The following is a 72089-nucleotide window of genomic DNA, read 5'->3' on the forward strand; positions in this document are numbered from 1 at the left end:
CATCGTGTTTGTGATGGTGTGGACGCGAATGCGAAGGGGTTTCTAGGCTGGTGAGTTTTTGGCCTTCGCGATCGCGATGTGGGTCTTGCGATTGCGATGCATATGCCCGGGCAGACCCGCAAGTATTATATTTTGAGAGTTTTGGTTATTTTATCATATTTTGAGATATAAAGCTCGGATTTGGGCGATTTTGGAGGGGATTTTCACGATTTGGATTGGGGTAAGTATTTCTGACTCGAATATTTTTATTATTCATGATTCCAACCTTGATTTAAGCATTTGATTTGTAAATCTAAGTGAAGAAATTAAGGATTTTGGTAAAAACATTTCTAAAGTAAAAATTGACGATTTGATGGTCAATTTAAGGTCGGATTTGGATGAAACACATGTATTTGGACTTGTATTGGAATGGGTGTTAAACATTTATGAGTTTTATCGGGATCTGGAGTGTGGGCTCGGGGTTGATTTTTTAATTTTAGTTAAAGACATAAGCTTTATTGTTTGTGGTTGTTTTCTATGACTTCTATTGAGATTATTAAGTTATTTAGGCTAGATTCGAGCCGTTCGAAGGTTAATTCACGCGGTAAGGGCTTTTTGGAGTACTGATTTAGCTTGCTTGAGGTAAGTATCTTACCTAAACTTTATTGAGGCACTAGTTGCTAAGTTATATGAGATAGCTATGTGCTATGGGTTGTGCACATGTGTGGGGAGTAGCCCATGTGCATGCACCGGGGTATTTTTCATGCGTAGTGCTTAGGCTATGCTATGCCTTGAATTGATTGTTTAGCTTCATGATATTATGTTCTTATGTTTATACCCCTTTGTGAGCCATTTGAACCATGTTTGAGGTTACATAGAGGTTAATCTCCTTAGTGAACCTGATAATTGCTACTTTCGTGATATAATTACCTGATTTGAGATATGGTAGCACACTACGCACATGCATGCATACACTTTATCATGTTACTTATACCAGTCCGTGAGGATGAAATTTTATATCCATTGTTCATTTAAACTTGTATATCTGTTTGTTGTGTGATATAGATTGGACTGGTAGCACGTGAGTTGTCCGTGCGGTTGATAGATGATATCACGTGAGTTGTCGGTGCAGATCCGAGATATTGTTATTATTGGCACGTGAGTTTTCTATGCGATTGTGATTATTTGATATGAATCTAAGTACGTAATTGAAGAAATTAAAGACAAGATAGAAATTGAGAATAGACCCAACAAAGAAGTAATTGTCAAAAAATTCAAATAATCAATTACCCAACAAAGTACAATACTTAGTAGACCTAAACAATAGGATTACCCTCAAGCGGAATGAAATTGCTCTTGTGAATACACCTTGCAAGAGTTTGAATCAACAAGTTAGAAACACATGCTCCTCACAATTCTTCAATATTCAAAGATAAGCTAAATTAGAAATGACCTCATCATATGTTATATATACTAGGTCCACATAAGGTAAGAAAGACATAAGTACCCCTAATGGGTCTAACAACTATGCCCACAAGGGAAATCTTATAACACAAGTCTCCAATCATTGGCAAGCATGGCGTAGGTCCACATGCTTGCATCCAAGTCATCAAGGGGGCTCACATGTGCGCCTATCACCATCCACGTAGCCTATGTGGTCTCCATTCTCCTCCAAGATCTCTACCCTCAACACATTGTATGCCTTCAAGGGCCTTTCACCATTTTCTTCCAATGCTTCCAAGATATCGCAATGCTTAGTGAAGAGGTGTAAATCTCTTAGTTCCTTGCCTTGAGATATTGTGAATGGCCTAGATGCCATTGGTGTTCCTTGTGGTATATCATTATTGGCACGTGAGTTGCCCATGCAGTTGATATTATTGTATCGTGAGTTGTCTGTGCAGCGTATGGATAAGGATCCATCCCCCTAGGGTCACCCTCTCATGTTTCTCTCTTGATGGTTTACACGTGGTATGAGGAAAGACTGGCCAGTGTTTGATTTGGTTATTGCATTTCTTCTTTACTTGCAATTTCCTAGGTTGTTTACATGTTTTATTCGCATATGTTTTTATATGCTGGATTATTAACTAAGCAGAGTATGTTACATTATCTTGTTCACCAAGGTTGCTTTATATGTGATTCATGACTTAATCATATTATTGTTGTGTACTTGTGTGATTTATGAGCTGAGCAGTTTATTAGCGAGTATCGTTGATAGTTCTTGCTTGCCACGACCAAAAATCCAACTAGTCGTGATGGAACCTAACCCAAACGGTTAGGTAAGCCAATTAGCAACAATCAAATTCAAATAAGATTTACTGAGAAAATAAATGATGAAACGACTGAACTTTTATACAACTTCCTAAGGACTGGTAGTACAAATCATGAGCTTCTAAGATTTAGAGTTTGCAAAGATGGTATGAAATAAATACATCATCGGTTCGAAATATATATAAGCAGATTTATAAACCTAAAGCTACCAAGAACAAGAGGCAGCTATAACCAGAACGCAGATACATCTTCAATGCCAACTCCTGCCATACACAGCAACATCGACTCCAAAATCTGCACGCAAGGTGCAGAAGTGTAGTATGAGTACAATCGACTCCATGTACTCAATAAGTAACAAACCTAAACTTAGGTTGAAAGCAGTGATGAGCTTGGACAATAGTCAGAGTCCAATACCAATAGCCAAGAACAACACATAACAATATAATAAAAGCAGTACAAGTGATAACTCAAAGATATGGTGCTCAGCTCGTTCACAGTTACGGAATATAGGCATGTTTCTTAGGTATAAGAGTAAAACCCAAATCTTTCACCGAAATCATCAAAATATGAGTATATCATAAAACTGTGATTTTTCCCAAAAACTTCAACAACAGATAATATATTTCATTCTCAGATAGCATGAGAAAAGTACATCTTTATGCATACATGTGAATATGCATATGATGTCATGAATGTCACAAAACCGTATAACATAAGGCAATGCATCTCCATGCCTGTATGTCAAGTATGCATGTCAAATGCAATGCATCACAGTGATGAACTCATGTACTCACACCCTCAGAGTACTCAATCTCACTTTCTTGAACTCCCACTCATCACGCTCAATCACTCAGCACTATACGGTACCTACGCTCACTGCTGATATTTCAGATTCCGGAGGGGCGGATCCTGCCCAAACGCTAATATAAGCCAACACGGCCTGCTGCGGCGTGTAGCCTGATCCCATCATAAATTAATAAAACTTGTTGCGGCGTGTAGCCCGATCCTATCATGAATCAATAAAACCTGCAGCGACGTGCAGCCCGATCCCATCATGAAACAATAAAACATGTTGCGGCATGCAGCCCGATGCTATAAATATCACTCACAATCTGACCCTAATGACCCAACTCAGTCATCAATCTCTCCAGTTTCGGGCTCACAAATCACAGGTCAATCAGCCCAAACAACGATAACATGATGTGATAACAGCTGATAATAGGATATGCAAATGAATGAATATGACTGAGTATGTTATTACAATTTAAGCAAATAACTCGATAGCAAAGATGACCTCAATGGGTCCAAACAGAAAATGCACATAGCCTAAACATGATTTCTAACATGATTCACATCTCATACGATCAAACAAGTAAGGAGAACATGGATGTAACAAGATATAACAACAAAACATGTCCGGTCATAGTCTAAAAGTCGACCCAAATCATGATTTCCTCGGTGTACACCCACACGCTTGTCACCTAGCATGTGCGTCACCTCAATAAATCTTTTATCACACAGTTCCCAGGGTTAAATACCCTAAAATCCAAGTTTAGATATCTTACTTACCTCGAACAAGCTGAATCCAAAATCGAGCATGACAAACAGTACTCTAGAAATGCCACCTCATGCGTACCGAGCTCCGAACAGCTCGAAACTAGCCAAAAGCAACTTAAGTATATCAAATAATGGGAAAGGAAACAAACACAATCGATAAAGGTCGAATCTTTAATCAAAAACCCAAAGTCAACCAAAACGTCAAACTCGAGCCCGTACATTGGAACCCAACAAAATTCACAAAATCCGACAACCATTCTATTACGAATTCAACCATAGTAGTTTCACTCAAATCCGAATCTGAATCGATGTTAGAAATGTAAAAATTCACTTTATGAAATTTTAGACAAAAAATCTCAATTTCTCTTTTGAAGTCATCAATCAAATGCCAAAAACAAAGATGGAATCATGGAATAAAATCCATACCAAGTAGAAAACACTTACCACATTCCATGTGGTAAAACTCACCTCAAATATTGCCTCAATCCAAGCTCCATAGCTCAAAATATGCTAAAATGACCGAAGCCTCCGAAAATAGAGTACTTATAATCACTGGACAAATTAATGAATTGCGATCGCGAAAATACCATCGCGATTGAGAAGAAGAAAAATGCACTGCCCCTGAAATACTCTACGTGTTCGCGAGCCTCCTCATGCTAACGCGATGCCCACAGATGCACGGATTTCAACTATCCGCGAATGCGAACTGACACATGTCAACGTGGAAGAGGAATCACCAGCGCCCAGCTCTCAGCTCAGCTCTATGTGAACGCGATGACTCCTACGCGAATGCGTACTGTGACCATCACAAAGCTACGCGAATGTGGTCTTCAAATCGCGACCGCGATGAAGAAAGTTCCAAACTGCAGATTTTACTCTACGCGATCGCACTTCCATCTTCGCGATCGCGAAGAAGAATTGGGGCACCAGACACCAGCAGAAACTAGCAATGAAAATATGAAGAAAATGGTCTGAAATCAATCCGAACATACCACCAAATCCCATAACATAACATGGACCTACTCGAGGCCTCAAATCACACATAAAAACATCAAATCCATGATTCGCACCTCAAATCGAACTTAATGAACTTTCGAACTTTCAACACCCAAAACTCGTGCCGAACCATATCAAATCAACTTGAAATGAACATAAATTTTGCACACAAGTCCGAAATGACATAACAAAGATATTCCAATTCCCGAAATCACAATATGAACTCGATATTATCAAAGTCAACTCCCGGTCAAACTTATGAACATTCCAAACCTTTAAATCGCCAACTTTTGCCAAATAGTGCCGAAACCTTCTCGAAACATCCAAATACGAATCCGGGCATTCGCCCAATTCCAAAATCGCCATCTGGGTCTACGGAACCATCAAAACTTCAATCCGAGGTCAAATACTCAAAAGTCAAACTTGGTCAACTCTTCCAACTTAAAGCTTCAAACATAAAATTCATTCTTCCAAACTAATTCTGAATCATCCGAAAATTGAAACCGGCGATACACACAAGTCATAATACATAATACGGAGCTACTCGTGCCCTCAAACCACCGAGCGAAGTGCAAATGCTCAAAATGACTGGTCTGGTCGTTACATTTTCCCCCACTTAAACATATGTTCGTCCTCTCACATGCCCAAATTCATTCCAAAGCCATCAAATCTCCGTATAACCTTACCATGCACATACCCGGGGGTGATCCCACATCACCCCAACCCATATAAGTTCGTCAACTTAACATAACCGAAGATTATTCCTTTACCATTTTTACGGTCCCTTCATTTTTACTTGATTTCATTTATTATTTAGTCAAATGTTAAAGGCTTTTTCATAAAATTCTTTTTGTAATGGAATTATTCTAATTATTTCTGATATACATTCTAATACATATTCTATATATTCTATATCTTGGGTTCTTTGATATTCTTCTATATTATTTTTTACTAGGTTTGTTAGTAAAACTATATTATCTGTAATTTGTTGCCAATATTGTAGATATATATGATTCATCATGTGTTATCAAAATATAGGTCTAATAAAAGTCTGGAATATTTATTTTTTCTATCTCTTCTTGTTCTTCTATTTTTTTCTGGTACGAGCATTTCCCTTGTAAGTCCGATCTTGATAACTTGTATGATAGGCTTTATCTCTTCATATAATATCTCTGCTGTAGCTGAATAAAATCGTATATAGAATAATGTTCCTTTAGTTATTCTTTTGTACTGCATAAATGCTCTGTGTAACTCTGGTATGGTAGTTATCTCCTGTCCTGTTTGTGTATATACGGTATCTAGTAATCCGTAATTGTAGCAAGTGGCTACTAGTTTTGCATTTGTATTTGGTAGTGCTATTAGTTTATTGTATCCTGTTAAATAATGGGTAATATAATCTTCATTTGGATTCTGGGTAGTTTGGGATCTTGGGTTTTTGTTTAGAAAGTTTTGTATTTTATATATGTTGTCTATGTATGTACGGGTTATATGGTTGTATGTCTTTTTGGTTTGGTTCAAACTTTCTTTGTAGGTATTTATCTGTGGTGGTAGGAATATTTCGTTCTGGGTATTTTGGATATTTTTCTGTATGAACGGTTTTGAAAATAAATTGTTCATATTTATATTTATGTGTCTAGGTTTAATTTCTTCCTTCTTCTTTGCAGATGAACTGCTAGCTGTGTTGCTCCCTGCAACTGCATTTAACAAACTGTTATGAGTTTTTAGGTGTTTCTCAACATCACCTTCTAGCTCTGGAATTTTAGAGACTTCCGATCGTCTTATCTCCGCATTTTTTGAGTCATGCTGCTGACTACTAGCTGTTTTCTTTATTAGCTGTATCTCTTCGTCCATACTTTCCACTTTCTTACAAAGTGTAGTCATGGCTAAGAGTAGATTTTCCATTGTATTATCTGGTTCAGTTTGGGTAGCTTTGTCTTGATAAGTAATCTGCAACAACATTCTTGTTAGTAGTGATAATTTCAATTATAAATGTAAAGTTTAATATATTTAATACCAGCCTGCGTATTTCTTTTGTTGTAACTGAATCTTGTACTTTTCTGGTTATCCACTATTTTACTTGGGTATTATCTGTTCTTACAATAAATCTGTTGTAAACTATATATGGTTCAAATGCTAACAAACATTTATATAATTCAAATAGTTCTTTTCTATTTATTTCCCACTTTTCTTGTGGTTCTGTATAAGATCCTGAATAATATCTGCAATGGTGTTCTATTTTTTCTTTATCATATTTATATTTAAGAACTCCTCCATAACTATGATTACTCGAATCTGTTTCTACAATATAAGTAAATTTCTTATTTTCATCTGGGAAGTATAACTTTGGTAGTTTTTTACACAATATCTTAATTTTCCTTATTTGTTCCTTATCTTTTTCATCGAACTCATATTCTACATCCTTTTTTAGTTTTTTCTGTAGAGGTTTTAGGTTTTCTGCTAATTTTGGTATATATTCTCTTACTTGGTTTACTAATCCTAAAAATGATTGTAATTTCTTTTTTGTATCTATGTTTTCATCAAGATTGATTATTTTTTGTACTATGTGTGTTTGCATTTTTATTCCATTTTTATCTATTTGTATTCCTAAAAATTCTATCTGATTTTTCATAATTTCTGCTTTGGTTTTACTTAAGCTTATACCTGAGTTTTCTATAATATGTATAAATTTTTCTAATAATTTTATATGTTCATCTTGTGTTCTTGAATATAGTAATATATCATCTATATATACTATGCAATTTTCTAGTTGGTTAAAATAATTATCCATAAAATGTTGGTATCTTCCTGGTGCATTTTTATATCCAAATGGTAAAACATTCCATTCATAAAATCCTTGTGGTACTGTAAATGCTGTTAGTTTTTTAGATTCATCTTCTAATTTTAGATGACCCGAACCTTGTATCTACACATTATATAAGTCTGAACAAGTTGTATCAAGTCGTAACTATAATCAAAGATATAATCATATGATATACCACATAACTCGCATACTCATAGCAATAATTCCCGATCACAGTAGCTGTTCAAAACAAACCTGATACCAGTAATAAGCCTCATATCAAATAAAACCCCGTTCAAAACCTTTGCACACTGCCGATGATGAAATAAACATGTAGAAACTCATAACCACTCATCAGATCAACAAGTCATGGAGATATCTCTCGTCCGACAAGAACCAAAGCCAAATTCTAAGTCGACTTCTAACATTATTCCTCAATACACACTGTAATCAAATCCGATAGTACCCATTCTAGATCCAATGAACTCATCTTATCATACAAAACCTTTCTACTAACATGCCACACCAACACTAACTAAAGCCACAAACTGTGAAATCCGTGCACCAATAAGCAACAATTCAAATGTACTCAAACATGGACAATGACTCAAATAAGAGAACTGTCCTACAACCTAAACAAGTACCACCACAACTCAATCCTATGAACCTATCACACATAGTAGGACAAAGACACACAAATCTAACATGAAGGATCATATCCCCGTTGCAATGTGTGACCCATCCAAACACCGGTCCATATGAAATACCTCAAGCCACAATGCTCAAATTCAACAACCACATGCAATTCAACATCAAGTACACGAAGTGCATGACCATAACCATGGAGAAGAAAATAACACAATATACCACAACCCGGAAAGACCATAAACAAGGCGCGATCAACCATTCCACACCCAATCACCATCTCGCTCGAATTTCGCTACAAGACCCAAACAAAACTGCACCATTTGTGCATATAACCAACAACTCACAACCCATCATAGCATAGAAGAGTAACACATTGAACATATCAGAACATGAACAAGCTCAATTCTAACCAAATGCAACACCCCTCAATACTAACAGTTCTGAGTCAACAAATCCGACCCGGTGTAGAATGCACATCCTCATTGGGCCAACCAATAGGCCCCCAAATCAACTCCGGTCATCCCCAAATGGATAAATGGCCCTCCTAAGTCCACAATGACCTAACCATACAATGTACCACTATCTAGCTAACTTTGGCTACATCTTCATAGTCCACAACCCCGAAACAATCAGCTTTTGAGAACTCCCAGTCTCCAAATCCATAGAACACATAATCCATAATAGCCGATCCAACTCCACCACTCGAATTACTAACACCTCTCTCATACATAATCAGCCCACAAGGAATACTCTTATAACCGTGCCACATAGCAAAATCTGAACATCAGTAGTTGATCAACCAAGCGAGTATCGCAATACCAATGAAGCATTCGTAAGTCAAAACACAGTGTGCCTTCTGAAATATGCACCCTTCTCAGGCAATACCAAGTAGTAATAACATTCATCTAATCACCTGAAACTTTCTATGTTGTCCAAAATTACTAATCTTCCCCATCGTTTTCTTACAGATTATTACAGGCCCAAAGATAAAAGAAGAAACAGACTCAAATGTTACAGAATCTAGATGACTACATGCCCAAAAAATAGAGCAGACCCAAGAAAAGATAACCCAGCACTGCCTGGGTTTTCAACAGACTCTTTTACTTGAATAGCAGGCCCATATCCAAACACTTCTCGAAAACAGGAGAGTATGTCCATTTGCACAACCCAAAGCCACACAGGGACTCATATCAAGCCCATCAGTTACAATATTGACCACTTAACCAAATAAGTTAATGGACCACACATGAAAATTAACTAAACAACCCTAAAGCAATACCTCATAGAGACAGGTTTGTGTGAAATTTAACATGATTCATAAACAAATTGGCATTTCAGAAGCAAGAATGACGAGATTGATTAAGCAAAGAATAGGAAACTAGGAAAGCAAACAGACTTGATTTCCAACATGGTAAATGAAATATAGATTAAACCATTAGGCAGGTGATAGTATGCTAAAGATAGACATAACACTAGGAGAGTTAGGGAGACATGCCATTTGGAATTAACATGGTAAACATACTAGACACATATAAAATGAACATGCCAAGTTTTCCCAAAATGAATTTAGAATAAAGCATGATCCATAGTTAGCCTAATAAAAGTATTTTGAACCTAGGAGTCTAAGTCATGAAGGTCAAACAGAGTCATAGTCAGGGAATGACAATTACACATAGCAAACAGACAATCAAAAAATCGATAAGAAGCCTAATAATGCTGAGTATAACATAAAGATCTCAAAGTCCAAAGGTGCCATGGCAGGAAGTCATATTATCTTAAGGTTAAATAGAACAGGCAGACTCAGAACTTAAGCCAGTCGACTATGCATGATCATTGAACCTAAATGTATTGGGATTCAACTAGAAGCATAAGCAATACCAAAGAATGCAGGATTGACCAAACACCAGAACAAAGCAATTGGTTTGGTTAAAACATCGCGACAACAAATATGGTTCATGTAAGTAGGTAAAAATAGAGTTCACATAAAGGAATTATCAGTAGAAGTTCATTAAGGCAAATTCTGGGTAGGAGATGATTTCCTAGGAATTTCAGTGTGAGAATCCAAAACAAAGCATGAGAAAAACTCACAATAAACAGCCGAATAACAAAGCAGACTTAAAGATACAAAATCATTCAAGCAGAGCATATTGGAGTTTAAAAATCTAGGCATGTTGTGTCACTAGAAGATTCAGAATTGCAGAATAGCTGCAAAGCAAGTAAAATTTCCAATGATAATGACACAATATTGGAGTCATATTGGTTCAAACAACATGGATATGCGAAGCACTAAAACAAGCAAAAGAAGATAGAATTGCAAAAGTTGAGACACTCACCAGTTTGCAAATTCAACAAACAAAATAGAAAAGAAGACTAAGAGCCAGCAACAGCTCGAGTATTAGCAGCAAACAGAACAACCAAAAGACCCAAATCCTAGTGCGTTAAATTTCACAGGAGCTTCAAATGAGCCCCGAATAGTGTGAGAATGGAGAGATGAGAGAATACAAAGGCGGCTGGGCGGGGGAATGGATCTCTAGGGTTTGGGCGAGGGTTATAAAAAGAGAGGAAGGGCTGTTGTGGGCCGTTGATCATTTAAGATCAACGGCCAGGATCGAAAGGGAAACGGGGCATGAGACGGGTCGCGGTCGGGTTAAATAAAGAGGTTGTTTGATTTGGGCTGTTGAAGGGTTAAATGGGATGGGCTAAGTGCCTTGGGACTGTTTTTGGTCCGAAAGTAGCCCTATATTGGGCTATAAATTAAATACACGAAAATTATTTAAAATAATTTATAAAAAGTAATTAATAAATAGTAAAAATATTACTTATGTAGTAAAATGATTGAAAATAATAGCTTAATATTATAAAAATATAAAAATGCTGTTTTAGCATAAAATAATGTTATAAATATAATTATGAATAGAATGTACTCTATTATTGCAAATATTATGTAAATAGCTCGAAAATACAAAATATAATTATATGAAATGAAGTAAAATGTTATAAAATATACATGTGGGTGTAAATACTAAGTTTGGATGATTAAAGCATCCCAAAATAATTTGAAAGGATAATTAATAAATATTTGAATAATTTTACATGCAAGAAAATCAATTTTAAAGCTTTAAAAATTATAAACAATTATAGAAAATACGTATATGACTCTTGTAAACTTGGTAATAATGCAAAATGTTATTTCGAAAGTATATAGAATATTTTATAAAACATAAGGGCAAAATTGGATATCAACATTGAGAATGCTCACAACTTAGCAACAACATCAAACAAGTGATCTCCACCACATCTACAACACTTTTATTCAAGTGTTGGTGGTCTAACCTTGGAGGCGAGGGGATGCCTTGGGCTGTTTGGTATAGAAACATTTGAGATCTTAGGAGAGAAGATAAAATACATGAAAATCATCTCACATGATTAGGGAGGAATGAAACTTGAAGCCCTTTCCACTTAGAACCCTAGTAAAAAGATGGGTGGTTGTTTCGCTTGGGAGAGAAGAGAGGATGTTGGTGAACTTTATTTTGGATGAAGATGGGTAAAAATAGTCAGATGTTTGCTTTTAATAACCCCTTATGGTCGACCAAACTACTGCCCCAATGGCCCTCTCTTTAACCTTTAATTTGGGTCACAAACAACCCTTTAATTTGGGCTTCTCATTTTAGCAAGTAGGTGACACACCTACTTGTCACCTACTTATTTTATTATGGTGTGTCACGTGATGCCCTAGTTAATTTAAATATGTTTCTCCACCTCGTTTAATAATCATGACACGTGTAAAGTAGCTCAAGCAAGTAGGACGGAAAGTAAGTACCTTAAGGTAGCTAGGCTAAATTCTAATGAACTTCTGCAATTATTCTTATATGTATTCTGTCAATTGTTACTCATTCAATTTAAGTTATCTCCTAGGAATTAGGCTATAATTGTATCTGCTATTGACTGAGCATTAACTGTTATATTGGTAGAATGAATAGAACTTTATCATGTTTAGATCATCACTCATAACCTGTACAGCTGAACCTGGATCTACTTAATATAAAATCTCCATTGTTCTGAGCTCCTTTAATAGTATTATTAACTTGAGTTCATGATACTTGAAATCCAACCCTGTCTGTAATGTATTAATTGTGGTTAGAACATCTCATGAATATACTTGAATGCCATCTCTTGAGGATAATGCACTCATATGATTCTTCAATACTTGTTTATTTGCTTTCCACAACCATATGCATGTCCTCGTTGTCCTTAGAGCTTCATTAAGCCTGCATGAACAAAATAGACCTAGCTTATGAATTTCAGATGAACTACCTGTTGTTACTGATTGAGTTTAACATCATGCTCTGTCAATATGAAGTTGAAAAGTCTTAGGAAGAAGTAGTCAGGTCTTGAGCTTTAGAACAAACAAAGCTAGTAGCTAAAGGTTGTTTAATACTCATTTGGAGGTCTTAATCTGGAATATGAATTTGTGACCATATCAATAATCTTTAAAGGTCCTGACCAGGTTAGTAGTTTGCATCTCTGTTGATATTCTGGATTGGCAAATCTATTGATATTCTTAGAAGTTCTGATTGAGGTTATAAGTATGTGACTTTTGCTAATATCTTTGGAGATCTAATTGCAATGGTTAATTCGTAATCCTGTCAATATCCTTTAGAAGTGATAATTGGTAATAGTATCTCTGTTATCACTTTTTAAGGAACTCAATTTAAGTGGTTGACTTGTCTCTCTGTTAATACCCTTAGAGGTCGTCAATAAGGACTGTTAGCTTATATACATGCTAGAAGTTAAGACCTGAGTTATGAATGGAATATATCCATACTCATGAACTTCATAGATTTAAATCATGCAACTATTTTATCCTTAAGTTGCTTGATCTCAAGTGTTTGGTTTTAACAGTAGTACGCTAATACCACTGCCTCTTTATGTGTTTGAATCCTTGACCCTCAGACCCGTTTAATGTGTTCACTTAGTGTTGGAGATATAGTTAGATAAAACTGCTTTACGTTCCTTATGCTATTTTGATTAAGATAAAAGGTATACTTATGTGGTATGGTATTATGGTGACCGATTCACGTTAAAAGTGCCTCATTGGCACTTAAACCTATAGAGAAGAATGAGTTCTTAGTGGTTAAGGGTATTTGGGAGTAGAGTTTGACTCTTGGTTTGGCTTCTCTCCCCGGCACAAGCATTGCCCTGGGCCTTGGGACCCTTGGGAACTTTGATGTGTCGGAGAATTCAAAGGGGGCTTTAACCTTGAGTGAGACTCTCTCCTTAGCCCTTAATTCATTGACACTCGTTATTCTCTTTGGGTTTAGTATTTAATGACAACGAAAGGTTTTCAATATGGATCATTTGCTAGACATAGACACCATATTAGTGTGACCTTCCTAATGTTTAGATGTTGTTAGTGACTTTCTTCTTATTTTTGCTTACAAGTTTCTCTTCTTCATGTACGAATGTGTATCGAGTATTATCTGTAATGACTTTCTCTTTTCTTTGATCATGTACAATTGCCTGGGCCTGCCGAGCTCTTAAGGAACTCAGACCCAAGTCTAGCATTGCTGTGTTCTAGAAAGTCGAAGTCCGTCGTTGCCCGTTATTGCTATTGTTGGGCCTGTCTCTTTGAGGCCCAAAAACAAGAGTCTAATCCTCTCCTTTACTCCTTTATTGTTGCTGCTTCTCCACCTTAGATTTATTGCCTTGTTATTTTTGTTGCACTCTCGTTGTTTCATCTCGCACATGTATGCAACAATTATCTTATTGGATTGGATGCCTTACTGTATACCTTAAATCATGTGAACACTTAGGCAAGCCTAAAGAACCTAGGATTAAAAGAAGCCTTAGTTAGCGATTAATTTCATATCAGCTAATCGTAAGCTGTTATTAATTCATCATGCTTTACTAACTCTTTTCTTAAAGATTTTTGAGGCCCAAAGTTTTGTTAAAGGCAGCTGTCCCTCTTTCAAAAAATTAGAATTGTCGCGAATTTGATCTTTCTAAAAAGAATCAGTTATTTTGAAAGATTAAGGTGCTGCTACCCCAAAACATAGGCTTTCAAATAGTTTTCTACTTCAAGACAAAGGTATATCTTAGAATCATTTTCACCACAATAGAATGACATAAACCTCCATGATTTAGGGGGAAAAAAGCTTCCGTCTTTTTTACATTTATACAAACATTTCCATCTTTCAAAAATTCTTTTTTAACCTCGTATATATTAAAACTTTTCTTTAAATTAACCTTATTTAACCACACCCTCCCCTTTAGGTATCATGTCCTAATATATGGTAAGCTATACCCTTAGAGCACTAGTTAAGGCATAGTACCAATAATTAATTCTAAATCTAGTCTCAGTCCTATGGAGCTACCTCAGGTAGATTTTAAGGGGTGTCTAACACCTTCCCCTTAGAAGAACAAGAACCCTTACCCGTAATCTCACCGATTAGCAGACTAATAAAGAATATGACTTTAGTAATTAAATAGGTACCCTAGTATACGTTTAAATATTAGGTAGCGACTCTCTTTCATCAACAACAGAGAAACCACAAGTTGAATCTTGTTTTGACTAGTGCAAAATAAGGTGCAATAGTTGTTATTATTTTTTTGATTTCTTTTATTGTTACGGATCTATTCTTTTGTTCTTTTATGATATTATTGTCTCTTCTGTCGATCCAAGGGTCTCCCAGAAATAGCTTCTCCACCCTTCCGGGATAGGGGTAAGGTCTGCATACATTCTACCCTCCCCAAACCCCACTAGTAGGATTTTACTAGTTTGTGTTATATTCCCATCTTTCTTTCCTTATCGTGCGTCATTGATTCATCTTGAATCGTATCTCTTTGAATTCCTCCCACTCATTCGGATGTGTATGTGAGAGCTCGGTATCAGCTGTGCATCGATGGCTTGTGGATTCCATGGAAGAGATGTGAGATGTATTGCTATGTTTTAGAGTTGGGCTAGGTGGAGTAACCCGAGGCCGAGTTTTGACCGCAACTTGGGCTAGGTGGTTTTAGTTGCGTGAGTATGTACTTTGGACTCATATGTCCGGTTGTGCCCCTAGGAGCGGGATTGATGGCTCAGTGAGTGGTTGGATGGCTATATAATGATTGTGTTGTGACTGTAGGATGTGTTAAAATGGTTTGAATGTGACGAGAAGAGTTTGATTGAGATATGAAAAGGACAACTTGATGCTCGATTTCAGGGGATGTGTTATACACTCTAGAGTTATGAGGGGTTTTGATAGATTCTTTCATGTTATTTCATTTGATGAACGAAATAGATTAACTGTCTTGTTGACGAGTTCAGACTCAGGAAGATTAAGTGATTGCGTAGCAGTTGTGGCCGTGAAAGGGCATAGAGAGATGTCAGTTTGAGGCTAAGCAGGTGGGTTATCCCCTGTAGAGTAATCTACAAATGTGTGATCCTTATGATGATTGTGCGGAGGGTTTCTTTTCTACCAGTGGGTTATATATGTTGCAATTTTAGTTTGGATTCGATGTCACAAGGATGACTGTGAGCTTAGTAGATGATTTGAGTTATTTTATTGTTTGTCTTGCATGAGATTGTGAAGAATTTAGTTGAATCTCATTGCAGGATTATGGAAGTAATAGAGTTTGGCTATGGTGAGTTATCGGGTGTTTTATTCTATTGCTTTGAGCCAAGTGGGGAAGTCCACTATCGATGATTTGATTGCATAGTTATGTGTCATTTTGGTTTCGGTGTGAAGCATACTTGTGGATCGATTATGACTTGTGGATGTTGACTTTGAGGATGACCTTAGCAAGGAAATTTCTGGATATTACACCTCATGGGTATATGGGAATCATGGAATGATTTGAATTGTTATTCATGAAGGATGTAGTGTGCATGGAGTAGGAATTTGCTCGGTTGCATTAAGGCGGGGTTACTTCTTTGGATGTTGTCGTGCTAATGGGGCACAGGTCGTTCAACCTCTTTGAGAGATACAATTGATATTTGAGCAGAGTGGATGACTCTCGAGAAGGTTCTAACGTATTCAAGATTTATAAGTGGCAATTGAGAATTTTCAGAATTTAAGTATGGCTAGAATATGAGATTTGCATTGGATAGTGTCGAGACTCGCAGTATTTCTATATCATTGTGGATTCTACATTTTAGTATCAGAAAGGTAAAGGAAATGGCTTTAGATTCACAGAAGGTCTCTTCAAAGTGAGTGTCTCAGTTGTGGTACTTTTGGGGTGCTTAAGAGGGAATACAACAGCTTATGGGCCTTAAGGCAGTGTGGTTTTATGCTAGGATCTCTTGTGGTGAGCTTTGGGTAAGGATCATGGTGTTATGTCAAGGAGAAATGCGTACTTGAGGGCAATTCGGAAGGAACTCTGAGAAATAGGACAACTTGGTAGTAGGCTAAATCAGCATGGTAATGGGTATAATTGATTCTTTTGGTTCTTATGATATGGTGAGTCTCTACATGTATTTTGTGGCAATACTCTTAGGCTTGATAACCTGCGTGGCTTGGTTGAGTTAGAGAGATTCGGTTCTGATGTCTTGGTTATGGGCAAATGTGTCACGCCCTGACCTTGGGGAGCGCAACCGGCGCTTAATCGAGATCTCCTAGTCAAGCAAGCCTACTTGATGCCTTCTACCCTACCTTATTCATGAATGGAGTGAAGATGTATTCCATAAATTAGACAATGAGAAGATCACATGAACAACACCAATTCTATTGCCATTAGTTACTTCATTTACAATTTTCAAAAAATATATTCCACATTCATAGTTTAGGAGTAGGAACATGTGATACATATACAATATTTCTAGCTTAGCTTTCCAAAATCACGAAACAACCCACACTATGTCTACGGAGCCTCTAATGGATACAAAAGTGTAACATGATGGTGTCGGCAACAAAGCCCCGGCTATACCTCAAAACACAATACATAAGGGACAAAAGACACAAGACCCCGATATAAAGTGGGGCTCACCAAGTATGCTGAGACGAGGGTGTACTGCTATCACTGATCGATGCCGCCTGCTGTGGAACCACCTTCATCCATTAAAGATGCAGCGCCCCTGGAAAAAGGGACGTTAGTACATATGGAATAGTACTAGTATGTAAATACTGAACACCCTCTCAATGAATCAAGTAACAGTCCAAAGAGAAAGAAACATGGAATCAATGAGAGCCTCAAACAATATCGAAGCATCAGGTTAAGAGAAAGATAATTTTCCAAGTGAATATCAATATTTTTAAGTTGGGAGATCTTTAGTACCGATATACCACCGTGTTTTTAGAACGGAGTCCGATCTCGGCCCGATCGGCCAAGTTGTCTCACCCAAAAACATCCAATCACAGCACCACCATGTGCGCGACATGGCGTCCGATCTCGGCCCGATCGGCTAATCCATCTCCCCACAATTCTGTGTGGGTCGACATCACATTCTGCTAGCAATCATCTCATCCAAATTAAGGGGAATAATCTCAACACATCAATCTCATCCCAATTAAGGGAATAATCTCAACACATCAATCAAGGGGATTTACCCCTCAATCACTCCTACACCAGCACGTGTAGTTTCAGGGCTAGGTCATTTCAACCTACCCTTCCTCGGTGACTAAACGATACTGCCAAAACACTTATTATGTAGTGAAGTTACAACTCATTTTGCTATCTTTCACACTTCCTTTCATTGCATTGGCTCCATGGGCCACAGGTGTAATTTTCATTCTTGGCACGATGGCCACTTTTTATATTTCATACTCACTTATGTCACTTTCAAGCATCATCATAGATTATCACAATAAGGGCATTTGTAATCAAGACTTTAAATATGTATATGAGCAATAGAAGTCTTAAACACATTGAGTTTTCCTTCCAAGAATAAGGCATAATAAATTTTGCATTTAAACCATGAATTGAAGTTATAGCATTATGATACATAAGCCATACTTGAATATATTCCCGAAGGAGAGCATAATATAAGTGGAGCCAATGAAACACATTTTGAGCACACAAATTTCCACACAATGCTTATTCGGAATAACTGAATACACTCGAAATGGATCGGTACATAGGAATTAGGAACTTGAGCCAATCACACTTAAATCTTACAAGAACATCATGGAATTTGACTCAACAAGAGACGTTTAGCCAACATACCTCGCTCGAGCTTTACTTAGGTTACTACAACGTCCAAATACTCCTAGCAATTTATATCTATAGGAAAATGATAAAAAATCAAATCATAATTAGAAGAGTTCTCAAGATATAAGTCTCTTGGGAATTTAATCAAACACCTATTATGCAAAATTGACTACAAGGCTGTACAATGGTAATCCCTTCCTCCCCCAACTAATTTCAACAAGAATCTACCCGAAGTAGTTCAACAATCCCACATACTACCTCCTATTGGAACATGCATGGCCTAACTCCAACTCCACAACTTACTTAAACCCGTAAAAATTGCATGAAGATTTTAGGACAAGGTCTTACCTGGATAGTTGATGATCTAGTGAGTGATTCCCTTGAATCTTCAAGATTGGGCAAGAATTGATGAACCAAGGAGTTGGGGCTTCCTTCTCTCTCTCTCTCTAAAATATTCCCCTATCTCTAAAATAGCCGTTGAAACCAACCAAAACAACCCCAAAGTATAAATGGGGTCAGGTTGTAAAAATAGAAAATGGACCCTCCGAACTCAGCTATGCGGTCGCAAAGTGCACCACAGATCAGGTCTGTGGCCTGCAATATGGACCGCAGAAATGGACCCAAAAATTGGGTTAATTGGGTTTGGTCTGTGACAGGTTTGCAGTCCGCAGACCAGTTATGCGATCGCATAATCCACCACAAAAGTCTCCCTCCGAAATTTTTCATGTTGAATTTGTGATGGATGTACGGCTCGCGAAATGATTATGTGGTCGCATAATGGACTGCATAATAGCCTTCAAAAATTGGCTTTGTTCCTGTTGCGCTCTACGACAGATCTGCGGTTCGTGGAGTGGTTCTGTTGTCGTATAGTGGACCGCAGAAATACCATGTTTTGCAAAAAATTATTCTTCCAACTACGCAATGCACTGTACAACCTAAAAAGTCCTTAACGTGTTAGCCTACCTCAGTACCACAAAACCTCGGGTTCTCGGTAAAAGTTTTTGTGGCCTTACAAAATAGATTTCGAAGAGTTATCGATGGTTTCTACCATGGTTTGAGATGGATACTTCCTATCGGCTTGGGGAGCATGTTGCGTATTGTGATTTCCTCCTGGATGGGATCAAGTGAAAGGTTCCTAGCTAATTGAGTATGTATTCTTCTTGTGACTCAGAGTTGATAATGAGATTATCGTGCTTTTCACATAACGGCATAATAGATGTGTTGTGTCCTGTGGGATTGAGATTTGCATGTACAAGGTGGCAGTTCAGATTTGGAGGGAAGGTTCCCTCAAAAGTTATGTAGAGAAAAGCTGGATAAGCAGTTTGAGAGATTTCTGGACGTGCGGGAACAGGTTCATGTAAATTTATCATTCATAGAAGTGCTCTCACAAATGCCTTCTTATGCCTAATTCTTGAATGAAATCCTTACAAAGAAGAGGAAGATAGAGGAGACCTCAGTGGTCAAGCTCACAGAACATTGCAGTCCGATAATGCAAAACAAACTCCCACAAAAGTGTGGAGATCCAGGGAGTTTTACTATACCTTGCTTTGTAGGAACTATTCATTTTGATAAATCATTATGTGATTCTGGTGCTTCAATTAATTTAATGCCTTTATCTATCTACAAGAAACTGGAAAAGGAGATTGGAGAGATAAGGTCTGCACCCATATCTTTTCAGCTAGCAGACCAAACAATTATTATACCCGAGGGGATAGTGGAAGATATGTTAGATCGCGTGGATAAGTTCGTTTTTCCTGTGGATTTTATAGTGGTGAATATGGAGAAAACAAGGAGGTCCTCCTTATCCTAGGAAGACCATTCTTAGCAATGGGTAGAGCGATATTAGATATACACGAGAGAAAACTCATGCTTAGAGTGGATGAAGAGACTGTGACTTTTGAGATGAATGTAGAAAAGGGGGTGCAAAAAGAAAAACCAGTTGCGAGTGTTTAGTGGAAAGTGAAGGGCTCAAAAGATAAGGCTACGCTGAGTGAGAAAGATAAGTGTGGGGTGTACCCCAAGAAAGCCGAGAAGAAGTTGTCTGCATGGATGTGTGCATTGGTTCGGGCGCGGGGAATAGAGCCCGACTTCAACTCAAACCCCGCTAGATGTTCAGGGAAGTTTTCTTTACCTTAATCTTTTTAATTGTGTGTCATAGGGACATGCCACAATTTAATGTGTGGGGTGGGGGATAGTATGTTGTATTTATATGTGTTAGTTTTGTTAGTTGTAGTAGAAACAAATTGAGGAAAACCATAAAAATTGAAAAATATTCGATTTTTCCCGATGATGGATATCATCGACAGGTTTCTTGAGGGATTAAAGTCGAAAGAAAAAGACAAAAAGATTTTCTTTTGTTAGGTAGTGTCATAATTCCCACTTGGGTTTTCTTTGTACCGCGGTTTTTTTCCAAGGGTTTTGTTTGATCCGGGTGTAGTTAGTTTTTATTTTTTAGGAGTAGGGAACCTTGTGCGGTGAATTGAATTGATGGCAATATCTCTTAACTTTATATCCCTTGAGAACAGTAAGTGCTTTTGTTGTGACGCTTAGACTCAGTTTTTGACTCTTGTATAAGTACCTTAAATTGTATGATCTTAACTTTGCTTAACTGCTTTGACTAGAGTGTCTGGATAATCCAATCTTGAGTGAGTTATGTGCCATGTGTGTGTGAGGTTTTGTGTTATTTTGTGCGTTGCATTTGATATCTAGAACTTGCCCTGTGTGTTTGCAAAGCAAACTGATAGTTTTATTCAGTCTTGGAAGTGATATATGCATTTTATTGTTGAGCCAGTTATATGCTTTTACCACCTATTTGTTATGTATCGTAGTTAACCCCTTTGAGCCTGTAATTCTGTTTCTTTGGCAACCACATTACAAGCCTTACCCAGTTTGTTCGAATTGACTATCTACTTGAACCTGTACCTCTAGTGAGCACTTGAATTTGTTATGAACTTTGTAAAAGTTAAAGTGTGGGGTGTTGGGTTGGCTTTGGAGTAAAACTATTGAAATAAGGAGAAAGGTGCATGGTTTTTAAAAAAAATAACAGCCATTTGAATTGAAAAAGAAAGAAAAAAATGAGCGTATGATTGGGAAAAATCTTCCTTGATAGTGGTAACTTTTGATGTAATTGTGCTTAAAGAAGTAGGGGTTAATACATATTGATGTGAAGGTGGAGTTTTTGTTTGACATATGTGTGGGGTTTTGAATGGTAAATGGTATGTATTAAAATTCTTAGGGAGGTATAGTCACTCTTATATCCAAATGTATCATACCCATGCCGCAACCTATATTACAACTAATGAAAGTCCTACTTGATCCTTGACTGAATGAGCTCAATCAGTAGAGTAGTACACTACGGCAAGCCTATGGTACATATTTTGTGGCATATGAATGTTGTTTCTGAGAGTGAGTGAATTATTTCTATCTTGAACTCCTGATTGTTCTTAAATTTTATTGTGTGTGGAACTACTCTCTATTTTGGTGTGAGGGCACTTGATTCATGAAGGAAAGGTAATATTTGACCTCTGTATTAGAGTAAGTGAGCGAGTTATAAAAATGCATGGTGCTTTTGAGTCAAATTTTGAGGCTAGGATGTTACGGTATCGTACTTAATCTGTTTTAAATATTCTTGGTGTGATGAGTTATGAGAGTTGTTGAATATGTTTCACTTAATGAATGTCATTGAATTTGGAATAGAGTTACATTAAATGCCGATGAAAATAATCTATGAATTATTAAGGTCACGACCCTCCGATTGACTCTCCAAACCAGGCCCGAAAATTAAGAGGCGATGAAAATAAAATTAAAAAAGAAAAAGGAAAAGATTAGGAATGCGATGAATCTCCCCTTGGTACGACAACAAGATTGGTCACCATAGTCGCAACCAAGGCGATTCCCATTCTCATGTCTAGACGGAAATCAAATACACAAATCCGAGCCTCCCAAAAATATTTTCATACTATTTTCAAAAATAAAAAACTTTTCATAAAACATTTCCAAAAATTATTTCACACTTTGTTAGTTTATTATCAGTAACGTTTGCTTCTCATGTTTTGCGAGGTATCTTACCTGGAAGCACTTTGAAGTACAAACTCGGAGATCAAAGACATATCCCCTGTTAAACCCCCGTTTCATTGCTTCCCATTCTTTCGACGTACCTCACAACTACATGCATAGTGAAGTATTAGATGACATGCAGTATTTACTTATTTTATTTGCTTACTTGCTATTTTAGAGTGATAATACTTAAAATAACATGTGTGGTTAATAATTAAAGTAATATAGTCATATCAAAACTTAAACCTTTAGACATACTTTTACAATCGGATTAATTTGCTAGGCTCGATATAACTTGACTAATTAGGTAAGATTTATGAATAAAAATGAGTTTGGCATAGTTAATTAGATATTGTGTTTCTACTCTTTCCTTTATCATGTTTCATGCTTGTACATGATATATACCCATTAGCTATGCAACTCCAATTGTGAGTAATTTGTATCTATATTAAATTGTTATTTTTTTAATACTCCATTAAGTGGTGTACATTTGTCAACCTCATTGTTTGCATCAAAATAATACTTGTTACATATTTTGATAGTTATTTTTATTATTTACCCTTATTTGTCAAATTCACTTCCAAAGTTAATAATAACTTTATTACATACAAAGGACATTCAAAGATAATTCTTTCTTTTGATCAATCATTTCCTAAATAAGTTTTATTTGCAATAATTTGACTTCAATCCTAAACCAAAAGATTTTAAGTTTATTCTTTAAATTTATTTGGTTGATTGCCCAACACTTTACAAATTAACTCGTATTCTTTACATTCTATTTGATCATTTGAAATACATTTCTTTTTATACTTCTATATACGAGTAAAACCGAGCTCATGGTACACCCGGGCTTCCGATAAGTTAAACCGAGCTAGGGACATGATGACAAGGGACCACAATCGAGGCAAGGGTCTCATCAAATCACAGTCCGGGGGCATGATGCCCACCCTCGAGAATATCGCGGCCATGATCCGGGATCGGTCCAAATACCAAAGGACTTCGGAGAACATTGTCAGTCAACCAAGCAAGACCAACAGAAAGGCTGTAATATCCGCGAACGGCCGGATATCACGGCATGGATCTCGGCACGTATTGATGGAGAACCGGCAATCAGTTAAACAAAAGATTTTTTTACCTTTTACAGAATTGTACCTAGAGTAGGATTCCCCTACTATACAAAAGGGGGAGGGTGTAATTATTCATTAAATACACTGTAACACGCATCCCAAAGTAATATACTATTATTTTCACTGTTATTCATAACTCTTTTTCTTGTTCATCAGTACTGGCCATTGTGAGCCAGGATCGAGGGTGAATATTTCACTAAGGCTGGAATCATCCTCCTCACGTGGTTTGAATTTACTATATCCTTATTTGTTTAATCTAACACAATTTATCATTTTTATCGAATTAATCTGCGTATCCTTAAAACCACTTAAAAATTTAATTGTTATCCGTTTTTTAGGGTAAACAGTTTGTTGCCCACCGTGTGGCTAAAGATAATAGTGGCAATTTGATACAAATTTCCATAACACACCATATTTTACACTTGTTCTTTGAAGTGTCTTTAATTTCAGGTCAAAGTTCAAAATTGGCCATTGTTATCTGGAAAAGCTTGAAAAACATAGAGAAAGGTTGAAAGTTGAAAGCTTAGATGTGTTGGCTTGAGTAGAGAATGAGTAAAATATTTTGCAACGTATTGAGAAATCTTGAGTAATGGAGGTAAAAATGCTAGAGTATAAAAAAGGGCAATGAAATCCTTAAGGCACGAGGATAGAAGTTTGGACGTAAAGTAAAAAAAATGAACGAAGGAAGGGATATTTATAGGGGCTCCGCGATGTTTCGAGTCCAGGGACAGCCAACCGGTGGCTGACACGCATTTGAGGTCATAATGATATGACTGACGAGATGTTTCAGGTTTTTTGTCGTTTCCGTCATGGCGTATTGAAGAAGGAATCGGGAAGCTCATGTCATTTTTCGTCAACTTACTCCTTGAGAAATGAGGGGACTATCTGTATACGGGTAAAACCGACTCATGGAACACCCCGACTTCCGATAAGTTAAACCGAGCTAGAGACATGATGACAAAGGACCAGAATCGAGGCAAGGGTCTCATCAAATCAGAGTCCGGAGGCATGACACCAACCCTCGAGAATATCGGCGCCATAATCCGGGATCGGTCTAAATCCCAATGGACTTCAGAGAATGTTGTCAGGAAACCAAGCACGAACAACTGAAGGCCATAATATCCGCGACCACCCGGATATCACGACGTAGATCTTGGCACGTATTGATAGAGAACCGGTGATCAGTTAAACAGATGATTTTTTACCTTTTATAGAATTGTACTTAGGGTAAAACTCCCCTACTATATAAAGGGGACTCTGATTATTCAATAAGGACATTGTAAACACTCATCCTAAAGCAATATACTATTATTTTCACTGTTATTAAAAGCTCTTATTCTAGTTCATCAGTGCTGGCCATTGTGAGTCCGGATCGAGGGTGGGTATTTCATCAACGCTGGAATTATCCTTCTCATATGGTTTGAATTTACTATATCCTTATTTGTTTAATCTAACGCAATTTATCGTTTGTATCGAATTAATCTGCATATCCTTAAAACAACTTAAAAATTTAATTGTTATCCATTTTTTAGGGGAAACAGTTTGGCACCAAACGATATGATACCCAGTAACGAGGTGCCCCCTGTCAATCCCAACGGAGTTCTAGCCGCGAACCCAATCGACGCTAACTCACATGTGGCCATCAAAGTTAATTTGCCTACCGATCTTGAGAATAACGTCAATGGGGGAGTCTGATCGGTAGCCCAAAAATATACATGATGGTGAAGGAGATGGGATCAACTTGCGAGTGATCTCCGAAATGCAACAGGCTCAATAGGCAGCGATAGCCCAGCTGCAGAAACAGACTTGCGCCTCCAGAAGGGTTGAGCCCGAGCCACCTCGGGAAAGCGCGCGCAAAAATTAACCAGTCACGGAGAGGCCGAGTGATGCCGAACCCGGGACTAACCCCGAGATCATAAAAATGCTCGAGGAACTGACAAAACGGGTAGAATCGAGAGAAAAGAAAATCGAAGCCAATGACAAAAAGGTGGAAACCTACAATTCCAGGGTCGACCAAATCCCAGGGGCACCACCGATATTGAAGGGCCTGGATTCTAAGAAGTTTGTTCAAAAACCTTTTCCTCCAAGCGCAGCTCTGAAGACAATCCTGAACAAGTTCTGCATGCCCCGTTTCCTAAGTATAATAGAACAACTGACCCAAATGAGCATGTGACCTCCTACACGTGTGCCATCAAAGGGAACTACTTAGGGGATGATGAGATCGAGTCCGTCCTTATGAAAACATTCGGGGAAACTTTGTCGAAGGGAGCTATGTTATAGTATCACAACTTACCCTATAATTCTATTGATTTGTTTGCTGTGCTTTCAGACTCCTTCGTGAAAGCATATGCCAGGGCCATCAAGGTCGAGACTAGGAAGTCAGACCTTTTCAAAGTAAAATAGAGAGATAATGAGATACTCAGGGAATTCGTGTCCCAGTTCCAAATGGAATGAATGGAACTGCCTCCGGTCACAGATGATTGATCCGTTCAGGCCTTCACCCAAGGACTCAATACTCAAAGCTCATTGGCTTCACAACTGTTGAAGAAAAATCTAGTAGAATATTTGACTGTAACTTGGGCCGTCGTACATAACTGGTATCAATCAAAAATTAGGGTCAAAGATGATCAACTTGGGGCCCTTTCCGGGTCAGTTTATCTCATCAGGCATTGATAGACCCAAGAGAGACATTGATTGTGAACCGAGATCACATAGGGATCGGTATCAACCAGGGACCGAAGAGGTAATGGGTCTGGACGAAACCCTGTGAGAGGTGAAAGAAGAAGCAATCGAGGTCAAAATAACTAGGGACTCATGAGCAAAAGCGATTTCAACAGGCCCATCGAGCCTAATGAAGCGCCAAAGTTATCGGAGTACAACTTCAACATTGATGTTGCTGCTATCGTATCTCCCATCGCATGCATCAAAGACACCAAGTAGCCTCGACCTCTACTGTCTGATCTGGCCCAAATGGACCCCAACCTAATGTGTAAGTATCACAACACTCAGGGCCATAGAATGGAAGATTGCTAACAATTGAGAGAGGAAGTAGCCCAGCTATTCAACAATGGACATCTCTGAGAGTTCCTGAGCAATCGAGCCAAAAACCATTTCAGGAATGGGACTCTAATACGCAGATCGAGCATGAGGAACCTCAGCATGTCATTAACATGATCATCGGTGGGGTCGACGTCTCCTATGGGCCGATGTTAAAGCGCACCATAGTGTCCATCACTAGAGAAAAACGAACTCAAGATTATGTGCCAGAAGGAACCTTATCTTTCAATGACAAGGATGTTGAAGGCATCGTACAGCCACACAACGATGCACTGGTAATATCTGTACTCATAAATAGATCTCAAGTTAAGCGTGTGTTAATTGATCAAGGCAGCTCGGCCAATATCATCAGATTAAGAGTCGTAGAGCAGTTGGGTCTACAAGACCAAATTGTGCGTGCAGTGCGAGCACTAAACGGATTCAACATGGCATGCGAGACCACTAAAAAGGAGATAACACTACCGGTGAACACCGCCAGAACCGTTCAGGAAGCAAAGTTCTACATGATCAAAAGAGATATGAGATACAATGCTCTGTTCGGAAGGCCGTGGATTCACAACATGAGGGCAGTGCCCTCGACACTGCACCAGGTGCTGAAGTTCCCAATGCCTGGAGGGATTAAAAATATTTACGGAGAACAACCAGCCGCAAAGGAGATATTTGCGGTTGATGAGGTAGTCCCGATATCTGCACTTTCTACACCAAAGGGTCCTAGTTTGGTCGCCAAGGAAGGAACCAAATAGCAATCACCGACACCGGCCCCAACCGAACCGGAGAAGTAGGGGACGGATGAGGACGACGACTATGGAGTTCCCATATCTTTCATATGCCCCGACGATTCTAACGCCACCAAATTAAAGGTCGAAGAACTGGATCAAGTTATATTGATCGAGCACCTGCCCGATCGTAAGGTATACCTAGGCACGAGGTTAAATCCTGAGCTTTGGAAAAACTCAGTAAATTCATTATGGCTAATATAGATTGTTTCGCTTGGTCCCACCTCGACATGACAGGGATCCCGCCGGAGATAACTACCCATAAGCTGAGCCTGGATCCGAAGTTCCACCCGGTCAAACAGAAAAGGAGGCCTCAGTCCGAAGTCAAGCATGCATTCATCAAAGATGAGGTATCTAAACTCCTTAAAATAGGGTCCATCCATAAGGTTAAATACCCGAATTGGTTAGGGAACGTAGTGGTAGTCCCTAAAATAGGAAATAACTTAAGAATGTGTGTAGACTACAAAGACTTGAATAAGGCATTCCCCAAGGACTTTTTCCCTCTGCCCAACATCGACCGCATGATCTATGCGATGGCCGGCCACGAGATTCTCAGCTTTCTCGATGCCTACTCCGGGTACAACCAAATTCGGATGGACCCAGGCGACCAAGAAAAAACATCCTTCATCACTATGTATGCCACCTACTGCTATAACGTAATGCCATTTGGACTAAAAAAATTCCGGTGCCACTTACCAACGCCTAGTAAATCAAATGTTTGATGAACAAATAGGATAATAAATGGAGGTTTACATTGACGATATGTTAGTTAAGTCTCTGCGAGCAGAGGACCATTTGAAACATTTGCAGAAAACCTTCAACATATTGAAGAAATACAATATAAAACTGAACCCGAAGAAATGCGCATTCAGAGTCGGATCCGGAAAATTTCTCGGATTCATGGTGTCTAACCGGGGAATCGAGATCAATCCCGATAAAATCAAGGCCATAGAGGACATTACCATGGTGGACAATGTCAAGGCCGTTCAAAGGCTAACTGGGCGCATAGCCGCGTTGGGCTGATTCATTTTAAGGTCCTCAGACAAGAGCCATCGGTTCTTCTCATTATTGAAGAAGAAGAATAATTTCTCATGGAAACCGGAGTGTCAGCAAGCCTTGGAAGAATTCAAGTGGTACCTTTCGAGCCTGCCTTTGCTTCATACTCCGAAGGCAGATGAATAGTTGTACCTATACTTGGCAGTATCCGAGATAGCGGTAAGTGGAGTCCTAGTCCGGGAAGAGGAAGGTACACGATTTCTTTTCTACTATGTTAGCAGGTGTCTAGGCGAGGCTAAAACTATGTATCTTCACCTGGAAAAATTGGTGTCGCTTTGCTAAGCACCTATGTGTCGTGACTACTTATCGTATTTGCAATGCCATCCCATATGTGTCGTGACTACTTACCCATTGAGGAACATAATGCATAAACCCGAGCTCTCGAGATTATTGGCCAAATGGGCCGTGGAAATCAGCGGGTACGATATCGAATATCGACCCGGAACCGCCATTAAATCACAAATTTTGGCGGACTTCGTATACCCGAGGTCGAGAAGGAGTTGTTGCTGAACTCGGAGACCTCCTCCGGAATCTGGATCCTCTTTACGGACGGTGCCTAGAATGCAAAGGGGTCCGGACTTGGCATCGTATTAAAGCCACCGATGGGTAATGCAGTTAGGCAATCTATTAGAGCTGTAAAATTGACTAACAATGAGGCCGAGTATGAGGCCATGATTGCAGTTCTCGAATTGGCTAAAATCCTGGGAGCCGAGGTGATTGAAGGTAAGTGTGATTCCCTCCTTGTGGTGAACCAAGTCAATGGAATGTTCGAAGTCAAAGAGGAACAAATGCGAAGGTACCTGGATAAACTACAGGTGATGTTACATCGGTTCAAGGAATGGACTTTGCAATATGTACCTCGAGATCAAAACAGCAAAGTCGATGCTCTTGCCAACTTAGGATTGTTGATTGATGATGATGAATTCGACTCGGGAATGGTCGTACAACTCATGAAATTGGTAGTGGAAGAAGTCCATGCCGAGATAAACTCGACAAGCTTGACCTGTGACTGGAGAAACAAGTATATAGATTACCTGAAGACCGAAAAACTGCCCTCGGATCCTAAAGAATCAAGAGCTCTACGTACGAAGGCAGCCAGGTTTATCTTGTCCGAAGACAACACCCTATCCAGGAGAACGTTTGATGACCCGCTCTCCATATGTCTAGGACCGGGAGATATCGAGTATGTTTTAAGGGAAGTTCACAAAGGCACCTGCGGAAATCATTCGGGTGCCGAATCGTTGGTTCGTAAGATAATCAGAGCCGGATACTATTGGATCGGCATGGAAAAATATGCAAAGGAGTTCGTGCAAAAATGCGACGGATGTTAGAGACATGCACCGATAATTTATTAGCCCGGGGAGCTACTACATTTGGTCTTGTCACCCTGGCCATTAATGAAATAGGAATGGACATCGTTGGCCCCCTGTCATGGGCACCCGCTAAGGCTCAATTTATAGTATTTATGACTGACTATTTTTCTAAATGGGTGGAAGCCCAAGCATTTGAGAAAGTTAGGGAGAAGAAAGTTATTGACTTCATTTGGGACCACATAATATGCCGGTTTGAAATGCCGGCCGAGTTCATGTGCCACAATGGGAAGCAGTTCATTGACAGTAAAGTGAGTAAATATTTCGAGGACCATAAAGTCAAAAGGATTCTATTGACACTCTACCACCCTAGTGGGAACGGCAGGCAAAGTCTACGAACAAAACCATACTCCAAAATATTAAGAAGAGGTTGGCCGACGCCAAAGGGAAATGGAAAGAAATTTTGCCCGAAGTCCTGTGGGCATATCGAACGACCTCAAAATCTAGTACCGGGGCTACCCCATTCTCGTTGGTCTATAGTGCCAAAGATCTAATACCGTTTGAAGTAGGGGAACCGAGTCTCAAGTTTGGCTACGTGACCGAAGAGTCAAATGATGAGGCCATGAGCATGAGCCTGGAATAGTTGGATGAGAGGTGCGAGGCCGCCCAAAAACAATGGATCGAAAGTATTACAACAGTAGAGACAACCTCCGACACTTCAATATCGGGGACTTGGTGTTAAGAAAAGTGACACTAAACACCCAAAACACGAATGAATGCAAGATGGGACCGAATTAGGAAGGTCCATACCGAATTTTTGAGATCACCGGATACAAACTCGAAGCAGGGAACAGTGATCCACTACCGAACAACTGGAACATGACCCACTTTAAATGGTACTACTGCTAAGGTACAACCCCATTCATTCTTTTCTTTACCTATATTACGAATTTAACTAACACTTATAGGCAACAGCCAAATAATGATGCAGTTATTAGGCCTGAAAGAACGCGTTGCACTCTTTTTCACTTGAACCTGTTTTGTCCCAAATGGGTTTTCCGACAAAGTTTTTGACGAGGAAACAGTAGACCGTGCTAACTTAGAATTGAAGACTGACTACGAACCGGAATCGAGGGTCACATCATTAGTATCTAAGCCCTCTCTACGATCTGCCTTGAATATTGGGGGTCATCACCCTTGATAATAATTTTAGCAAGGAAGGAAACTTTGTGCTCGAACAGTCTAGGCTTGGTGGATAGGATTTATTGTAAGGGACAAACGATCAAATGGATTGTTCCCACAAAGACGACTTAAGCCATAACACGAAGCTTGTACATATTTGCCATCTTGTATGTTGTGCAAAGAAATGAAAGAAAGTTTCTACCTTGCGGATACATATTTTGTCTGTTAAAAACTACTACATTTTGTTCCTTAATGACATCGGGCCCAAGTGCCACCTCTATCCTGATCCAAGAGATCATCCTACTCGGGGACTTTCGCCCAAGGCAAACTAGGACGGCACGGGCCGTCAAAGCCTGGGGCACAAAAACCTATTAGGCAGTGCCCAAACTTTAAAGGCTACGGCCACCCCCATTCGGGGACTGTCGTTCAAGGCATACTCGGACGGATCGGGCTGTCGAAGCTCGGGGGCACAAAAGCTTATTGGGTAATACCCGAACTTAAAAGGCTACATCTATACTAGAAATGGCTCGGAGACGTCCGAAACCCGTAACCAAAACATAAGGCCTTCAAAATTTCCAAACCGGTTAAAAGGCTACCCTCGATAAAAGTATGATCTAAAAACTTCTAAGTAAGCACTTTGGGGAAAGCTTCTGGTCATACCAAGCCCGCACGAGTTCTAAAAAAAATCTCATCGAGAACAAGCCTTGTTTGAACCTCCGAACAAGACCTTATTACTACGTGCTAAGGCATTTGAAATCTTTGCAATCATAAAGAAAAAGCCAAAAGAAACAAACTAGAAAATTGCCAAAGGGAAAAAAGAAAAGCCTTGTATATATATAAAGATCTTTACAAAGGCCAAACGGACTCAACAAAATATACAAAAATACAAAAACAAAGAAAAATCTACAAGGCACCTAAACTTGATCTTTGCCGAAGCCCGCCTCGTCACCTTCAAGGCCCCGTAAAAATTTCACCTAGAACCCGGGTTTCGTGATGCCAAGGTGGACTTTCGACGTAGTACGGACTTTTTGGGTTTAACAGTGCATTGTTGAGTTGAAGAAAATTTTTGACAGAGCAGGCAATTTTTGCGGTCCACTATGCGACCGCAGAACCACTCTGCGAGCCGCAGATCGGCCGCAAAGTGCAACAGAAAATGGCCAATTTTGGAGGGTCATTTTGCGTTCCAATATGCGATCGCATAATGCTTTCATGGGCCACACAATCCATCGTAGATCCAGCATGAAAATATTTGGAGGGGAGTTCTGCAGCGCATTATGTGATCGCAGAACTGGTCTGCGGACCGCAGACCTGACCCGAACAGCCCAGTTCTTGACATCACTTCTACGACCCATTTTTCGGACTGCATATCCGGTCTACGGTTCCACTCTGCAACCGCAGAGCTGTCTCCGTAGGGTCTATTTTCTGATTTTTATAACCCGACCCTACTTCGGTATATAGACGTTAAGGACCATTTGGTAAGTAAAAATTTGATATTTTAAGAGTAAGGAAGTGCTCTAGAGTGAGAGGGGGTTCCTAAACTACATGTTCATCAATTATTGCTCAAGGCTTGGATAATTAAGAAGGAAAACTCACTAGGTCTTCATCCTAGAGGTAAGATTCTACTCCCTATCCCTCAATTTCTAGATTTAACTAAATATTAGGTAATGAGAAAAGCAATTCTTGGGTGTGGGAGTTGTTCATTATGCATGCATGTAGTATTAATGTTTGTGGGAAGATTGTTGAGCTCAATTGGGTAGACTTTGGGTAGTGAGATGAAGGAATCCACAATAGGAGGACCTTGAAACCTTAATGCACACTTAGCGCTTGATAAAATGCTCAAATGAGCTGGAACCATGAACTCCTTCCTAATTGGTGTTCAATTTTGTTATATTTCCAAATAGATAGAAGTCGCTAAGATTTCCGGAACATTTTAGTAATTTAAGGACGCTCAAAGCGAGGTATGTTGGCTAAATATCTCTCTTAGAATTGAATCCCACGTTGTTCTTGTAAGCCCCAAATTGATCATAATAAATATGACTATTCTGAGTACTTATATCTTATTGTGTTATCCTTTGGGAATGTAATGTAAGTATGTGTTGTGTGTTAATATGTTATAACTTCAAGACGTGATTCTAATGAGAGCTATTATGTCGAATTGTGTAAGAAATCCCATTGTGCCTAAGACTCTTATTTGCTCACATGTGTACTTAAAGTCTTGAATAGAAATGCCTTATTGTTGATAATCCTTTGTGGTGTTTGAGAGCAAAAGAAGTGAGAATGAGATATGAAACACGGCCAACGTGCCAAGAATGATATTACAAAAGATACCTCTAGTGACAATGAAATGAAGAGAAGGGTAAAAGGCATTGAAATTAGCTATAAATCCCTTAAATAATAAATTCCTTGGGAGTATTGTTTAGTCACCGAGAAAGGGTAGATTGAAATGACCTAATCCCGAAACTACACTTGCCGGTGTAGCAGTGAGTGAGGGGTGAAATCCCCATGTGAGGTGGCAAGAGTTTTCCCCGAATATGGGATGAGATTTATGGGTTGAGATAATTCCCCTTAAATGGGATGAGATGATTGCCAGTGTAATGTGAGGTGACGTCGACCCACACGATATTGTGGTGAGACGGCTTAGCCGATCGGGCTGAGAACGGACGCCATCTCATGCACATGGTGGTATTGTGAGTGGACATCTCGGGTGAGACGGCTTAGCCGATCAGGTTGATATCGGACTCTGTACTAAAGGCACGGCGGTGTATCAGTACTAAAGATCTCCCCACTTATAATATTGAAACTTGCTTGAAATTTATTCTTTCTCCTACCTTGGTACCTTAATATTGATGAGGCCCTCATTGATTTCATATTTCTTTATCATTGTACCATTACTCGTTCTATTGAGGGGGAGTTTAGTTTTCATACTAGTACTATTCCATAAGTACTAACGTCCCTTTTGCCGGGGGCGCTGCATCTTTAATGGATGCAGGTGGTTCCACAGCGGGCAATATTGAGCAGTGATAGCAGTACACCCTCTCCTCAGCTGACTTGGTGAGACCCACTTCATTTTGGGGTCCTGTATCTTTTGTCCTTTATACATAGCATTTTGAGGTATAACTGGGGCCTTGTCACCGGCACTGTCATAACACTCTTTATTTTTTGTTAGAGGCTCCGTAGACATGGTGTGGTTTGTATATTAGTATTGGGAAAGTTAAACTAAAAATGTTGTATTTATATCACATGTTCCACTTTAAACTATGAATGTGTAATGTATTTTGAGACTTATAAATGAAGTAACCAATGGTAATGAAATGGTGTTGTTCACGTGACCTTCTTACTGTCCGATTAATGAAATGTACCTTCTCTTTATTCTTGGGTGAGTCGGGTAGACGACATTATGCAAGCTTGCTCAATCGGGGTATCTCGGTTGAGCACCGGTCGTGCTCCCCGAGGTTGGGGTGCGATATCACCGGGACCATTAGGCTCTTCTCCGCCCTCGGATCCACCAAAACCCTCAGAGCCTTCCTCGTCCTCGGGATATGCCAACTTCATGGCCTCAGCCTCGAGCATCTTAACATTTTCGATCTCGGACGATAAGTTGAAACCCCGGGCTTGAACTTCTTTGAGATCCTCCCTTCGGGACTGTCATTTCACATTATCAACAATAAATTTCTGGCGGTCCTAGGCTGCTTGAGCTTCAACTTTGTACTGGGCCACCATCTCTTCAGCATCATCCCTGATTATTTCCGCCACCGACTTGGCTGGCTTAAGCTCCTCGGCAAGGGCATCTCGTTCAGCTATGGCCGAGCCCAATTGGGACTGGAGGTCTTCGATATTTTGGGACTAGGCCTCATTTTTCTCCCTCGCCGCTCAAAGTTGGATTTCCGCCGAGGCCAGTTGCTCCTTGGCAGTTTCCTCTTCTGAAGCCAATCAGTCCATTTTGCCCTTCCACTCTTCGGACATGGCCTTAACCTCGTCCATCTTGGCTCGGAGCTGGTCAACCCGTTCAACCTTCGCGTTGCTCACTGAGAAGCTTAAACATATCCCTCTTCTCAGCAAGCTCTTTGACTTAGACCTCGAGTTGGCTAAGCTCATCCCAATACCAGAGAAAGGTTTCATGGTGAAGCACCGAGGCTTACAAAATAAGGAGAGAAAAAGGCATTAGAGTCATCAAAAACTGAACCTGAAGATAAAAGAGTGTGATAATACCTTATCCGGTTCAGCGCCTGTTGTGCTTCATTGAACAAGCATAGCGCATCCACCTCGTTCATTTTTGTCTAGTATTCTTTCAGTTACCAGGCATCAGAGGTAACTAGCTATCCCTACAGGGGCGGAAATAACCCTAGCATCCTTCAAAATGGTGATAATAACAGATCACTTCCGACCAAGATCCGTGCTCGGAGCAGGGAACCGATTGATCAACCTCGGGCTCAAGTTCGACCCACCGACCTTCGAGGATGGACCTTTCCTCGAGACCTCTGAATTGCCCAACCTGGTGAAGTCTTCTAGGGCAGTTGAGTCCACACCATCAAAAACGCATCGAAGGGGATCTTCCGCTCCATGGACCCATTCATTGGATCGCTCCTTCTTCGCTCGGGCTTTGTCAAACATACACTCTGTGAACGAGGGCGATCCTGAAATTTCTATGACACCGGGTGGGGCAGAGCCGGTGTCTCGAGGAGTCTCGACCCTCGCCCCTGTGCCAGCCTCGTGCACTTGAGGAACAAACGGCTCGTGGACTACAAAAATTTCATCCTCTTCAGGCTAGTACCTGAGCCGGTAAAGTACGTTTGATCCAAGCACTCGGGAGCTGGAGCTTTCCTTTGTCGTACGAACAAACCTTCTCCTTGGTTTATTTTTCTCCGAGCTCGGGGAACTCAGGGCCCTCCTCCTTTTCTCTCTCCTGCTGTGGCTCCCGGCTGCCCCGAAGCAGAAGAATCAGAAGGCAAGTCCTCGTCCCCGACTGGAGGCCTAAACTTGACGGTCTTAGGCAAACCTACAAAAAGGAGATAAAAGAAATAAGAACGTGATGCTAGAAGAAGAGGCCTAACACAACTTATTCCAGAAAGAAATCTTACCATGGGAACGGGCCTCCCAACGGCCCTTTGAGAGTTTGTGCCACGAGCGCTCGGAGTAGGGCATATGTGAGACAATGCCTTTGATCCACTCTTTGAATCGAGGCATAGCATTTGAGACTCAAGCAATAGCTGCACCTCCGCGAATACCAATGAGGAAAAGGGAGATGAACATGAAATCAACTTTCAAATGAAAGTTGTACTTACGTGATACATTCCACTTCTCGGGGAATGGCCTAAATTTGGCTAGAATCAAGCCGAGGTCTTGACCCAGACAAAGCGTCCCTGCCAGCCTTGGTCCCGGCCTTTATCGATGCTTGAGAATGGGGATTTACTAGTCCGACGCATGAGCTTTATCAGTCTCCCTCAGAAGATTTGGGAACTGTACAGACGAAGTAGATGAACCACGCTGAGCCGACAGGAGTCGATCTTGTTCACAAAAAATCGAAAGAGGATTACGTTCTCAACAACGATGGGTGGATCTGACCGAGGCATACCTCGTACCTCCTACAGATGTCTATAATGACCGGGTCCATTGGGCCCAGTGTGACGGGATAAGTGTAAACACTTAGGTATCTCTCAACATGGGTAGTAATGGCCTCCTCGGAGTTAGGGACCATTATGTCCTTGTCAGCCCAGTTGCAGTCCTTTCAGACCGCGGGGAAGTGATCTTCGGTGATAGAGCAAATATATCTCGATGCCTCCTCATGCCGACCCTGTACCAAAGAGGGCTTCTCAACCTTGAAATCGTCAGCGACCGAACAACCCCCAAGAATGAACATCTTCAATGGAGGTTCAGCAGGCGGTTCATCACTAGCCACGTTAGCGGCGGACCTCTCAAGTTCGACCACATCGGGAGCGATTTTGTTAATTTCGGTAGTCGGTTGGGAGGTAGAAGAGACATTTTGGGGAACAAATTTGGAGGTTTTGGCCATTGTTATCTAGAAAAGCTTGAAAAAGATAGAGAAAGGTTGAAAGTTGAAAGCTCAGATATGTTGGCTTGAGTATGGAATGAGTAAAAGTCTTTGCAACGTACTGAGAAATCTTGAGTAATAGAGGTAAAAATGCTAGAGTATAAAAAAGTGTAATGAAATCCTGAAGGCACGAGGGTAGAAGTTTGAACGTTAAGTAGAAAATGAATGAAGGAGGGGATATTTATAGGGGCTCCATGACGTTTCGCTTCCAGGGACAGCCAACCGACGACTGACATGCATTTGAGATCATAATGACATGACTGGCGAGACGTTTTGGGTTTTTTGTGGTTTCCGTCACGATGTATTGAAGAAGGAATCGGGGAGCTCATGTCGTTTCTCGTCAACTTACTCTTTGAGAAACGAGGGGACTATCTGTATATGGGTAAAACCAAGCTCATGGTACACCCCGGCTTCTAATAAATTAAATCGAGCTAGAGACATAATGACAAGGGACCAGAATTGAGGCAAGGGTTTCATCAAATCAGAGTCTGAGGGCATAATTCCCACCCTCGAGAATATCGGGGCCATGATCCAGGATCGGTCCAAATCCCAAAGGAGTTCGTAGAACGTTGTCAGGCAACCAAGCATGACCAATAGAAAGCCGTAATATCCGCGACCGGCCGGATATCACGCGTGGATCTTGGCACGTATCAATGGAGAACCAGTGATCAGTTAAATAGAAGATGTTTACCTTTTATAGAATTGTACTTAGGGTAAAACTCCCCTACTATATAAAGGGGAGTTCGATTATTTAATAAGGACATTGTAAACACACATCCTAAAGCAATATACTATTATTTTCACTGTTATTAAAAGATCTTATTCTAGTTCATCAGTGCTGACCATTGTGAGTCCGGATCGAGGGTGGGTATTTCATCAAAGCAAGAATTATCCTCCTCTTATGGTTTGAATTTACTATATCCTTATTTGTTTAATCTAACGCAATTTATCGTTTGTATCGAATTAATCTACGTATCCTTAAAACCACTTACAAATTTAATTGTTATCCGTTTTTTAGGGTAAATGACTTCATTCACCTACTTCCTTGTATATATTTTGTCATACACCTAAATGTTCTTACTTTGGATATTTATTAAATGACAGTCATATTGGTCATTTTAGTTTACAATTTCTTTTTGAATATTAAGTTGATAATTCATCACCTAATCCCTCATTTGATCAAGTCCAACCGGGAACCACGCTTTTTGGATCTCTAGGGATGCCTAACCACTTTGCCTTAAGATACCTTGAACCCTTACCTAGAATCTCAATAGTAATTTTGCAGACCATAATCAAAGTGTACATTACATAATGTAGTATGGGTGTCCTAGTGTACCTTAAATATTAGGTGGCGACTCCATACTCTAATTTGTAGAGTACCATAAGTTATATTTTTTTTTAACTTATGTAAAATAGGATGCAACACCGATTATTTCCACTACCATGCTGAACCAAACCACTGCTTAAGAGACCTTACTCCTTTAGATTACTAATGACCCGCCTTCAAGGCAATGCTACTCTTCCCAAGTATTTTATGGACCTCGATCAAAACTCAACCCATGTGATCTCCATGTGAAATATCATTTTCCTAATCCTCACTAGCCACTTATTCCCTCTTATACATCTGGTAGTACCTCCAAACCAAGTATCTGTTCTGAAGAAGCCTTATATGAATCTGATATTGTCCCCTTCATCTCACAAACACTGCCTCGTAGAATCGATAATGATACAGAAATACTCTAAGTCTCTGCCACAAACCAATACAAATCTCAAATCTTTAGTCACACATAAATCTAGAAATCCTTAGATACTACATATTAAATCTTGAATCAGTTAGATCCTTCTCAAGAGTCACACACTCTATCGTAGTCCCGAATACGTAGCCATTCAGGATGAACGATTAGTGCACTGTTAGCACATTAATAAACCAAAACTAAATAACTGAGTGAATCCTTTCCTTGTACACTACCTCCACGGAAGATTAGTGAACCTGAGTCCTTCCACAATCTCTATATATCACTAAGGTGAAATACAACACGCACCCAACAATTCTTTGCTGAAATCATCGTCAATGTCATCCTCCTAAGATCATATCTAATCCCCAAGCATCCCTGAGTCCAGAATCTATTACAACAAGCGACTAGGTGACCCAATCTACACTACTACACTCCACTACTTGGCTTCAAGCCACAATCACATAATCCAAGAACCCATAATGACTGCTCCTCGTTAACTGCCATGATCCCATATTGCAACACGGATGAATTCCTCATAAGCTCATGTCCCACAAGCCATAACACATCCCAAATTATCAACCCAAATGCACATTCACCCTCATGACAGTCGTGCCATCTTCCTCAAGCGATCCGAACCCATTTCATAGCATATGCATCCTATAGGGTACAAGGTAAAATTGTTCTTAGAAACCTCATAAGAAATCGGGCAATCCCAACCTTCTTACAGGAAATAGCCCACCTGTGTGACCTTATATCCACATTTTCTATGATCTGCCATGGTACAATGCTATGTAATCAATGACTCCTCTCGAGTCCACACTCATCCACAAGGTACCAAAATCTATTTCATTCCATCAATGAACAACTAGAAGACATTTCAACACATCCCAAATAAAGACAATATTCACACCATGATGATAGTCAAGCATTCACAATCCCTTAGTAGCTCAAGCAAACCCTTCTCATCAAATTCAAACTCTCAAAATGTGAGAAGTCACCAGTACTATGAAATGCCCTCAACTGCCCATAATTACCCCAATCATCAAGCATCTTCGAAATCCGTGGAAATCCTAGCACAAAATCCACAATGATATGCTCTTTCTTCATAACCATATTCCTAAGTAACCACTCGATCTTTAAGGCTCATTCTCGACTGGCTGACAATCAAACACCGTGAAACTTACCCAATAATGCTGCCTCAAATCACAATACCTCTCTGTAACACCTGAACGAATAGAATACCACAACTACGAGCCTCCTCAAGGATTATCTCCCTCGAGTCATCAATATTGGAAACGCAAATACGACTACGAAGTTGCAACACACCATCCCCACCAAGGACCACCTCCTTAGCACTACCTGGCAATGCCGAGTTCCTAAGGACAAGTAAACGGAGTACATCACATCGACAATCATTAATGTGCTCAAACAAGAATAATTGCACAATAACACAAGCAAGAGCTCTACCTAACTTAGAAATACCCAATCTCATAAATCTATGACAAGGGCCTTAACATCCATAGCCCAAATGCCTCGCCTATGATGGAACAAATGCCAATCTCCGGATCGTGAACCAAGTAATCCTTCTCATTGGCTAATACAGTCATAAGCTTAAGCAATCACCCTACTAGTCTGCTCCCACACCACTTCAAGACCAATGTGTGAATCATCACAATACACTGTATAAGGCCCCAAACCCATGGAAAACACAAACACTAGTGCTGAATTAGACGGCAAATCATCCACAAAGCAACATTAGTAGTATAACCTCCCACACAAGGGGAAAATATCCTGTACCACATATGTATCATCATCAAAGCTCATCGGTACCCACCGGATATCGAGTACTCAATATTATGTAGAAAATAAGTTGGAAAGAACTGAAGATGTAAGCTTCAAGCTGAGATAGTCGCACGATAAGTAACAAAGAAAGGGAAAGTTTCCTATCTTTCAAAGATAAGTAAAGACACCTCTGTACCACTCCGCAACACTCTACTAGGCCTGCTCATAACTCGTGAGACCTATGCAACCTAGTACTCTGATGCCAACTTGTCATGACCCAAAATCCCATCAAAGCCATGACGAAGCCTAACACAATATGCTAGGCAAGCCATAAATCATGTCACGACCTAAACCGAAGGGCCGCAACGAGCACCCGGTGCCTAACTCAACCGAGTACCAACATAACATATACTTCTTATCATACTATCATGGGTAAATGAGCCGGAAAGGCCATCATGAGATAATCAGAATTAAACATAAAAGAATACTCAACATAGGACGACGCAACATGGAATACAAACTTATACATGTGACATATGGGTCTATAAGACCGACATGATCATTTGTACACTCAAAACATAGGCCGACAAGGCCATACAATCATCTGTATATATGACAAATGTCTACAACCCTTTAAGAGTACATAAATGTCATAAAGGCTAGGACAGGGCCCTGCCATACACATCTATACATGTCCAAAGAATACTGACCGAATAGGCAACTCCGGAGCAAGTAGAGTGCACCAACACCTTCCGTTGAGCTGATAGCCTACTAGGAGGACTGTCAACCTATCTATCGGGACCTACGGGCATAAAATACAGCGTCCCCAAGCAAAAGGGACATCAGTACAAATAAAGTACCGAGTATGTAAGGCACGAAAGCAGTATATAAAAGACATGAAAGAAACATGGAGTAAAGAACTAAACCTGTAAGTATAAATAGCGTTGTGAATCATGAAATACTTATAATGTCATGCATATGCGTATAAATGTCATATCATGCATAGGTATATGCATACATAACATCATCAAGCCTCTGAGGGTATCCCATCATATCATCTCGGCCTCTGTAGGCAAAATCATCAATGTATGCGAGCTGATCAGGTGGTGCCATACCGCATATACATATAATATACGTGTATATAACGACATCTGGTCATGGGTCAATATACATGTATAAATGAATACAATGCATAAGAAGTACGTCAATAATATCTCTCGGGGTGTCATAAGATCAATATGCCTTCGGTTAATATCACAAAATAAACTTATCACTTATGTATTTTCTAAGACCCATGAACAGACGATATAATAATAGGACATATGGGGAATCAAGAACATAGGCAATCCTAGTACTTCTTAGAATAGAGCCATTTTCGAAAGTTGTGTGTTTGCTCGTTTTGTTGTATCATATAGATCATGCCAAAAGGAAAGAAGGGATAGCCTTAACAAACCTTATAGAAATCTTTCCAATAACAATGCTAAACTCAGCTCACTGCACCTTAATATACAACAACGACTGTGAAGCTATTGTCAAGTTACGAATGACTCTCTCATTTATATAACGAAAGTAACTTAATCCATAACAAAAAATGGGGATGCATTTCCCGTGATTTTACTGCTCCCTCAAGACTACGATAGGCGAGACAACAACACAATACAATCAGCAACTCGAAAACAACCTAACTACAATCAGGGACCTTTAATACAACAAAAACCCCAAATATACCATAACACAACCAATCAACAAGTTATCAAGTAGCCTGAAACTGCAACGACGAACAACCAGCCCACTACCCTACCACAAGTGGAATTTATCCACACCCTTTATTCTTCCAAACTCCATAAATTAGAAGCACAAGAGGCCAACACGAGTAGACTACAAAACAGTCAGCTAAATGTGGAATAAATCGAACTCATGACTTCTGATCATCGTCCCGTGAGTTCTAACTATTAGGAAACAATTTATCAAACTTCCTTGATATTTAAAATCTTAAATACAGAAAGTAGGCATTTTATTAACTATGAAGTACCTTCCAAAATTCAAACTACAAAGAAAAAGAGAGGCAGTATTATGATACTTACGTCGTAGGGATCGTTCTAATGTTATCGCTTCTGGATTTCATACCCGGGATGTTAATAGGTTTATGGGGTTTCTCTATTCGTGTTCTATGAATAATGAAGAGAAAGCCGACTTAAAACCTATATATATCAACTTTTGAAAAGTCAAAGAGGTACTAGCTTGGCACCCTAGCATTTGCCCTTATTCAGATGCTCATATCTTTTTATCTGGACGTCATATAAACAAACGGTTAAGAGTATTATAAACTAAATTTCAATACCTTCAATTTGGTATATAATATGTCCCAAAAAGACCTCATATAACACACGAAATGTATTGCTCAAAAAGCTTCATTACAAGGCAAATCCTTAGTACGTTTTTCCGCAACTTAAATCTAGTTTTTCCCAACCTTTATATTTTATATCCAAACATCATATATAGTCATATTATGACTTTACACTCATTTAAATAATGATTAACAAGTCTCATATTCATTATACTTCACCTTGGGACGCACATGGTGTAACAAATTCCAAGTATATTGGGAGAAAATCGCAGCTACATTTGACCTAATTTTCAGCACATTTATGAATGCAACTTGTGATGACCTTTGCCAACTTTTGTTCCACAACTCGCTTGACTTCAAAATGTAATACAAGACTATCATATAACTAAAATAACTCATCACATAACCTCCTTATCATGTTAAGCACCCTATTCATATCCCAAGAGTACATGTTATAATATTCACAACATGTTGACTTTCGACGAAACTTATGTTCTTCAGTTTGTTTTCTTTTAGGTCTTTCAACCCTCTTGGTACTTGTAATCCATGATCTTAAATATTTGTAACCTCTAAGGTAACATGATTAACTTACCTTATGTACTTTCAAAAACGATCTCATTTTTGAGCTTACATCAATTGTCTTACGACGTACTCTTACGTACAAAAACATGGGGTGTAACATTATTCCCCCCTTTGAACATTTGTCCTTGAATGTTGACTGATGTGCTTATCAGTCTCATAAACTATAGCTCTTACGAATACTTTAATATTATCCTTGCCATCTAGGAAAATGTCTTGTGAATAAATTCAAAGGCCAGGGCATTCCCCCCTTTAGGCCTCTTTCTCACACCATAACTTGTGGTCGGAATCCTTTCAATCTCGTAACTGTTGCTACCTTCTATCATGCAGCATGTACAACTCTGACCTTGTAAGTGCACCTATGTGACTCTTTTCTCATTTTTCTTCCATCTGTTAGCCAATATCTAGGCCTCGCTTAGTGAACATATACAGAAATATGACAAGTTGTCCCTCAGGGCATCTATAGGTGTACCGAAGTTCTTCTCTCGGTACTTTGTCGAACATACGACCATTGCTATATCTTGTTTCATAGCCTCAGTTATCTATGCTTATATCTTTAATACATCTAGGTAGGTTATACTATACCATAACACTAACTTTGGTTTATTATTACCGAGGTTTGGTACCCAACTCCAAGTTACTCTCTCGCTGCTTATCTTGTATGTATAAATCTAAGTCCTTTAGTTCTTCTTCATTACTATTCATCTTAAGAATGACAACCTAATCTCATCTCATACTTTGTAACTTTTATCCATCCATTGTTGATTCACCTTAATGTTGATCCATATTCTACCATTGATAACTTGAAACCTCTTACGTAATACATTGTCACTAGGGCTCACGTCTCATCGGGGAACATTTGAAGTTATTTTCCTAATCCACCTAGAGATGATACTATACTTCAATAACCGTATTTCATAGCATCCCAGCGTGATTCATTATATGGGTTCTAATCTTGTGCAATTCATGAAATCCCTTTTCTCAAAAGCATTACTCAATCAAAAGCCCAAACGTCATCCGCTTATCTAGCACCATTACAACCTTATTCTACTACCAGGGCAGCATTTCATCTCTTCTAATTGCTCATAGTCTTAGACTCCTCTTAGTTCATTTAGGCTATATTGATCAGCTCTTTTATCTTGATGGGTTTAATCCCGAGGACTTACCTATTCTCATCACCTTCTCACTCACCTTTTCTTATCCTTACTTCTATCCACCTAAAACCTTGTCGCTCTACCATACTTTAGCTTGCAGCCTACACATATCTATTCATACTACTCGCAACCTTCCTTTAACTTGCTAGCACCATAGATTACCTTTCATGCCTTCTCAGTTGTCTTTAAGCATAAGCAATTACTTTTTCTCGTAATTCTGCCACTTGTTGCATGAATACATGGCTTATCTCATTGCCCACGGATATTGGAATTTCCTGTAACTCATATGATCTCAAATATCACCTTTTGATTTTTTTCTTCTTCCCGTTCAGTAGCCACGATAGGTGCCACTTTCTTATGGAGTACATACAATGTCGTATTGAGGTTGTTCTTACAAGACCATTTCTTTTTTATGTCACTATGCTTAAGTTTAAGCCTTTTTCCTTATTTCCCCAGCTGGTCTTTCTTTATAGTACTTAAGGGAGACCCTTTGACTCCTGTAAAGCTGCAAGCTTATTACATCATATACCCGAAAGAATTTTTGATGTTCTTACTCGCCTATAATTATCATTAGTTACTTACCTCCGCACCTTTGTGCTCGTAGGGTTGCTTCTGAATTGAAATTTTTGACTGTCTTCCCAGTGGCATCGTCTTTTATTTTTGTAACACTTATACAGTACCTTTAACAACCCCAACTCCTATATGAATATTTCTCAAGGATTATGATGTCATATTTGCGAGACAGAATTCACTATGTTGGGATTCACTACGTTTATCTTGCACAATCTGTTGATTTGTCTGTATCCTCTTGTCTAGCCATAACTAGGCTCTTCCTGAATCAACTACTAACTAATAGTTAGTCAACAGATTTGTCTGTATCCTCTTGTCTAGCCATAACTAGGCTCTTCCTGAATCAACTACCAACTAATAGTTAGTCCATTCTCATATCTATATTCTGTGTAATCTCTCTTGGGTTATGTCCTTTGTCTTAACTTACCCCTCGCACTGGCTCCTTATGTATCAAGTGCTTATTTCCACTTATTTATCAATAACATCTAATGCTAGAACCCTTACTGCCTCTCCTCGGTGTCGTGCTTGCATAATGTTCTGGAGTCATATCATATCCGTAGGATCTAAATAAATACAATCTCATTCCTTTCGCCTTTCTACCACATTCTTCCTTTACTATTCCATAGTTACCTGAACCACATAACTCCGACTTAATACCATATCACACTATCTTCCCCTTTTAGGGGAGTACTAACATTTAATGCTATGAAGATTTACCTATAAATGTTTTACCTCTTCATCTTTGGCATCTTTTCACATCTTCACGGACTCTTACTTGCCTTGCGGTAACCCTTTTGTACCAAGGATAACTGAATTTCTTACGCACGAAGGTGACACCTAGTGTAACTAGCACACTTAGTCCCTTAAGCTTACCGATGCTCACAGTATTTGCTTTAGGGAAGCGTCTTCCTGAATGACCTTTAAAGGTTATTCTTTTGTTGTCCATTCTATTGTTGTCGAAATGCAATCTCTGAAATTATCACGATGTTGACTAGTATAAACTCCTACGGTCTCTAATTCATGTTCGGTTTTATCTTGTTCACTAGCCTTGTTGATTTCTATTACTCCGGGGGTCTAACGTTTCCTTCCGGAAATCATGTTGGATTCACCAAATCATTTCTCGAAATACGGATGTGACTTTATGTCTTATACTCTTTATTGTCTCAAGGCCAGTCACCTCTTGTCTTTTCCTTCACTTAACTATAGACTCTATCATCCTGTCATATTTTGATTTACTGTCATCACTCATTTATTACATCTTACTCATAATACATTATTTACTCTCTTCTTATTCTCCTACTAATAATTTCATCTATTAACTTATTTTGAAAACTTCAACAAAACATTCTTTCGCTTTTAGCTCCCCTTGCTCCATCCACTGGCTCATTGGGTCGCCTAACATTCTTTCTTTACTAGGGACGTGAGCCATACTATGATAAATATTTATTCCTTCTAGGATTCCAGTGCCTATCTTCCTAATTTCCAGAACATTCGAGTATTCATATCTAATTGTACTATTCTAGAGTGCACCATCTGGGTGTCTCACAAAGAGAACTACTACCACGTTTGCAATATCCTTTGGAAATGTTAGCTAATGCTAACAATCCATCAACCATTTTGGGTAACTCTAATCCCAGCTGGATCCTGATATCCCATCCTTCTCTTAAACTATATTTGTTAGCTCCCATAGGGCATAACTGTGATGGGTGTGGCCAGTTGTACATACCCCTGTTACTGTTAAAGGTAACACAGAATACTTATATTTCTTTGTCTGAATAGTAAATACTGATAATCTACACTAATTGGGTACCTCGTACCCTTCTTCACCTTGCTTCTTTTACTTGTTGAAACTTGTATCTACCTTCCGATCTCTTGTTGTTTTTTACCATATGGGTAGATAGATATTCTTTCCTTAGGGCTCCTTATCAAGAAGCTTACATGTCTTAGTACACACATATCTACTGAAGACCTTACATTTACTCATCATAAGCATGATGCAAAATCGAGTTCCTCTAATTCAACCCTTCTACATCTACATTCAATCTCTTACCAACTATCTTTGTGGATGTAGGTATCATTGTATTACGAATAAAGTAGAATTTAGGAGTTTGAATTCTGACAACTGAGCTCTACCACACGATCTAGAGTAAGAAGAAAGAGTGACAGTCCTAAATGCCCTATGGCCTCTAACGAGCGCAAAACACCACTTTAATTATGCACGCTAGTAGAATATAGTATAATATAATATCTTATCCACAGGGATTAGAGTTAAATAGTATTATCGTAGTTTGTAGCTAGATTGCTATACAAGATGATCAACAATTTAGATTTATGTGATTAATACTAAAATCAACTAAGAATCTAGGGCTAATTGACTAATGACAATCGAAGCAAGGACTAAGCAAAGGAAGATATCAATGGAAGAAGATAGGGTTTTGATAGGATAGGTGCAAGATAATTTTTCGGATCTAACTCTAGATAATTCACTTCTAATGTTTAAGTGAGTCTCTCGAATTCACTCAATTATTTGTTCAACGTTCAGCAAAAACTCCTCTCTCGATTAAGTCTTAACCTCACAAGATGAACCAATTTAAGCACGTGAAGAAATGCAAGAATGCATAGTGGATTGGTCTTTAGGAGAACCTCTCTCATTTATCCTCCTAACTAGATTTAATCAATGATTCAACTAGCCTCTTTCGATTACTAAGAAGAATTAATGAACTCAACCAACAATATAATGCAAAGATATCACAAGTTATGCCTCTCTCAATTACATGAACAAGTGAATATAGATGCAACAATTAAATCATCCAAAAACGCTTCAATACATAAAACTAGAGTTATAATCCACAAACAAATATCAATACACCAATCTATCAAACCCTAAAGAGAACTACTCTATAGATATGGAGCAATTCATCACAAATATGTTTAAAATAAAGGAAAACATAAAACGATCCAAACTCTGGTCTTGAGTGAGGATTGAATAATGAACTCCTTATGCTTTTGCTTCTCCAACTCTTCCATAGCCTCTTTAGGTCTCAAAAATGTCAAAAGTCAAGAAAATAATATTTTTTCCATGTATTTATACCAAGTAGGGTTGGGCCCAAATGAAATAACCTTTTTCCTACGCGAAATAGGACAATTACTCTGTAAATTTTGCACAGGCGCGCCGCATGGGGCAAAGCGCCATGCGGGGCATTAGTGGGGAAATCCAAAGAGCTAATTCTAACAGGCAGCAGGAATTTTGTACAAGCGCGGCGCGCCGCGGCTGTGGAAGTTTCTCAGAGTACGGATTTTTCCTTGTTTTTTGACGTCCAGACTTGGTCCTCGACCCCCGAACACGATACCGGCTTGATCCTTTGGGCTTCTACTAGGACTTCAAAGCTCCAAATCACTCGAATCCATTCCATAACATCTACATCACTCGAAATCACTCCTACAAGTCATAAACACGCAATAAGTACAAAACACTAGCGATTAAAGCTCAAACATAATAAAAGTGCAGTAAACTAGAGTGCAATAAGTGACTAAAACACGAGATTATAGCCTACCATCAACACCCCACACTTAAACCATTGTTCTTCCTCGAGCAACCAAACTACACTTCACATAGACACGACTGGATCAACAAAGAAACGCCTATATCACTTCCAAGACTCAACAAAAGTACTATTTCGCTTTGCAAACACACGGGGCAAGTTCTAGACATCAAATGCAATGCACAGAATAACACAAAACCTCACACACACATGGAACATAACTCACTCAGAATCGGACTCATCAAGGCACTCTAGTCAAAGCAGTTAAGCAAAGTTAATATCATACAATTTAAGGTACTTATACAAGAGTCAAAAACAGAGCCTAAGCGTCACACTAAAGCACTCACTATTCTCAAGGCATAATAAAGTTAATAGATATTGCTTTCAATTCAAATCCTAGTACAAGGTTTCCTACTACTGACAAAAATAAAACTCACTACACCCGATTCAAACAAAACCCTTGGAAAAGAACCGCGGCACAAAGAAAAACCATGGGGTAATTATTACACTACCTAACAAAAGAAAGTCTTTTTGTCTTTTTCTTTTGACTTTAATCCCTCAAGAAACATGTTGATGATATCCATCGTCGGGAAAATCGAATATTTTTCAATTTATTTTTTTTTACATTTTTTTCTATCTCTAACTAAACTAAAACATATACATACAACATATCCCCCACCCCCCACTTTAAGTTGTGGCATGTCCCCATGACACACAATTAAAAAGCATAAGGTAAAGGAAACTTTCTTGAACATCTAGTCGGGGTATGAGTCGAAGTTGGGATCCATTCCTCGCCTTCGAACTAATGCGCACATCCATGCAGACAGCTTCTTCTCTGCCTTCTTGGAATGCACCCCACTCTTATCTTTCTCACTCGCCGTAGCCTTATATTTTGTGCCCTTCAGTTTCCACTCAACACTTGCAGCTGGCTTCTCCTTTTTCACCCCCATTTCTACATTCATCTCAAAAGTTACAGTCTCCTCACCCACTCTAAGCATGAGCTTTCTCGCATGTATATCTACTATTGCTCTACCCATTTCTAAGAATGGTCCTCCTAAGATGAGGAGGCCTCTTTGTTCTACTCCATATTCACTATAATAAAATCTACAGGAAATACGAACTTATCTACCCGAACAAAGACATATTCTACTATCCCCTCGAGTATTAGAGTCGTTTGGTCTGCCAGCTGCAAAGATATTGGCACTGACCTTTTCTCTCCAATCTCCTTCTCAAGTTTTCGGTAAATAGATAGAGGCATTAAGTTAATTGAGGCACCAGAATGACATAAAGATTTATCAAAATTAATAGAGCCTAAAGAGCAATGTATAGTAAAACTCCCTGGATCTCCACACTTTTATGGGTCGCGCTACAATTCTTTGTGAGCTTCACCACCGAGGTCTCTTCTATCTTCCTCTTCTTTGACAGGATCTCCTTCAAGAATTTAGCATAAGCTGACATTTGGGAGAGCACTTATGTGAATGGCAAATTTACATTAACCTGTTTCAGCATATCTAGAAATCTCTCAAATTTCTTGTCCAGTTTTTCTCTATATAGCTTTTGAGTAAAAGGTAGAGCAGGCATATGCTCGCTCTCATTAGATTCATTCCTTCTTAAAGTTTCCTCCTTCTTCTTTTTATCAGCTCCCTTCTTGCCTTTCTTCTTCTTATCAAAATCATTCTTCAGCTGCTCCCCACTTTCATTTTCAAGTATCACATCTTTTTTGACCGGGGTGGGATCTTTAAACACTTGCCCACTTCTCAGAGTTACAACATTCATTGTTTCTTTGGGATTTCTCTCAGTATCAGCTGGCAGAGTGCCTGGAACCCTCTCAGATAATATAGTTGCAATATGTCCCACTTGTCTCTCCAAGTTTAGAAAACCAGTGCCCAATCCTTTGATAGCTGCCCCGTGCGTGTCCAGCCTCTCATTTGTCTTGATAATGAAGGCCTTTATTAGATCTTCTAGATCAGGCTAATTTGACTGTTGAGGCTGAAACAACTGCCTTTGTTGATTCTGGAAGACTGGAGTTCCTTGTCCCTGAGGTCTAGAGTTATTTTGTTGCCACGCATTTACAGTACCTCCATGTGAACTCCATCAAAAACAGGGGTGCCTTTGACCCATTGCATTAAAATTTCCCACATCATTCACTTCCTCAGTTGATGCTTGAAATTCATGAGTAGGATGTCTTCTTCCGCATATATCACAAGCTGCATGAGGCTCACTTTGTATTGTAGCTAAGGTCAGCTTCCGTATTTCTTTAGCCATAGCATCAAGTTGTACCTGCACAGATGTGTTAGCATCAACCTCGTGAACACCAGTTGATCTTCTTCTTTTAGCACTCTCAGAGGGCCACTGATTTGCATCTTCAGACAACTCATCAAAAATTGTGACTATCTCCTCTAGAGACTTTTTCGTCAAAGGGCCTCCAACTGCATTACTCAATGTTCTACGTGAGACTGGTGTCAATCCATCCCAAAAGTTCTGGAATTGCATCCATAGTACAATTTCGCTATGTTGACACTTCCTAACTATTTTCTTAAATCTCTCCCAAGCTTCAAACACAGTCTCAGTATCTTTCTTGCAAAAGTTATGGATTTCTCTTCTAAACTTGCCCGTCTTAGCTAATGAGAAATATTTATCAAGAAATTTTCTAGTCATCTCATCCCAAGTTCGAATCGATCCATTAGGTAAGCTTCGAAGCCACTTCTTTGCATCATCTTTGAGTGTGAAGGGGAATGCCCTTAGGTAAACTGCATCTTGTGACACACCATTACATTGAAAGGTGTTCATAATCTCCTCGAAGTCCATTAGATGGTTGTTTGGATCTTCATCAATCTCCCCCCTGAAGACATAACAGTTTTGAAGGGTTTGGATCATCCCTTGCTTTAACTCAAAATTATTAGCTGCAATTAGAGGTGGTCGAACACTGGATAAACATTGATGGTAGACTGGTCTATCTTAATCGTCAAGTGGTCTCTCAGGAAAGGGTTGATGTTGATTAAGTCTGAGACCCCTCTTTTCTGTATAGATGTTCTGTGCATTTCTAATAGCTGCTTTCTCAGCATCCCGTGCAACTTGTTCTCTTCATTGGGCTGCTTCTCTCACGGACAAATCCACATTATCTTCACCATTTCCAGCCACAAGTTCTTTGGTTGAGGAATGCCCAACCTTTTCTAACGTCTTGGTGAGATTTCTTTCCTTCCTCAATTGTCGCAGTTGTTTTTCTATCTCTGGTTTGTATGGTAGCAGTTCTTTAGAAGAAGCTCAAGTCATGCACCAATCTAACCTATAACCTGCGCACAGTCAAAGAACACCAAACATAAAAAGAGAAAAATAACATAAAAAAAGAAAATTCCTGAATTAGCACTACAAACTATTTCAAAAACTATTGATTGCAAATCCCCGGCAACGAAACCAAAATTTGACAAGCGCAAAACACCTCTTTAATTATGCTCGCTAGTCGAATATAGTATAGTATAATATCGTATTCACAGGGATTGGAGTTAAATAGTATTATCGTAGTTTGTAACTAGATTGCTATCCAAGATGATTAACAATTTAGATTTATGTGATTAATACTAAAATTAACTAAGAATCTAGAGCTAATTGATTAATAACAATCAAAGAAAAGACTAAGCAAAGGAAGATATCAGTGGGAGATGATAGGACTTTTATAGGATAGGTGCAAGATAATTGTTGGGATCTAACTCTAGATAATTCACTTCTAATATTCAAGCGAGTCTCTCGAATTCACTCAATTATTAGTTCAACTTTCAGCAAAAACTCCTCTCTCGATTAAGTCTTAACCTCACAAGATGAACCAATTTATGCACCTGAAGATATGCAAGAATGTGTAGAGGATTGGTCTTTAGGAGAACCTCTCTCGATTATCCTCCTAACTAGGTTTAATCAATGATTCAACTAGCCTCTTTCGATTACTAAGAAGAATTAATGAACTCAACCAATAATATAATGCAAAGATATCACAAGTTATGCCTCTCGATTACATGAACAAGTGAATATATATGAAACAATTAAATCATCAAAAAATGCTTCAATACATAAAACTAGAGTTATAATCCACAAACAAATATCAATACACCAAATCCATCAAACCCTAAAGAGAACTACTCCATACATATGGAGCAATTCATCACAAATATGTTTAAAGTAAAGGAAAAAATAAAACGATCCAAACTCGAGTCTTGAGTAAAGATTGAATGATGAACTCATTTTGCTTTTGCTTCTCCAACTCCTCCTTAGCCTCCTTAGGTCTCAAAAATGTCAAAACTCGAGAAAATAGCGTTTTTCCATGTATTTATACCAAGTAAGGGTCATGCCCAAATGAAATCACCTTTTCTTACGCGAAATAGGACAATTAGTCTGTAAATTTTGCACATGTGCGCTGCATGGGGTGACGCACCATGCGGGGCATTAGTGGGGAAATCTAGAGAGCGAGTTCTAACAGACAGCAGGAATTTTATACAATCGCGGCATACCACGTGCCGCGGCTGTGGAGGTTTCTCAGAGTACGGAGTTTTCCTTGTTTTTGACGTCCAGACTTGGTCCTCGACCCCCGAATACGATCCCAGCTTGATCCTTTGGGCTTCTACTCAGACTTCAAAGCTCTAAATCACTCGAATTCATTCCATAACATCTACATCACTCGGAATCACTCCTACAAGGCATAAACACGCAATAAGTACAAAACACTATCGATTAAAGCTCAAACACAATCAAAGTGCAGCAAATTAGAGTGTATAAGTGACTAAAACACGAGATTATAGCCTACCATCAATACCCCACATTGACACAAAAGCACCACGCATTATTTATAACCCGCTCACTTACTCTAACATAGAGGTCAAGGACATTACCTTTCCTTCATGAATCAAGTGCCCTCACACCACAATAGAGAGTAGTTACACACACCATGAAATTTAAGAACAATTAGGAACTCAAGATAGACAGAATTCACTCACTCTCAAAAATAACATTCATATGCCAAAAAGATGTACCATAGGCTTGCCCGTAGTATACTGCTCAACTAATCGAGCTCATTATGTCAAGGATCAAATAAGACTTTCACCGGTTGCAATGTAGGTTACGGGATGGGTAGGATACATTTAGATATAAGAGTGACTCCACCTCCCTAAGCACTTTAATACATACAATTCATTGTTTAATACCCCACACTTATTTCAAATCAAAACTCCACCTTTACATCACTATACACTAACTCTCTACTTCTTTAAGCACAATTACATCTAGAGTTACCATTATCAATGAATGTTTTTCCCAATCATACAATTATTTTTATTTTTATTTTTTTTATTCAATTCAAGTGGCTCTTACTTTTTCAAAACAGTGCACCTTTTTCCTTATTTAATTAGTTCCACTCAAATGCCAAACCAACCACCCCACACTTCAACTTTTGCAAAGTTCATATCAAATTCAAGTGCTCATGAGAGGTAAATGATTCAAATAGATGGTCATTTCGAACAAATGGGTAAGACTTGTAATGTGGTTGCAAAAGAAACAAGATTACAAGCTCAAAGGGGTTAACCAACATACATAACAATTAGGTGGGTAATAGCATCTAACTGGATCAACAAAGAAACGCCTATATCACTTCCAAGACTGAACAAAACTACTATTTCGCTTTGCAAACACACGGGGCAAGTTCTAGACATCAAATGCATTGCACAGAATAACACAAAACCTCACACACACATGGCACATAACTCAATCAGAATCGGACTCATCAAGACACTCTAGTCAAAGCAGTTAAGCAAAGTTAAGATCATACAATTTAAGGTACTTATACAAGAGTCAAAAATTGAGCCTAAGTGTCACACTAAAGCACTCACTATTCTCAAGGCATAATAAAGTCAAGAGATATTGCTTTTAATTCAAATCCTAGCACAAGGTTTCCTACTACTAACAAAACTAAAACTCACTACACCCGGCTCCAATAAAACCCTTGGAAAAGAACCGCGACAAAAAGAAAAACCAATGGGTAATTATTACACTACCTAACAAAAGAAAATCTTTTTATCTTTTTCTTTCAACTTTAATCCCTCAAGAAACTTGTCGATGATATCCATCGTCGGGAGAAATCAAAATTTTTTCAATTTTTATGGTTTTTTCCATTTTTTTTCTATCTCTAACTAAACTAACACATATACATACAACATACAACATATCCCCCACCCCACACTTTAAGTTGTGGCATGTCCCCATGACACACAATTAAAAATCATAAGGTAAAGAAAACTTCCTTGAACATCTAGTTAGGGTCTGTGTCGAAGTCTGGATCCATTCCTCGCCTTCGAACTAATGCGTACATCCATGAAGACAGCTTCTTCTCCGCCTTCTTGTGGTGCACCGCACACTTATCTTTCTCACTCCTCGCAGCCTTATCTTTTGGACCCTTCACTTTCCACTCAACACTTGCAGCTAGCTTCACTTTTTTCACCCCCGTTTCTACATTCATCTCGAAAGTTACAGTCTCATAACCCACTCTATGAATGAGCTTTCTCTCGTGTATATCTAATATTCTCTCTACCCGTTGCTAAGAATGGTGTTCCTAAGATGAGGGGGGACTCTTTGTTCTCCTCCATAGTCACTACTATAAAATCTACAGGAAATACAAACTTATATACCTGAACAAAGACATCTTCCATTATTCCCTAGGGTATTAGAGTCGTATGGTCTGCCAGCTGCAAAGATATTGGCACTGACCTTATCTCTCCAATATCCTTCTCCAATTTCCTGTAAATAGATAGAGGTATTAAGTTAATTGAGGTACCACAATCACATAATAATTAATCAAAACTAATAGAGCCTAAAGAGCAAGGTATAGTAAAACTCTCTGGATCTCCACACTTTTGTGGGAGTTTGTTTTGCTATATCGCACTGCAATGCTCTGTGAGCTTCACCGCCGAGGTCTCTTTTATCTTCCTCTTCTCTGTCAAGATCTCCTTCAAGAATTTAGCATAAGCTGGCATTTGGGAGAGCACTTCTATGAATGGAAAATTTACATTAACCTGTTTCAGCATATCCATAAATCTCTCAAATTACTTGTCCAGCTTTTCTCTATATAGCTTTTGAGGAAAAGGTAGAGCAGGCATATGATCACTCTCATTAGACTCATCCCTTCTCGAAGTTTCCTCCTTCTTCTTTTTGTCAGCTCCCTTCTTGAGTTTCTTCTTCTTATCAATATCATTCATCAGCTGCTCCCCGCTTTCTTTTTCAAGTATCACATCTTTTTTGACCAGGGTGGGATCTTTCATCACTTGCCCACTTCTCAGAGTTATAGTATTCATAGTTTCTTTGGAATTTCTCTCAGTATCAGCTGGCAGAATGCCTGGGACCCTCTCAGATAATATTGTTGCAATTTGTCCCACTTGTCTCTCTAACTTTCGAAAACCAATGCCCAATTCTTTAATAGTTTCCCCGTGCGCGTCCAACCTCTCATTTGTCTTAATAATGAAGGCCTTCATTAGATCTTCTAGACCAGGCTGATTTGACTGTTGACGTTGACACTGTTGCCTCTGTGGATTTTGGAAGACTAGAGATCCTTGTCCCTGAGATCTAGAGTTATTTTATTGCTACGCATTTGCAGTACCTCCAGGTGAACTCCATGAAAAATCGGGGTGCCTCTGACCCATTGCATTATAATTTCCCATAGCATTCCCTTCCTCAGTTGAGGCTTGACATTCATGAGTAGGATGTCCTTTTCCACATATATCACAAGCTACATGAGGGTCACTTTGTATTGTAGCTAAGGTCAGCTTCCATATTTCTTTAGCCATAGCATCAAGTTGTACCTGCACAGATGTGTTAGCATCAATCTGGTGAACAACAGTTGATCTTTTTCTTTCAGCACTCTCAGAGGGACACTGATTTGCATCTTCCGACAACTCATCAAGAATTGTGACTATCTCCTCTGGAGTCTTCTTCATCAAAGGGCCTCCAACTGCATTGCTCAACGTTATACGTGAGGCCGGTGTAAATCCATCCCAAAAGTCCTGGAGTTGCATCCAGAGTTCAATTATGCTATTTTGACACTTCCTAACTATTTCCTTAAACCTCTTCCAAGCTTCAACACAGTCTCAATATCTTTCTGGAAGAAGTTTTGGATTTCTATTCTAAACTTTCCCGTCTTAGCTGATGAGAAATATTTATCAAGAAATTTTCTGGTCATCTCATCCCATGTTCGAATCGATCTATTGGGTAAGCTTCAAAGCCACTGCTTTGCATCATCTTTGAGTGTGAAGGGGAAAGCCCTTAGGTAAACTGCATCTTGTGACACACCATTATATTGAAAGGTGTTCATAATGTCCTCGAAGTCCATTAGATGGTTGTTTGGATCGTCGTTCATCTCCCCCTAAAGACACAACAGTTTTGATGGGTTTGGAACAACCCTTGCTTCAACTCGAAATTCTGCAATTGGAGGTGGTCGAACACTCGATAAACCTTGATTGTAGACCGGTCTAGCATAATCGCCAAGTGGTCCTCCAGGCAAGGGTTGATGTTGATCAAGTCTGAGACCCCTCTCTTTTTCATAGATGTTATGCGCATTTCTAATAGATGCTTCCTCAGCATCACGTGCAGCTTGTTCTCTTTGTTGGGCTGCTTTTCTCGCAGCCAAATCCACATTATCTTCACCGTTTCCAGCCATAAGTTCTTTGGTTGAGGATTGCCCAACCTTTTCTAACGTCTCGGTGAGATTTCTTTCCTTCTTTAGCTATCGCAATTGTTTTCAATCTCTGGTTTGTATGGTAGAACTTCTTTAGCAGAATCTCGAGTCATGCACCAATCTAACATGTTTCTGCGCACAGTCAAAGAACACAAAACATAAAAAGAGAGAATTGACTAATGACAATCGAAGCAAAGACTAAGCAAAGGAAGATATCAGTGGGAGATGATAGGATTTTTATAGGATAGGTGCAAGATAATTGTTGGGATCCAACTCTAGATAATTCACTTCTAATGTTCAAGTGAGTCTCACAAATTCACTCAATTATTAGTTCAACATTCAGAAAAAACTCCTCTCTCGATTAAGTCTTAACCTCACAAGATGAACCAATTTAAGCACGTGAAGATATGCAAGAATGTGTAGTAGATTGGTCTTTAGGAGAACCTCTCTCGATTATCCTCCTAACTAGGCTTAATCAATGATTCAACTAGCCTCTTTTGATTACTAAGAAGAATTAATGAACTCAACCAACAATATAATGCAAAGATATCACAAGTTATGCCTCTCTCGATTACATGAACAAGTGAATATAGATGCAACAATTAAATCATCCAAAAATGCTTCAATACATAAAACTAGAATTATAATCCACAAACAAATATCAATACACCAAATCCATCAAACCCTACAGAGAAATACTTCATAGATATGGAGAAATTCATCACAAATATGTTTAAAGTAAAGGAAAACATAAAATGATCAAAACTCGTATCTTGAGTGAGGATTGAATGATGAACTCTTTGTTCTTTTGCTTCTCCAACTCCTCCTTAGCCTCCTTAGGTCTCAAAAATGTCAAAACTAGAGAAAATAATATTTTTCCATGTATTTATACCAAGTAGGGTCGGGCCCAAATGAAATCATATTTTCCTATGCGAAATAGGACAATTACTCTGTAAACTTTGCACAGGCGCGCCGCATGGGGTGACGTACTATGCGGGGCATTAGTGGAAAAATCTAGAGAGCTAGTTCTGACAGGCAGTAGGAATTTTGTACAAGCATGATGCGCCACGTGCCACGGCTGTGGAGGTTTCTCAGAGTACGGATTTTTCCTTTTTTTTTTTGACGTCCAGACTTGGTCCTTTACCCCCGAACATGATCCCGGCTTAATGAATCTAAAGGTTTGATTGATGTTTGAAATTGTTGATATCGGGTTTGTATTTTAGTTCTGGAACCCGGTATAGGTTCATTTCTATATTTATGACTTGTCTGTCAAATTTGGTGAGAAACGGAGTTGGTTTGACATAATTCGGATGACCGATTGTTGAAATAGAATTTTTATAAGTTTTCTTGAAAATTCTTGTGATTTGGTGCTCAATTCGTAGTTTTAGGCGTTATCTTGGTGATTTGGTCCCGCGAGCGAGTTTGTGTTATGTTTTTAGACTTGTGTGGGTGTTTGGTTTGGAACCTCGGGGGCTCGGGTGAGTTTCAGATTAGCTTCGGAGTGTTTTGGTAAGAAACTTGAGTGTTGGTACTGGTGTCATAGCATTTGCGATGTTTTTGTCGCAAATGCGACTATCGCAATTGCGAAGCTGGGCTGCTGGGGAAAGGACTCACATTTGCGAAGAATTTTTCAATTTTGCAAAGCCTGTTGTGTTCGCATTTGCGATAAAGGCCTGGGCGGGGTGAGTTCGCTTTTGTGACCAACTGGTCGCTTATACGAAGGACCAATGTTCGCATTTGCGACGTTTTTGGTCGCATTTGCGAAGGCAACAGAGAATTTCAAAACTTCACTTTTGCGATTAGTTATTCGCATTTGCGGGGTTTGCATTTGTGAACCCCCTGTCGCAAATGCGACATCTGCAGCTTGCTAAATGCTGAGAATTTCGAGAGTTAGCTTCATTTTGTTATATTTTGTACCCTAGCTTCGATGGGAGGCAATATTGTGAAGGGATTTTCATACCAAATCATTGGGTAAGTTCCTCTAATCAATTCTCAACTACATCTCATGATTTTACATAAGATTTAACATCAAATTCATGAGAATCTAGGGAAAGAATTTGGGAATTTTATCAAAACTTTGAAAAATGAAAATTTAGGATTTGAGAGTCGAATAGGACTCGGATTTGGAAACAAAAGGCGTAGTTGGACTCGTGAGGCTATGCGTACTCAAGACCTACCCTTGACCCGGGTTTCGACCTGGCAGGCCCGGGGGTTGACTTTTTAGAAATTGTATAAAAATCAAAGCTTTATTAATTGAAATTATTTTCCCTTGCATTGTGTGATGTATTTAAGTCGTCTTTGGCTAGATTGAGCCGAGCAGAGGTGAATTTGTAAAGGAAAAAAGCTAAATTGAGTATTGAGTTAGCCGAATTGAGGTAAGTGTCTTGCTGTTGAGGGAATTTTTCCTACTATTTGACATTGTTTCTACTTGCGGGGGTGATACATATATGAGGTGACGAGCATATATGCATGTGGTAGGGTTAACCATGCTCGGGGGTAAATTATATTATAAATTGTGTCTTGTAGAATCACGTGACCTTCTTGCCTCATGCCTTACTTGACTTCTATATACTAAGAACATAGTATTAAATGTTAGGAACTAAGACTTAGCTTATTATAACTTGATAAAATTTGATGAAATTCTGAGAATACACTGGTGTGTTTAATTCGGTAATCAATATGCATAATCATTAATACATTGCTACGGCTGATATCCCTGAGATGCTAGATTTTATACTTGCTTTGTAGATCATTTGTGATATTTGTTGGAATACTTGAATAATAAGGTTCTTGCGGGTTTGTTGAACTATTGTTGGCTTGGAAAGTTGCGATTGGGATTCATTTGGAACATTCGCTTAAACACTCTCCTTGACATTATTTATGCTTCATGCCTTGTTTGTCATTGATATACATATGCTTGGTAAGGAAGAGCGTAAAGCACGAAGGGTGATGTCATGCCTTTGTTTATATATTATCATGTGAGGGAGAGTGTAAAGCACGAAGGGTGATGCCGTGTCATATTATTGAGAGTAAAAGCATGAAGGGTGATGTCGTGCCATATTATTGAGAGTAAAAGCACGAAGGCTGATACCGTGCCATATCATTTGTGAGTAAAAGCACGAAGGGTGATGTCGTGCCATGTTATGTGAGTGTAAAGCACGAAGGGTGATGCCGTGCCATATCATTTGTGAGTAAAAGCATGAAGGGTGATGCCTGCCATGTTATGTCAGTGTAAAGCACGAAGGGTGATGCCGTGCCATTTAATTTATATAATCACGCTTTAAATTATCATGAGTTCATGGCACAATGGGTGTTTCTGTGTAGGTGAGGACGAGGGATATGCATTATGTTATGATATCTTTCCTTTGTTTATACGTTCATGCTGGTTCTTATGTGACTTGTCGTTAATGACCTCTTCTTGTTCTTTACCTTATTTGTTATTGTGTCACTCATGTCTTCTACTTGCTAAACATGCAAATACCATGCCTACTTCCTGCTGTCATAATTATATCTTTGTCGTATCTATTTTGGTTGCACTTAGTACTTGCCTTCTACCGTGTTAGTCATTCATGCTTCTAATTGTTAACGTATAAAGATCATGTGTTCCCCTCTTATTCGTTATATTCGTATTTATGCTTCCACCATGCTAGTTAGTTGAAGTTACATTCCTTTTTCCTGATTGTTTTCATCACCCTTATGCTTTCCGCTTAGTCTGTTACTGATGCCCTTATGTACATTCCCGTTCTTTATTGCTACTTGCGTATTTCCTACTTTGTCATTATTGTTATCGGCATTTCTGCCATCCGGTTGGTACCGTTGTATGCATATTTGGTGAGGATGAGATAAATGCATGAAGGATGTTACCGTGCAATTGACTTGATAGTAGAGTATATCCCTCACGTATGAAAGTTATGGGGTGACTATTATGGTTTATTGGTTTCGCTTTAAGGAAAAGATTGGTTGAGATATCGAAAACTATTGAATTGTGATCTCTTCTAGTACTCTGTTATTGTTTTGTACATTCGTTTTGTGTACTCTATCCTGTTATACTGTAGTATAGTTCTATTGCTAGATTTCGGTACAGATTTTTATTAGTGAGCATCTTTTTACTAAAAAGCCTCGTCACTACTTTGACAAGGTTAGACAAAATACTTACTGGGTACATGGGGTCGGTTGTACTTATACTACACTTCTGCACCTAGCATGCAGATATTTGGAGCGGAGCTGCTGGTGATGTCGGGAGCTGACCCTGAAGGTGTTCGTGCATTCCGGATATAGCTGCCACTTGTCCATGGTGGATTTAGATTTTGTTAATCTGTTTATGTAATTTTCAAACAGATCGTGTAATTATTTGTATCAGCTTTGTAAATTCTAAGTCTTAAAAGTTCATGATTCGTACTACCAGTTCTTGGGTTAATTTGTAAAAGTTTAGATAATTCTTCATTATTTTCCTACAATTTCATTTGGATTGTATTGACTGTTAGTTGGCTTACCTGGCGGCTCGAGTTAGGTGCCATCACAACTAGTGATTTTTGGATCATGACAAGTTGGTATCAGAGCACTAGGTTCATAGGCTCTACGAGTCATGAGCAAATGTTTAGTAGAGTCTTGTGGATCGGTATGATGACATCCATACCTATCTTCGAGAGGCTGTAGAGCATTTAGGATAAATTTCCCATCTTTCTTTCCATATCGTGCGGCATTGATTCAGCTTAAAGTGTAACTCATTGAATTCCCTCCATGCATTTATATGCGCATGTTAACGCTCGGTATCGGCTGTGCATTGACGGCTTGTGACTCCATGGATAAGGTGCGAGATGTGATTTCTGTGTGCTGGTGATGGGTTAGTCTGGAGAACTTGAGGTCTGGTTTTGACTGCAGCTTGAGCACGAGAATTTCGATTGTGTGTGCATGTGCCTTAAGGCTTATACGTTCGGTAGTGTCCCTATGAGTGGAATTTATTGTCAGCGAGTGGTTGGATGACTAAATGATGAGTAGGATGTGACTCTAGGTTGTGTTCAGATGACCTGAATGTGAAGAGAAGAGTTTGCTTGAGGGGTAAAAAAAAGGACTGATAGGTGCTTGGTTTCTGTCTCGATGTGGCGTGTAGTCCCGAGTTATAAGTGTGTTGAAAGGTTTTCCATGTGGTTTAATTATGGGACGAATTAGATTCTCATGCCTTATTGATGAGTTCAGACTCAAGAAGATTAAGTGGTGGCATAGTAGTTGTGGCTAGAATATAAGATTTACATTGGATGGTGTCGAGGCTCGTGGTATTTCTATATCATTGTGGATTATGAATTTCAGTATCAGGAAGACTAAGTGGTGGAGGAAATGGCATTAGATTCATACAAGGTCTCTTTAGAGTGGGTGTCTTGGTTGTGGTACTTTGGGGTGCTAAGAGGGAATGCAACAGCTTATGGGCCTTAGGGCGGTGTGGTTTTTATGCTAGAATCTCTTATGGCGAGCTTTGGGTTAAGGATCATGGTGTTCTCGCAAGGAGGGGTATCAACTTTAGAGTAATTTGGAAGGAACTCGAAGGAAACAGGGCAGTTTGATAGTAAATTGGATCAACACGGTAATGGTATGATCGGTTATTTGGGTACTTATGATGTGGTGGGGCTCCACAAGTGTTTCATGGCAATGCTCATGGGTTTTGGGCAACTGCATGGCTTGGTTGAGTTGGAGGGATTCGGTTCTGATAGCTTGATTATGTGCAAATGGATTCCAAGGAGTTCTCGATGATTTCTATCGTGGTTCGAGGTGAATATTTCCTACTAGTGTGAGGAACATGTTGCGTATTGGGATTTCCTCCCGGATGAAATCAAATAGAAGGTTTTTGACTGATCGGGATTGAGTTTTGCATGTGCAGGATCACAGTTTAGTTTTGAAGGGAAGGTCATGAATTCTTAGATAGCACGGACGATTTCATATGTCTAGATGGATGCTATCACTGCTTGGTGTTGCCTTAGAAGGGTGTGCATTTCAGAAGACGCATTGTGTTTTGACTTATGGGTGCAGCATTGATATTGCGGTGCTCGCCTAGTTAGTCGACTGCTGCGATTCAGATTTTGTTATGTGACACGGAAGAATTATAGAAGTATTCCTCGTGGAATGATCGTATTCGAGAGATGTGTTAGACATTTGGGCGGTGGAGTTAGGATCAGGTATGGTGATTCCTGTGTTCTATGGATTTGGAGACTGGGAGTTCTCAGAAGCAGATTGTTTCGTGGTTGTGGACTGTGAAATATGGCCAAAGCTAGCCAGATGATAGTGTGTGTTATGGTTATGTCGTTGTGGACTTTTGGAGGGCTATTTGTCCGTTCAGGGATGACCGGAGTTGATTTAGGGTCCCATTGGTAGGGCCAATAAGGATGTGTATTCTGTATCAGATCGGATTTGCTTTCTCCTGTGCAGCTGTTACCACAGGTATATCATCGGGCGGAATTGATGTTATTCGCGCCTTAGTCTGTATTGTGTGTTCCTCTCTTATGCTATGATGGTTTGTGAGGGTTACATGGTTCTTCGCACGCATATTATAATTCAGTTTAGGCCTCATGGCGCTATGGACGAGATGGCCTTCGTGATGTTGATTTGCTTATTGCACCATGGCTATGCTTGTCCTTCTCAGTATTGTTTGTTCCTAATAATTTTCCCACAGTTATATTTTGTGGACTCTATTGTGCTTGATATTGACGCACATGTGATTAGTGAGCCCGAGTATTATGGCTCGATGGGTACCCTATGTGGATTGATATGATGGGATCGAGTTGAATGCCGCAATACTATGATGAAATATAACTCCTGATGCTTACTTCGTGTAGTTTTGCTTTCACCTTGTTGAAAATAGTTCATAGGAAAATGCTAAAATTTCCTCGCCTGCTTAACTTGTTTAGTAGTTTTCTTATTTAACTCTCTTACTATTATCTGTCATGTCTGAATTATTACTTGTTGGTGTTCGAGACCGTGTTGTGTGGGGATCCATATGATTATTGTTGATACTTGTCGGTGAGGCTTCTTGTATTGGCTGAGATGAGGTTTCTAGACTTGAGATTTGCACTATTGTATTGGGATGAGGAAGGTTTGGAAGAATAATACTATATTTTGCTGAGGATTTGGGCAATGGCCTTGGTCGGACGAGTGAGTTTCATGGCTTATTGATCAGATGAGTGGTTAAGAGGTTATGCATGTTTCTTTCATCATCAGCAGGGTATGAAGGTTTTGAACGAGGCTCTAATCGATATGAGGTTTGCTGCTGGCACCGGATCTGTTTTTGGGCAGTAATGGTGGTCAGCAGTTCCTGCTGTGAGTGTCTGAGTGATGGGGTGTACCATGTGATTACATCTCGGTGTTATAGTTATGACCTAATATAGCTTGTCCAGGCTTATACAGAGTGTAGATGTGAGATTTGGGTCTTGTAATGAATTCGGGATGTTAGAGATTGGGTTCTAAGGTTTAAGGACCAAGGTTGAAGTAAGGATCTCTAGTTATGTTGCGTTGGCAAGCTTATATGGAGCAGGGTGACGTGAGATCACCCCCGGGTATATGCATAGTAAGGTTACAGCGTGATTTGATAGATTTGGAATGACTCCTGGCACGTTCGAGGATGAACGTATATTTAAGTGGTGGAGGATGTAACGACCCGACTGGTCGTTTTGAGCACTTGCACTTTTCTCGGTAGTTTGAGGCACGAGTATCCCCGCATGATGTATTTTGTGATGAACCGATAGGTCATCTTATGTTTTAGAACCTAATTCTATGTTTCAGAGCCTCAAATAAATCATTTTAGCCCTCCTCGATTTGCATGCATAGTCCGGGTATTTTTACGGAAAGCTTTTATGTTAAGAACTGATAAAAATATGAAATCTTTCCCTTAAAACCTATTTGAGTTGACTTTGGTAAACGTTTTGAGCAAATAGACTCGGATCCATGTTTTGACGGTCCCGATGGATCTGTATCGTGATTATGGACTTGGGCGTATGCCCGGAATCAAATTCGAAAGTCCCTAGCTCAAGTTATCGAATTTTATTGAAATTTGAAAGTTTAAAGGCTTAATGAATCTAAAGGTTTGATCGATGATTGAAATTGTTGATACCGGGTCCGTATTTTGGTTCCGGAACTCGGTATAGGTTCATTTCTATATTTATGACTTGTCTGTCAAATTTGGTGAGAAATGGAGTTGGTTTGACGTGATTCGGACGTCCGGTTGTTGAAATAGAAGTTTTAAATTTTTCTTGAAAATTTCTTTTCATTTTGCTCAATTCGTAGTTTTAGGTGTTATCTTGGCGATTTAGTCGCGCGAGAGAGTTTGTGTTATATTTTTAGACTTGTGTGGGTGTTTGGTTTGGAGCCCCGGGGGTTCGGGTGTATTTCGAATTAGCTTCGGAGTATTTTGGTAAGAACCTTGATTGCCGGTACTGGTGTTATCGCATTTGCGATGCTTTTGTCACAAATGCGACTATCGCAATTGTGAAGCAGACTCACATTTGCGAAGCTGGGCTGCTGGGGAAAGGACTCGCATTTGCGAAGAATTTTCTGCTTTTGCGAAGCCTGTTGAGTTCGCATTTGCAGGCTCAGTATCACATTTGCGATAAAGTCCTGGGCAGGGTTAGTTCGTTTTTGCGACCAACTGGTCGCTTTTGCGAAGGACCAGTTTTCGCATTTGTGACCTTTTTGGTCGCATTTGCGAAGGCAGCAGAGAATTTCAAAACTTTGCTTTTGCGATTAGTTGTCCGCATTTGCGGGGTTCGTATTTGCGAACCCCCTGTCACGAATGCGACATCTGCAACCTGCTAAATGCTGAGAATTCCGAAACTTAGCTTCATTTTGTTATATTTTGAACTCTAGCTTCGATGGGAGGCGATTGTGTGAAGGTATTTTCATACCAAATCATTGGGTAAGTACCTCTAATCAATTCTCAACTACTTTTTATGAATTTACATAATATTTAACATCAAATTCATGAGAATCTAGGGAAAAATTTGGGGATTTTGTCAGAACTTTGAAAAATGAAAATTTAGGATTTGAGAGTCGAATAGGACTCGGATTTGGAAATAAAATACGTATTTGGACTCGTGAAGCTATGGGTAGTCTAGACCTACCCTTGGAAACGTGTTTCGACCGCGCGAGCCCGGGGGTTGACTTTTGTTGACTTTTTAGAAATTGTATAAAAATCACAGCTTTATTAATGAAAATTATTTTCCCTTACATTGTGTGATGTATTTAAGTCGTCTTTGGCTAGATTGAGCCGAGCGGAGGTTAATTTGTAAAGGGAAAAGCTAAATTGAGTATTGAGTTAGCCGAATTGAGGTAAGTGTCTTGCCTAACTTTGTTTAGGAAATTTTTCCTACTATTTGACATTGTTTGCTACATGGAACGTGATACATATATGAGGTGACGAGCATATATGCATGTGTCAGGGTTAACCATGCTCGGGGATAAATTATGTTATAAATTATGTCTTGTAGAATTACATGACTTTCTTGCTTCATGTCTTACTTGACTCATAGAAACTAAGAACATAGTATTAAAGGTTAGAAACTAGGACTTAGCTTATTATAACTTGATCAAATTTGATGGAATTATAAGAATACACTGGTGTGTTTAATTCGGTAATCAATATGCATAATCATTAATACATTGCTACGGCCGATATCCTTGAGATACTAGATTTTATTCTTGTGTTGTAGATCATTTATGAGATTTGTTGGAATACTTGAATAATAAGGTTCTTGCAGGTTTGTTGAACTATTGTTGGCTTGGAAAGTTGTGATTGGGATTCATTTGGAATATTCGCTTAAACACTCTCCTTGACATTATTTATGCTTCCTGCCTTGTTTGTCATTGATTTACATATGCTTGGTAAGGAAGAGTGTAAAGCACGAAGGGTAATGTCGTGCCTTTGTTTATACATTATCATGTGAGGGAGAGTGTAAAGCACGAAGGGTGATTCCGTGCCATGTTATTGAGAGTAAAAGCATGAAGGGTGATGTTGTGCCATATTATTGAGAGTAAAAGCACGAAGGGTGATGCCGTGCCATATCATTTGTGAGTAAAAGCATAAAGGGTGATGTTGTGCCATGTTATGTGAGTGTAAAGCACGAAGGGTGATATCGTGCCATATCATTTGTGAGTAAAAGCACGAAGGGTGATGCCTGCCATGTTATGTCAGTGTAAAGCACGAAGGGTGATGCTGTGCCATTTCATTTATATTATCACGCTTTAAATTATCATGAGTTCATGGCACGATGGGTGTTTCCGTGCAGGTGAGGACGAGGAATATGCATTATGTTGTGATATCTTTCCTTTGTTTATACATTCATGCCGTTACATTGAGCTGTTATTGTTGTATTTATGGTTCTTATGTGACTTGTCGTTAATGCCCTGTTCTTGTTCTTTATCTTATTTGTTATTGTGTCACTCATGTCTTCTACTTGATAAACTTGCAAATACTATGCCTACTTCCTGCTGTCATAATTATATCTTTGTCGTATCTATTTTGGTTGCACTTAGTACATGCCTTCTACCGTGTTAGTCATTCATGCTTCTAATTGTTAACGCATAAAGATCATGTGTTCCTCTCTTATTTGTTATATTCGTATTTATGCCTCCACCATGCTAGTTAGTTGAAGTTACATTCCTTTTTCCTGATTGTTGTCATCACCCTTATGCTTTCCGCCTAGTCTGTTACTGATGCCCTTATGTCCATTTCCGTTCATTATTGCTACTTGCGTATTTCCTACTTTGTCATTACTGTTATCGGCATTTCTGCCATCCGGTTGGTACTGTTGTATACATATTTGGTGAGGATGAGATAAATGCACGAAGGGTGTTGCCGTGCAATTGACTTGATATCAGAGTATATCCCTCACGTATGAAAGTTATGGGGTGACTATTATGGTTTATTGGTTTCGCTCTAAGGAAACGATTGGTTGAGATATTGGAAACTGTTTAATTGTGATCTATTCTAGTACTCTGTTATTGTTTTGTACATTCGTTTTGTGTACTTTATCCTGTTATACTATAGTATAGTTCTATTGCTAGATTTTGGTACAGATTTTTATTAGTGAGCAACATCTTACTAAAAAGCCTCATCACTACTTCGACGAGGTTAGACAAAATACTTATTGGGTACATGGAGTCGGTTGTACTCATACTACATTTCTGCACCTTGCGTGGAGACTTTTGGAGCGGAGCTGCTAGTGATGTCGGGAGCTGACCCTGAAGATGTTCGTGCATTCCGGATATAGCTGCCAGTTGTCCATGGTGGCTTTAGATTTTTTTAATCTATTTATGTAGCTTTCAAACAGATCGTGTAATTATTTGTATCAGCTTTGTAAATTCTAAGTCTTAGAAGCTCATGATTCGTACTACCGGTTCTTGGGTTAATTTGTAAAAGTTCAGATAATTCTTCATTATTTTCCTACAATTTCATTTGGATTGTATTGACTGTTAGTTGGCTTACCTAGCGGGTCGAGTTAGGTGCCATCACGACTAGTGATTTTTGGGTCGTGACAATATTGCTTTCAATTCAAATCCTAGCACAAGGTTTCCTACTACTATCAAAAATAAAACTCACTACACCCGGTTCAAACAAAATCCTTGGAAAAGAACTGTGGCAAAACGAAAAACCAAGGGGTAATTATTACACTACCTAACAAAAGAAAATCTTTTTTGTCTTTTTCCTTCAACTTTAATCCCTCAAGAAACTTGTCGATGATATCCATCATCGGGAAAATACAAACTTTTTTACAATTTTTATGGTTTTTTCCATTTGTTTTCTATCTCTAACTAAACTAAACATATACATACAACATACAACATATCCCCCACCCCACACTTTAAGTTGTGGCATGTCCCCATGACACACAATTAAAAAGTATAAGGTAAAGGAAACTTCCTTGAACGTCTAGTCGGGGTCTGAGTAGAAGTCTGGATCCATTGCTCGCCTTTGAACTAATGCGCACATCCATGCAGACAACTTCTTCTCCGCCTTCTTGGGGTGCACCCCAAACTTATCTTTCTCACTCGCTGCAGCCTTATCTTTTAGTCCCTTCACTTTCTACTCAACACTTGCAGTTGGCTTCTCCTTTTTCACCCCCGTTTCTACATTCATCTCAAAAGTTACAGTCTCCTCACCCACTCTAAGCATCAGCTTTCTCTCGTGTATATCTAATATTTCTCTACCCGTTACTAAGAATGGTATTCCTAAGATGAGGGGGCCCTTTTTATTCTCCTCCATATTCACTACTATAAAATCTACAGGAAATACGAACCTATCTACCCGAACTAAGACATCTTCCACTATCCCCACGGGTATTAGAGTCGTTTGGTCTGCCAGCTGCAAAGATATTGGCATTGACCTTATCTTTCCATTCTCCTTCTCTAGTTTCTTGATAAATAGATAGAGGCATTAAGTTAATTGAGGCACCAGAATCACATAAAGATTTATCAAATTTAATAGAGCCTAAAGAGCAAGGTATAGTAAAACTCCCTGGATCGCCACAGTTTTGTGGGAGTTTGTTTTGCAATATCGTGCTGCAATGCTTTGTGAGCTTCACCATCGAGGCCTCTTCTATCTTCCGCTTCTTTGTCAGGATCTCCTTCAAGAAATTAGCATATGCTGGCATTTGGTAGAGCACTTCTGTGAATGGCAAATTTACATTAACCTGTTTCAGCATATCCATAAATCTCTCAAATTGCATGTCCAACTTTTCTCTATATAGCTTTTGAGGAAAAGGTAGAGTAGGCGTATGCTCTCTCTCATTAGATTCATCCCTTCTCGAAGTTTCCTCCTTCTTTTTGTCAATTCCATTCTTGACTTTCTTCTTCTTATCAATATCATTCTTCCTCTACTCCCCGCTTTCTTTTTCAAGTATCACATCTTTTTTTACCGGGGTGGGATCTTTCAACACTTGCCCAATTCTCAGAGTTACAGCATTCACTGTTTCTTTGGAATTTCTCTAAGTATCAACTGGCAGAGTGCCTGGGACCCTCTCAGATAATATTGTTGCAATTTGTCCCACTTGTCTCTCCAAGTTTCGAAAACCAATTCCCAATTCTTTGATAGCTGCCCCGTGCTTGTCCAACCTCTCATATGTCTTGATAATGAAGGCCTTCATTAGATCTTCTAGACCAGGCTGATTTGACTGTTGATGCTCAAACTGATGCATCTGCTGATTCTGGAAGACTGGAGCTCCTTGTCTCTGAGGTCTAGAGTTATTTTGTTGTCATGCATTTGCAGTACCTCCGGGTGAACTCCATGAAAAACTGCGGTGCCTCTGACCCATTGCATTATAATTTCCCACAGCATTCACTTCCTCAGTTGAGGCTTGACATTCATGAGTAGGATGTCATCTTCCACATATATCACAAACTACATGAGGCTCACCTTGTATTGTAGCTAAGGTCATCTTCCGTATTTCTTTAGCCATAGCATCAAGTTGTACTTGCATAGATGTGTTAGCATCAACCTGGTGAACACTGGTTGATCTTCTTCTTTCAACACTCTCAGAGGGCCACTGATTTGCATCTTCAGACAACTCATCAAGAATTGTGACTATCTCCTCTGGAGTCTTCTTCATCAAAGGGCCTTCAACTACATTGCTCAATGTTCTACGTGAGGCCTGTGTCAATCCATCCCAAAAGTCCTGGAGTTGCATCCAGAGTTCAATTCCGCTATGTTAACACTTCCTACCTATTTCCTTAAACCTCTCCCAAGCGTCAAACACAGTCTCAGTATCTTTCTGGCAGAAGTTATGCCCACTAAACACCTCTTTAATTATGCCCGCTAGTCAAATATAGTGTAATATAATATCATATCCACAGGGAATAGAGTTAAACAGTATAATCGTAGTTTGTAGCTAGAGTGCTATCTAAAATGATCGACAATTTAGATTTGTGTGATTAATACTAAAATTAACTAAGAATCTAGAGCGAATTGACTAATGACAATCAAAGCAAGGACTAAGCAAAGGAAGATATCAATGGGAGAAGCTAGGATTTTGATAGGATAGGTGCAAGATAATTGTTGGGATCTAACTCTAGAAAATTCACTTCTAATGTTCAAGTGAGTCTCTCAAATTCACTCAATTATTAGTTCAACGTTCAGTAAAAACTCCTCTCTCGATTAAGTCTTAACCTCATAAGATGAACCAATTTAAGCACGTGAAGATATGCAAGAATGCTTAGTGGATTGGTATTTAGGAGAACCTCTCTCAATTATCCTCCTAACTAGGTTTAATCAAAGATTCAACTAGCCTTTTTCGATTACTATGAAGAATTAATGAACTCAACCAAAAATATAAAACAAAGATATCAAAAGTTATGCCTCTCTCGATTACATGAATATGTGAATATAGATACAATAATTAAATCATCCACAAATACTTCAATACATAAAACTAGAGTTATAATCCACAAACAAATATCAATACACCAAATCTATCAAACCCTAAAGAGAACTACTCCATAGATATGGAGCAATTCATCACAAATATGTTTAAAGTAAAGAAAAACATAAAATGATCCAAACTTGGATCTTGAGTGAGGATTGAATGATGAACTCCTTGTGCTTTTGCTTCTCTAACTCCTCCTAAGCCTCCTTAGGTCTCAAAAATGTCAAAACTCTAGAAAATAATATTTTTCCATGTATTTATACCAAGTAGGTTCGGGCCCAAACGAAATC

This window comes from Nicotiana tabacum, chromosome 4 (assembly GCF_000715075.1).
Source record: "Nicotiana tabacum cultivar K326 chromosome 4, ASM71507v2, whole genome shotgun sequence".
In the NCBI taxonomy this organism is placed as follows: domain Eukaryota; kingdom Viridiplantae; phylum Streptophyta; class Magnoliopsida; order Solanales; family Solanaceae; genus Nicotiana; species Nicotiana tabacum.